The 72,089-nt window shown below is 32.8% G+C and overlaps 3 protein-coding genes and 1 long non-coding RNA gene across 5 annotated transcripts in view; 1 reads left to right on the forward strand and 3 right to left on the reverse strand.

The window, feature by feature from the left end:
- LOC126718455 (protein trichome birefringence-like 2) overlaps window positions 1-1,241 on the reverse strand; it is a 4,621-nt gene extending 3,380 nt beyond the window's left edge. The window contains exon 1 of the mRNA XM_050420653.1: window positions 38-1,241. Within this exon, the coding sequence (XP_050276610.1) occupies window positions 38-999 (962 nt within the window). The 5' untranslated portion in view covers window positions 1,000-1,241. The remainder of the gene's footprint in view (window positions 1-37) is intronic.
- Window positions 1,242-12,234: 10,993 nt separating this feature from the next.
- Window positions 12,235-18,348, reverse strand: LOC126718456 (protein NSP-INTERACTING KINASE 3). Of its 2 annotated transcripts, none has more exons than XM_050420655.1 (11): window positions 17,505-18,348; window positions 16,861-16,993; window positions 16,678-16,749; window positions 16,316-16,459; window positions 16,111-16,182; window positions 15,929-15,988; window positions 15,745-15,830; window positions 15,486-15,632; window positions 14,381-14,722; window positions 13,164-13,555; window positions 12,235-12,743 (listed from the first exon to the last, which is right to left on the reverse strand). In XM_050420655.1, the coding sequence occupies exons 1-11, from the start codon at window positions 17,605-17,607 to the stop codon at window positions 12,426-12,428; spliced, it is 1,869 nt and encodes a 622-aa protein (XP_050276612.1). In that variant the 5' UTR covers window positions 17,608-18,348; the 3' UTR covers window positions 12,235-12,425. The 2 variants fall into 2 exon arrangements, with proteins under 2 accessions (XP_050276612.1, XP_050276611.1); XM_050420654.1 differs by having other exon boundaries at window positions 15,733-15,830; window positions 17,505-18,345.
- Window positions 18,349-45,214: 26,866 nt separating this feature from the next.
- Window positions 45,215-52,375, reverse strand: LOC126718457 (uncharacterized). Its single transcript, XR_007652929.1, has 3 exons — window positions 52,073-52,375; window positions 51,563-51,750; window positions 45,215-45,845 (listed from the first exon to the last, which is right to left on the reverse strand). It is a non-coding gene; the product is annotated as an uncharacterized LOC126718457 (long non-coding RNA).
- A 4,551-nt stretch (window positions 52,376-56,926) lies between these two features.
- LOC126718458 (uncharacterized) lies at window positions 56,927-65,728 on the forward strand. The gene is made up of 3 exons (XM_050420658.1): window positions 56,927-57,129; window positions 57,211-57,741; window positions 65,135-65,728. Exons 2-3 carry the CDS (start codon window positions 57,341-57,343, stop codon window positions 65,358-65,360), a joined length of 627 nt encoding a protein of 208 aa, XP_050276615.1. The 5' UTR covers window positions 56,927-57,129; window positions 57,211-57,340; the 3' UTR covers window positions 65,361-65,728.
- The last annotated feature ends 6,361 nt before the right edge of the window (window positions 65,729-72,089 follow it).

Here is a 72,089-nt window from a genome sequence, read left to right on the forward strand (position 1 = left end):
CTTACAAAATCAGCAAAAGCATCAAGAGAGACAATACCTTGGGATGTCACACCCATTTGGCTGCCATTTCCATTTTAAAAATCCATCATCTGGCCTCTGATGAAGGTGGCAATCAAAATCCCTATCAATGTGAGGGCAAGAACCAGCAGGATAGTAAGGCTTTGAATCATCTCTCACCCATCTACCATCAAATATGTCACATTTTTCATTAGAACCACCATCCATTTTCCTTAGTAGAGAACCATAATTAGAAATTGTGCTTTTGTTCTTCTCATCCGAATTTCCTTCTTGACTTGCCTTGTAAGCAATTTCTTCTCTAGTAGCAGCTTTATCTAGTCCTGCATTGTACGAAAAATTGCCCACATTCTTATTTTCTGTGCCATTATTCCGATTACTCGAATTCCTTGCTACTGAATTCATATCTTTTACGCTAGAAAGGCTCAAATTCTCAATAACAATTCCTTCTTTACCACGCAAGCTTTCATCTTTCACAGTCTTAGAGAAGTTACCAGAATTATTCTTCCTTAAAATCAATCCTCCATCTGAAGCGAAAGAATCGCCCACTTTCTCTTTATCAGGAAAGCTTCCATTTTTAAGGCTCTCAGTTAAATTCCCAAAATGGGTTTTCCCTGAACCCATCCTTGCCTCCTTAAGATCTCCCATTTTAGTGTCCCCTGAAACATTTGCTTCATGGGTTTTGTAGGGCACATGTCCTTCTTTACTCCCTTGAAACGAACCCACATCGCTCTCCACCTTTGAAGTAGCATTGGTATTACTAGCAACAGGTGATAGAGACCCAGAAGTACTTGAAAATGGCAGTGTAGAATTAACACCAACACTAACAAACCCTTGCAACCAAGGTTTGCCAACCAATGACTTATTCAGCAAAAGTACGACAACAACAAGAAGAGAAACTCCAATCCCCAAACCAAACCCAGAAAAAACATTTCTTCTTGGCAGTACAAACTGCTCTGAAAGTGGTAGTTTTCTCATTTCCATGTACAATGGAGGTGATGGAAATGTGAAGGGTGAGAGAGGGAATCTATGTTGCGTAAAAAACGTTTGGACTTTTGGCAAAGGAACAATATACAGTAGGAAGAGAACTTGAGGTTCGGAGACCACAAGGGTGAAGCATCGGATAATGCTTGATCTTTGGTTCTGTTTTGAAAAAGATAAAAGAGAACAGAGTAATAGCGTTGACGCAGAAGTGACCGTGTTTGAAAAGGTTACTACTTTCTAGTTTCTACCGCTGTTTGCGGAGAGAGAAAACTGAAAGTTGTAGTAGAATGACCATAGTGCCTATTCTTTTCTGTTGTTCCAATGGTAGGAACTGGGAATAATAATATTGTCTTTTTCAAATTTTCGGCCAAAACTCACATTCAAATTGTCGATTTATCTCCTATCAAAAAAAAAAAAAAAAAATTGTCAATTTATCCTATCAAAAAAAAAAATTGTTGATTTATTCTAAATAAAAAATAAAAAATTTTCGATTTATCTCCTATAAAAAAAATGTGGATTTATCACAAGCTTCAAATGTTTAAACTCTTATATTATTATTATTTTTTAATATATGGAGTACATTTTAAGTGAGGGAAGGGACTTTGAACGTGGAATCCAACTTTTTCACCAAATTTAAGCTTAAATTAACTTTCCCGTTACCAATTCTCCAAAACCCTAATCCCATTCGATTTAATTCCACTTTTCTCTCCTTATTTCCAATCCCCTCGCAAACTCATTTTCTCAAAATTTTCGCCAAAATTACCACTTTATTTCAATCCTTAGAATCCCTAATTCGATTCGTACTCAAATTCCTATGCTCCTCTTATGCTTAGTACTAGCACTGGCACTCTCAAAAACCCTTCGCTTGGAGAAAATCTTAGTGAGGTCAAAAGATCTAGGGCTTCTACCTCTCAAGACAGATGTCATGGACCACTAGACACATGTATCAGCATTGTTTAAGAGATTAGGGAATGGGTGTGTGCCAAGGAAGCATCGTGTTTTAATGTGTACCTAAGGGAAGCAGTGTGTCCCATATTGTCTTCTTTGTGTTGTTGGGTTCATATTTGTGAAGATCTTCATGTTATTGGGTTCTTTCTTTTTTTTTTCTTTTCTTTTTAATAAAAATGAATAAAGTTTTAATGCTAAAATTTTTTACAAACAAAAGAGTTTGAAGTTATGATGAACTTACAATACTAAAATGACAAAAATGAAATTTATAACATGAAAATGACAATTGTTCAAATTAAAAAGGCATAATATGTATTTTTGCTATTGTTTTTTAAATACAAGCTTATAAATGGTTTCAAAAAAAAAAAGAAAAAGAGAGAGAGAGAGAATAATTCCCATTAACAAAAAAGAAAAAAGAGAGAGAGAATAGTATTAGATATTCATATTGCACATATATAGAATGAACTATAAAAGAGTTGATTAATTGGAGGGAGCAACCCATAAATTTTTATGTTAATGTATATAGGTCCATTGGGCTTTAGTCCCACACTCCCACCTTAAATTTCTTATATTGCATGCATACTTGTAAGTCTTGTATTATATATACGGACGTGATTTAAATACAATATTTAGGTGCTGTTTTTTAGGTTTTTTACTTAAAATTCTAACATGTGGCTTTTTTTTTTATTGATGAAGGTATATTTTTTTAGTTAAGTGACCACATGGAAGAATCTTAAGAGGGGAATATCTAAGATATTGTATATAAGTTTTTTTCCTACACGTATCTCTATATCTTTATATATTAATAGGATTCAGAATGTTTTATTGTCTTTTTTACTTCCAAAAATACCCATAATTTAATTAATTTATCCTTATTCCTAAAATATAAAAATGAGATTAAAACTGTAATTTGACAAAAATTAAAAACAAAAACGTACCAATGTTTATAAAACTAAACCATTTTCTATAAAATTTCCCACTACCTCATCTACACAAACAAAACTATCCCATGTTCCTATAAAAAAAATAAAAAAACACTACCCCAAGTTCCTATTAAAAAAAAAAGTCTAAAAAAAGAGCCTCATTACACACACGAATCGTGTGTGATGAGGCTAGTGCATATTTTATATAAATGCATCTCACGCACAGCTTATTCTAAGTTGATCGATTTTGCAAGAGGGAATTGCAACCCCTTAAAAGATTGGCATGAGATTGTTGTATGTGTAGGTTTATCCAATTTGCAGTTTGCATCACACATTTCTGATAATCAAATTTAAACCTTATACCACAACCATGTGGTAACTGATAAGCTTCCAAGAACAACTTTATTGCTATCCTTTGTTTTCTATTTGAAAGAGAAAAAGAGATTAAGAAAAAAAAAGTAATAATGATATTTTTTACTATCATTTTACTGAAAAGTCTGTGCTATATTAATCTCATATAAAATTAGGTCTCAATCTTATCATAACAAGAATGCAATGAAATCTGTCTAGTATAGAGTCTTTTGGTTGAATATTAGAGAAAATCGAGTTTATTTGTGATATGGGTACTGTTCAAAGTTATTTGGGAAAGAGAGGTTGCTGAAATTCTAACAAAAAGTTGAATTTCGGTAATCTCATTACCAAAATTCTTGCTGTACAAAATTACTGCCCAACTACCAGGTGAAGTGCCCGAAGGAGGACTGGTTGAAAGGAAACCAATTGTGGCAACCAAGTTGTCGAAATTGTAGAGGAGTGAGGAGAGAGAAAATAGGAATTGTGGCAACCAAGTTGCCGAAAATGGGAGGAAAAAAAAAAAAAAAAGAGAATCGTGGCAACCAAGTTGCCGAAAACTTGGGGAGAAATTTAATATGCAAAAATAAAAATATATCAAAAAGAGTTGGAGGCATGAAATAATATTAGGGAAAAATGGCAATGAAAATAATCATAATAATATTCAAATTTCAAAAATATAATATAACAATTCTTGATTACATAAAAATATTAATCATTCTTTTTAAAATGCACATATAGCTTACAAAATTTTACTACCAATATTTATTTACAGTTGTTTATTTGTTTTTATGAAAAGAAAATTTTTTAAAACTAAAATTGATTATGTCACAAGAAAATTAAATGAATTAGTTATATTATAATTTGGAAAGTGAATATGAGAAGAACTTAAATATAAAAACTTAATTAGTAATTTTCAATCTCAAAAAGTAAGAAGAATGTATTTTAATATTTTTTAAAATAATGAATTTTACATATAAGAAATACTCCATTTCAATCTTATTTCAAAATCAATTATATCATAAGAAAATTAAATGAATTACTCATATTATCAATTAAAAAGTTGTTATTAGGAAAACCTATATATACTAACTAAATTAATAAGAAGAGTAGCTTTTATGTAAAAAAAAATTAATTTTTAAAAAAAAAAAAACTATAATGGATTTTAGATATGAAATGGTCCTGCTTAAGATTATGCTCTCTCTTAGGTCTCAACTTGATTTAAGCCGGTACTGATTATATCTATAACTCATTAGTGGCGTGGTCTTGTCATATTGTGTTTCTTTTGTTAATAATATTTTCTCATTCAATGTTGAAATTTTATTTTGCATAAGACAGATCCCTGGAGCGGTAAGAAAATTTCATCTATGTTTGCTTTGATATGGTTTCAATGAAGCTATGAATGTTTAATGGAATGATTTGTTTATTAGCAAAAAAAAAAAAAAAAAATCCTCCTATTTTCGGCAACTTGATTGCCACAATTCCTATTTTCTCTCTCCTCACTCCCCTATAATTTCGACAACTTGGTTGCCACAATTGGTTTACTTTCAGCACTTCACCTGACAACTGGGCAGTAATTTCGGGTAGTAAGAATTTCAGTAATGAGATTACTGAAATTCAAACTTTTCTCTCTCATACTTTTTGTTAGAATTTTGGTAACACCATTGCTAAAATTCGCTCTCTTTCCTCAATTTTCTAAATAATTTTAAATAATACCCATACTACAAATAAACTTGATTTTCTATAATATTCAGTCAAAAGACTTGTCTAGAATAGGTTTTTTCTTAACATAATTTATTTAGTTTATAAATAACTTTTTAAAGCTTTATTTGTTTTTTGTTTTTTTTTTATTGATAAAAAAAAAGTACAAAGGTGCTGAGGGGCTTTTATGTCAGAACAACGCAAATTGAAAACTCAGTTCCCGCCGACACTTGGTGGAAAACGTGGCATATCCTTGTACTAAATACTAATAAAGTTTTATACTTATGGTGATGCGCACGTGTCGCTGTCTCTCGAGAAAAGCATATATGGGTCTATGGACCATGATGATGCACCGCAAATTGCAATAATTGGAGGTTTAAAACGTGGCACAATCTGGGAAGATCAGAACTGTCCATCGCTTAAATCAATGGTCTGCGATACTCTGGATTCTTGGCTGGAATCTGGACTATGCAGTAGTAGTACTTTTTTTTTTTGATAAGTATGCAGTAGTACTGTAGTAGTACTTGCTTGCACTGGAATAGACCGACGTTCTACGTTTTTGAGATATTGAACACAAAAGAAAACAAAATAAGTTTGGGCTGAACCCTGTGTTCTTTTGGTTTTGCAATAGGGATTGGGTGGGGTTGAGTTTTGTGGGCTTTTGATAATTGGGCTTTTATCATTTTTAAATAACCCATAGTTAGGCAAGAATTTGGGTTGTGTATAGTTTAAATAAGTGATTCAACAGCATCTGAGGTAGATTGATATCTCCCCAGGTACTAAATAAGGGTCCTTTGGTTGGAGGTGGAATAGGGAGGATAGAAATGAAATGAGAAAAAAGTGGAGAGGAAATATTTTTAGTGGGTGTTTGGTTGGAAGAACAAGAGGAATAAAAGTTGATGGGGCCTAGATGTTTTCTCTACTAGTCCACCAAAATATTTTATTTCCAAACTGGAGAAAAAACAAGAGAGAAAAGGTTTGGACTAAAACACCCTCTACTACAATGTGCTTGGTTTTCTAATTTGTTACTTTTTTTTATTATTATTATCTAGTATGGATTGAAAGTAAATTTATTCAAATTACATTTTCTATCCCTTTACTTTTCCACTCCCAAACCAAACACCATGAGAGAAAAACTAAAAATTTTTCTATCCTCTTTCCATCTTCTATCCCAGTGGTGGCTCTACGTTCAGTTTAGGGTGGTCCTGTGACCACCCTAACCTGAAATTTTTTTTTAGTATATATAAATTTTAAAAATTTATGATTTTTTAATCCTTAAAAAATATTTGTGGCCATCCTAAATTTTTTTAGGCCTAACATAATTAAATTTTGGACAAAATTTGGTAACAAACTTGGTTGTAAACTAAGGTTATAACTCTACTCAAATTTTTTTTTTTTTTTTTTATTGTACATGAATTTTGACAAATCCATAAATAGATAATACATTTTCTTCTTATATCCTCCATATTTGCAAAATTTCAAGAAGATTAAAGATTAATAACTATGTCATCAATCAAATCTTTAAATTTTGAGTTTTTGTAGTCTAGAATTATACATAAAAAAAATAAAAATAAAAAATTTATGGATCAAAAGTAAATAACATACGATTGATATGAAATTTGACATGCATTTTAAGAACATAAAAAGAACATGCAATTCAACAATTAGATTTTCAAAATTGACCATGTTAATTTATTTAATGAGAGTTGTAGCCTTAGGGTATAATTAAGTTCGTAGCCAAACTTTTTTTTTTGGTAAATTGAATATTATATTCAGACAAAGGAATAAAAGGTTCAATACAACGCCTACTTAAGTACATTCCAACAAAAGACTGTATTTCCATAGGTGGATAGTCATAAATAGTAAAATCAATAGATTGTTGTCCTCCCATCCTAGCGAGCCCATCGGCACATCTGTTAGCTTCTCTATAGCAATGCTTAAATCTGACTTAGGGAATCCTCTCGGCCAGCTGCATGTAATCATCAACAATAGGCGAAATAATCATGTTAGTTTGTGTGGGGTTACTTAGAACATCACAAACAATTTTAGCATCCAATTTAATCTCTACAGCCTGAAAATTTCTCCTTGCATAGCGCTAGCCCATCCCAAATAGCCCATAACTTAGCCATGAAACTAGAGGTGATGCCAATGTGTTTGGAGAAACCAAGAATCCACCCTCCATCATCATTACGGAAAACACCACCTCCTCCTGCCAACCCCGAATTACCCAAGGATGAACCATTCGTGTTCAACTTTATCCAACCCCTTAGAGGTTTTTCCCATCTAATTGGCTTGGGAGCATAGTGGATTGGTGCTTTACCGATGTTATTGATGCCTAAATTTTGCCACACCAGTTTAACCACCTCACAGTCACGAAGAATATGGATTATTGTCTCTGTTTCTTGTTTACATATCGAGCAAAGAAGATCCGAATTAATACCCTTAGAGGCCAAGCATGATTTTACTCCAATGCTATTGTGGATACATTTCTAGATAAAGAATTGAACTGTGGGAAGAGTCTCCATTTTTCATATCCACTCTTCCTCAAATGGGGTATGGTCACTGTCAATATCAAGATCATAAGCACTCTTTAAATCGAAAACACCTTGAGGGTTGTTGGCCCAGGCAAGCTTATCGGGCCTCGGTAGTAGAATACGAGATTGCTTAGGTTTCCAATTTTATAGGCAGGGGGATTTCCATAGAGATTTTAGACCAATCCCACCCCTTGTCCAAGGCCACATCCTTTACTCTCTCAGCCCATTCTCCCCCAGCATAAGCGGGCCATGTATGATACTTCTCAAAGTTCCAGCATTCGACCATCTATCATGCCAAAAGCTTAAATTACTATCCTTCCTAAGAGTCCATTTTGCGTCTTTTTTAAAGGTGCTCATGCCCTTTTTCATACCTTTCCACACTCAGGAACAGGGAAGATTATTCTGGTTCCTTGCATTCAGTCTTTGATGATTGCAATACTCCCTTCTCAACAAAGTAGACCAGTGGGAGTCTTGTTTTGTGTGAAAGCGTTAGTTCAGATTTGTGAGAAGAGTAATGTTTCTCCCACTAGCTGTCTGAATTCCCAATCCACCTTCCTTCTTGGATTTTGTGACTTTTTGCCAATCCACCCAATGCATCTTCCAAGCTAAATCAAACGATCCCTATAAAAAATTCCTATTGATTTTATCAATATTTTCCAACACTATGCCCAGAATAGGAGCACATTGCATGACATAAACAGGAATAATAGAGAGAGGGCTGAATAAGGACGGCTCTACTAGCCATGGAGAGAAGGTTGGCTTTCCATCCTGCTAATTTCAACTTCATTCTATCAAGGATAAAATTGAACTCATGTGAGGAGGTTCTCGGATGCTTAATGGGAATGCCCAAGTACTTCCTAAGAGATGGAGTAGACCAGAATCTAAGGACATCACACAGAGATTCCCTCATGTCTATATCCACATGAAGGAAGAAATACACCCTAGATTTGGCTTCACTTACCGTTTGCCCAGATTTTTCACAAATTTCTTCCAACACTTCACGGATGGCAGTGCAACTAGTATAGTTTGCTTTGGCAAACAAAACCAAATCATCGATGAAGAACAAATGGGAGAAGGATGGACCATTTCTCGATGTTTTTACAGGCTTCCAAAGATTCTTAGCACACATCCCTTCGATGAGTTGCCCCAACCAATCTATACAGAGGATGAATAGGTAAGGTGAGAGTGGGTCGCCTTGTCTAAATCCTTTAAAGGGGTAGATCGGTTCTAAGGTACCTCCATTAAATAGAATTGAGGTAGAAACAAATGAGACACAGCTCATTATAATCTCAGTGAGCTCCTTTGGCATATTGATATGGCTAAGTCTTCCTTTGATGAAACACAACTCCAATTTATCATAAGCTTTTTCTAGATCAATTTTGATGGCCATATATCCTTCTCTACCTCTCGCTCTACTGATGGTATGAATCAACTCTTAAACAATGATACATTATCCGTTCCATTCCGACTCGGCACAAAGGCTATTTGCATCGGGGAGATGAGATTGCCCAGGAGAGGTCTTAGGGTCTTAGCCAATTAACAATAATCTTGGACACTAACTTGTAAACAGTGTTGAAGAGGCTAAATGGATAGTAATTTTTGAGAGTTTCCGGGCCTTGGATCTTGGGAATAAGGGCAATAAGAGTTTGGTTGAGATATTCAAGTACTTTCCTCGATGAGAAAATCTTTTTTACTTCTTGCACCACTTTGGTGCCGATCGTGGACAAGAATTGCTAGAAGAACCCAGCATGGAGGCCATCTGGGCTAGGAGCTTTGAAAGCTTTCATGGACCATAGAGCCACCTTGATTTCGTCTTCTGAGACAAGAGTAGCTAAACACTCATGGTCTGGATCTGAGAGAGAGACTTGCCATCTAGAAGGAGGGGTGGTTGTGCCCTTAACAATATATTAGGTCCTTACAAACAAAAAGAAAAATCCCAAGAAAAGTTTGATCTAACTAAAATTTTGATAGAGATGTAACTTGCAACATTGGTAATGAAACTATCATGTAAAAATTTTAAAATAAAAAAAATTTATAGAAAGAAATTGTAAAACTTTATGTATTTGTGTTAGTGTGCGTGTGTGTGTGTGTGTGTGTGTTTTTGTCAATATTTGAAGTTCTCTTTTAATTAAATTTTTTGTAATTTAAGTTCTTAATGACCACCTTGGAAAATATTCCTGAAGCCGCCACTATTCTCTCCTCTCACTTTTCCACCCCTCCAACCAAATGGACCTTAAAGGTGTGTTTGTTTGGAGGTGAAACATGATGGATGGAAAACTTTGGAGAGAAAATGAGAACGAAAACTTTTTTGGAGTGTGTTTAGTTGGATATAAAGGAAGAAAAATAAATAGCGGGGCCCAAATGTTTTTTCCTCGAGCCCACCAAAATGTTTTCTCCTCAAAATGAAGAGAAAATTGAGTGAGGATAATTTTTTTTCTTGATTGACAAAAATGCCCATGTGCATATGCACATGAGTTGCCTTTATTTTTTTTTTCTTCTCCCCTGGACAATATTGTTGCCTTGTTACCTTTTTTTTAAAAAAAAATTTCTAGGCCTGGCACCTTTTTTCCCCCTCTTCTGGGCAGTAACGTTGCCCTTCTTCTTCTTCTTTTTTTTTTTTTTTTAATATATATATATATATATATTCTTTTTAGTTCTTTTGATTTTCTAGGGTTTGGGTGTGATAGTTGTTTTTTTTTTGGACATTTTTATTTATTTATTTTTAATAAATTTGGGTGATTGTTTTTTTTTTTTTTTTTAATTAGACATTATTCTTTAACAAGGGTATATGAATAAATTTATTCAAACTCATTTTTTCCATCCCTTCGCTTTTCCACTCCCAACCAAACAAAAATGAGAGAAAATAATTTTTTTTTCATCCTCCTACCATTTTCTATCCTCCCACTTTCCACTCCTCCAACCAAACGAACCCAAGTGTTTGAGGGGGGAAAGCAAGTTCAAGTTGTGGGGGAAGTGTGGTAATGAATATAAACGGTGACACTTCAAGAAGATACTTAATGATACAAGAGATACTATAAATTTTACAACATTAAGCTTACAACCTATGTTAAGTACAACTAACCACTAACTCAATTTGATTTGACTTTTTATGACTTGATTCGTGGGAAGGCAAATGGGTAGTTTGAGACGAGTTTGGATTTTTCAAATATTAATGGAATTAATTTGAGATTGTAGAAGTAATTACTTATGTTTAAATTTTATTAATTAGTTTCTAAATATTCGAAGTTTAGGTTAACTTAATATGCTTTGACTTGTTATGTCCTGATCTGTGGGAAAATAAATGGGTAGTTTGGGATGAGTTAAAAATTTTCAAAAATTTAATATGGTTTTGTAAGACCCCTGAAGGTTTGGTATGTAAAATATTTAGAGAGTATGGATTTGAAAAACATTTTCCCCAACCCACTATTACCATTCCTATTTTGGATGTTGATGCACAAAAGATAATATCCAGATGTATAAAACTTGGATAGTTGGACAGCAAGCCTAATTGGAAGTTAGGAACATATGCTCGATGGTTAAGAGTATGCATGGGTCAAAATGAATTGAGTTTGTGATATTTTTCAATCCAACCTATCCCACTCAGGTTGAGAAATCCTCAATCTAGCCTAACCCATGGTGCCTCTAAAAACCAACTCAACATAAGTATTACAAAACTTTCAATACATCTCTTACCAAAAAAACCACATACACAGTATCATATTGATAGCCCAAAATAAGTCTCTTCAGTATGGTTGACCTATTTCTAACTAAGAGCTTTGGAACTCAACTAGCACCTCTTGGTGTTTAAATGCACACATCCACTGAAATACAAAAACACACACACACAAAAACCTCCCTGGGGTCCGAACCAAAAAACAATACCCACCCAGCATATAAAAGCATGTCTTTGGATATTTGGAAAATGTCACACCAACCTCCAACAATCCATAATTGGTTGCGTGGATCTTGTTAAAGATACATGTTTATGTGATGGCCCAAAAGTTTCAAATATATCATAGGCCCAACTAGGGTTAATATTATATTATATTAATTCAATATTGAATAAATATATATAGCATACCATCTTTAGATGCAATCCATCCAACAAACTCCCTCTCAAGTCTCAACTAAGTTCATCTGCAACACTTTAGCTTGAATGTCATAATTAGAGTACCAACCTAGCTGATATCCAACACTAAACAACCACCAGTAATAATAATATACTAGAAACTCGAGCATCAATGCTGTTTAGGGTCCATCCAAAGAAATACATCTCTTCCAGCCCAATTCAGTGCTTCAAGAACCGCCAATCAATTCCTCTTAAGTCAGCAGCCCTCTACAAACCAATGTAGTATCTTGAGGAATTTCAAGGATTGCTATTCTGTAGTCCATACCATACCTTAGCAAAATGTTATCATTATGTGTGGCCCTGAAGCTTGTTCTCATTTTTGCTTTTCTTCCCTCTTGGGTTGTTTTCTATTTGGTTTCATGAAATTTTTTTGGGTCTTAGCCGAAAAGAAAAAGCAAAGAGATCACAATATGTCCACTAAAAAAAATCAAATAAAAATCAAATCTTGGAAATTTAACTACATTCCAATTCGGCTCAGTCTATTGAAGCTACAATTTAAGAAGTGTCACGCGCTCATGAGCTAAGCTCAGCCAACCATAAGGCACCTTACACCTTATGGGCCATGTACATACAATCAGTATTTGTCAGCCTCAAGAACAAACTACAACCACAATAAAAACTACAAGAAAATCTGTAACAAACTCCCAAGATATCTGGCAGAGGCTCAATAAACTTGATTAATTTTACGAGGAAGAACGACGATACTTATACAACACTTTCCTTTTACTTTATACAGATGAATACAGCAGCTATCAACACCAATCACATATTCCGATTCAAACCACTAGAACTTAAATGATGCCTTGTAAAGGCAAGAGGAAAAGAATAAAAGAAAATTAAAAATCACCTAGGGCCGGAAAGCTCCATTGCTTCTATGACAAGCGAAGATTCTTCTATAAAATCTGAGTATCTTTGAGGAGGGTTTTCACTAGATCGAAATCTGGGTGTCTCAACCTTCTGTGAGGCCTCCCATTTCTCAGCTAAACCATCTCCTTCCAACATTTTTAATACCTCTGACATTTTTGGTCGGTGGGAAGGATTAAACTGAGTACACAAGAGGGCAACCTGAACCATTTCTTCCAATTCAACCCTGTCAAAGTTGCCCTTTAGATCCTTATCCACCATTTGACTTAGCTTTCCTTCCTGATGGAGCTTTTTAACCTGCAAAAAAGTAAGGCTCAGATATGAAGTATCCACAGAAGAAAGAGTATATTATCTGAGCATTAAAAAGGATTCCCCAACTCTTCTACAGTCATGAGGTGAATTCTTGGCATATATACAGTTTAGCATACGGCAAATTACTTTTAAGAGCATTATACAATGCAAATCTCCTAAACAGGATCAATGTCACAAGGAGCACAAACTTTGACACTAGGAGGAGAAATACAGAGAGAATGCAAGACAAGTTGTACATACAATTAGATTGAATTAAAAAACAAGTATGACTTTCATTTGCATAAACAAGACACTTCAGACATTTCAAATTGTCAGTTATGTTTAACTTTGTGGCATAATTTGCATTACCAAAACACCCTGAGAGAGAGAGAGAGAGAGAGAGAGAGAGAGAGAGAGAGAGTGTACCCAATCAAGCATTACACCTTTCTGATTTGCTACTCGTCCAAAATCTAAAGCTTTATGACCTGTGATTAGCTCCAGGAGCAAAATTCCAAAGCCAAACACATCAGTCTTTTCTGATGATTGACCGGTTGACAAGTATTCTGGAGCAATGTGGCCAACAGTGCCACGCACAGCTGTGGTGACGTGGGATTCTCTGTGATCCAAAAGCTTTGCCAACCCAAAATCTCCAACAACTGCCTCATAGTCTTCATCCAACAATATATTGGCTGCTTTGACATCACGGTGGATAATTTTGGGGTCACATTGCTCATGCAAATATAATAGTCCCCTTGCTGTACCTAAAGCTATTCCCTTCCGTCTTGTCCAGTCTAATGCTGGCCTGCCATTAATATGATCTGAAAGGAAACCCAAAATAATGTCATTGATTTTGGGTTGATGCAAATTCTAGCGACTTTCTTAGCAACATAAGGCTGAAAATCTCAAAGTTCAATTGCCAAATTAGCTACAAGCCTACAACCAATCAACTTAACTATAAAAATAACAAGGAAAAAAAATGAGATTGATTAGCACTAATGTCTTCGGGAAAGCGACACAAAAAAAATGACACTTCTGATCGAAACTTAAATAATATCTTTAAAAAAATTAAAGCTTTTACATTGGACATTTTTCGAAGGTTATATATGACACATGGATAATCTGAGCACTAAATACGAATGTTAAATTCAATGATAGAAGTGCACAATTTGAAATTTACTATTTGGATGATTACATTATTTGCATCTGAGTGTGCCAGTGTAGTGAAGGTTTGGACCAGTTGTACCAGTAAAGTGCCTGGTGTTGGAAGCTAGATAGATTGAAAAGATAATGGCAGGAAAAGCAGCACCATCATGGTGAGAAGGTAGGGGCGGTAGGGAGTTGAATAATGTGTGGCACAGAACCATTGGCTGAGGTAATGTCTCCCCACCAGGCTAGTGCAACAGGAAGTGGCATTGCTGGAGTTGCCAGTTGAACCATGATCGACAAGGTAAGAAGCAGTATTGGATAGGTAAGAGTGCAGTTGGTGCTACTGTAAATAGCAGTGATGTACAGAAGGCAATGGTGGTGGCAGCAGGTTTGGTTTCTTACATCAGATGTAGTCAATGATTTAATAAGTCTTTAGTAAATAAGCAATACAAGCAGTGACTACACACATATAACCAACTAGTACTTTATTAGCTGACCTCTTAGCCGAGAGGCTACACTTCCATTGGGCATATAGGGGTAAACAAGGAGACGTTCATTCTCAGTAGAGCAGAACCCACATAGTCTAAGAAGATTCCGATGGACAGCCAAACTTATCATCTCAACTTCAGTCTGAAATTGAATTTCACCAGCAGCCGCATTAAAGTCCTTCAGCCTTTTAACTGCCACTACAGTTCCATCATTCAAGTCCCCCCTGTATACAATCCCAAAACCACCTCTCCCCAGAATATTCTTAGAGTTGAAGTGGTCAGTTGCAGCGCGAAGCTCCTTTAATGTATACCTTCTCAAATGGCCCAGGCATACTTCCGGGTCATATTGATCTGCCACATGACACATTATAACCGAGAAAACAGGGATAATCATAGAAAGGGAAAAAGAAAAGAAATAATTACATGCAGTAAATCAGATTCATAAAAACGAGTTCCTAAAAACAACAAAAATCTACAATAAATAACACTGCTAGGTGTGTTGAGTCACACACCAAATACAGGAACAGTAACTATGTCACAGCTTCAACTATTACTTTTTCTAAAAGGGTGCAAATGGTCTTGAAATTTGTGTTTTGACAATTAAATTCAGTTTCTCTATCTTTTCCTTACAGTGCACTTGAATTATGTCATTCCTTGATTTAGCAAGGGCATATTTTTTCCTTACCACCCAAGCAACGATTCCAATTTCCATTTTTCTGTCTTCAGAATAGAAATTTAATGACTCAGTCCAAAATCCCAAAGTTTTAGAACACCAAAGTTTTAGAACAAGAGCTGTTCCAATAGCTTGAAATACTTCCAGCAGTACAAAAACTAATTATAAAGAAAAGTAACATTCAACCCCAGAAATGTTTCAGGAAACTGAAAATAGAAAACTATCAGAAAGCCATGAGAACAAAAAAGCACCTATGAATGACTTTCCACATAAAAAGACTTCTGAGATTTAAATATACTCCATACCATCTGACACTTGCAGTTGATGTACATCATTTCCATCATGATATGCATCATAACTTCTAACATAGATATAACCATGAGCGAGCTATAAGATTATGTGTTACTGACACTGAAATACTATGTATAGAAAGATACTAACCATTGACATCAAAGAAAATCTGCTGGTTGTGTCTGTATCGCCACCAAACAACAAACCCAACAATAAGAATGATGACAAAAACAGCACTAAAACTTGCACCAAAAGCAATAATCACATGATGACTTTTTCCTCCAAAGTCAGATTGACCTAAGAAACCATAAAACCCATTTTGAAACATGTCATGAAAGAGTAATGGAGAAGCAAGTAGAGAAAGAAAAAGATAAGTATATAACATAGTCATAAACACCTTTTAGAGAACCTGGAGGGAAAGACAGTGGCTCTGGATTGCCAGCTGAACAATTGTTGTCAGCCTTAGCCCCACAAATCAAAGGGTTACCAATAATTCTGAAGAGGAAAATTGGCAAGGAGTGTTAACAATTACCAAATACCAACTTATTGAGGGATATTTAAGTGTTACAAGAAAGATTGAATGAATGGCTCACTTGAATGTTCTTGCAGATATTTTTGGCAAGGAACCACTGAGATTGTTAAAAGAAAGGTCCCTACATGTTCAACTTATAAAGGTCAATACATAAGTTTATAAAAGAAACGATAATTTTGTTCTGAGGGTTTGATAAATATGCAGATAAGAGTAAATGATTGACTGCAAAGGACAAGCACATACATGAGAGTGAGACCTTCGATTTTGGACAGAGACTCGGGACAAGGTCCAGTTAGGCTGTTGTTGTTCAACCTCCTGACTTGCTCAAAAAACAATATTAAAAGCTGTAAGAATTCTGAAAGCAATGACTTAAGCATGTGGTGAATTGCACAACATTTCAAAAGTATTGTAAAGGAATCAAAACCAGTATAAAGTTTTTGAAACTTACAAATAATTCAGGTTCGTTAGGTCCCCCAAGGAACTAGGTATCTCACCACTGAATGTATTGTTGGAGAGATCGAGTGTCTGAAGCTTCACCAACCTCCCAATGGCAGAAGGAATTGGACCTGAAATGGCATTATTCTGCAGCAACCTGCATATATATAAAATCATGGTATAAGAATCAACTTAAATGCTATAGCACTACACAACCAAAACTCTCAAGCTGAAGGAGTCTTGGTATGAATACTTGAAACAAGATGGAAGTAAAATTAACACCAAAAACAATTAACACTATGAAAGTAATACCCAACTGCCAAGAAGAAGCAAAGCTAAAATCAAAGATCATAGAAAAAGGATGCAATAACTTACACAGATTGCAAATTACTAAGGTTTCCAATAGCTGGAGATATGATACCAGACAAACTCTGACTAGGCAGTCCCCTGATTACCAAAAATTTAAAATAAAATAAAAAATTGAAAGTGAATGAACTAAAAATACTTCTCAACTTATTTTCTTGGATCAAAATCCCTTGGAAAATAAAGGCAACTTACAAAGCAGAAACAGATCCCTCTGGGGTACATGTAACCATCCTCCAGCTACAAGGATCTACAGAATTGCTATCCCAATTCTCCAGAACATTACGTGGGTCAATGAGATCATTTTTTATCGCCATCAAAGCTACAACTGTTCAAAGTTCAAGGGAAAATAAAAATGAAAAATATTATCTTTGTGTAAAAAAACAAATAAATGAAATAAAAGGCAATACAGGTACTTTGAAGCCCGAGCTGTATCTGGCTAAGACACAGATGAATGTTGTAAATGAGATACAAAAAATGGAAAATGCTGGTAGTTAAGCTACTTTAGCGAACCAAGAATGCATTAACTGAAGAGAAACAATAATTTCCTCCAACCCCATATTCAAAAATAATTAGCAAGCAAGCATAACATGAAAGGTGAACTTTATATTACTCTTACTCTCTCTCTTTTCGCCAGACAAGTCTCACCAAAAATTACAAAAATGAAAAAATAAATTCCTGCCCAATCTCTGAGTTGCAATTGTAATGAACAGTGTTTATAAATAAATAAATAAAACTTTAAAAGAAGAAGAAGATAAAGGAGGAGAGGAAGAAGAAAAAGAAAGACCAAAGTGAAAGTTCAATTGAAGAAAATCAAAAGGAATCATTTGAGAACTGACCTTCATAGTTTATACCAGTAGGAGAAAGAGTAGCAGAAGAAGCCTCCATCAATGCCAAAACCAAAAGACCCACTTTCCAGAACATGAAACTACTTCTTTCCATACTCTATTCACAATTCAGTAAAAACTTTTACTTTCTTTGCCCAACCACAACAAGTACCCACTCATCAAAACCAATATAACCAACAACCAAACAAGCCATTCTCACATGAACTTACTTCTCAAACACTTTTTTCATTATACAAACAACAATCCAATCTCAGAATCAGAATCCCATAAAAGCAGACCCACCCATTTACCATAACAAGAAGTCAGGACTCTCAGAAGCTGTTACTTTCACTAGCATTTTTTTTTTTCCTTTATAACTCAAAAACAATAGAGACCCAGATGCTAAAAATCACTTGGCCACAAAATGCCCAGCTGGGAAACAGAGAATTATGAATTAAAGTGAGTGGGAATGGGCACCAAACGAGCTCAGACAAACAAAACAGCAAAAAAGAAAGAGAATTTTCTCGAGAAAACAAGTGACCAAAACATCTAAGCCCGAAATTCTGAGATCCTAGAGATCTGGGAATGCTTGGTGTGATTTCTATATGTTTTGGACAATCCCCACAAATTCCATTTGGTTATGCTTTTGGTTTCTACTACCCCTGTTGTACTCGTCCCCTTTGATTCCTTTACCATTATCTTCTTTCCTTTCCTTTTCACAAGCACAGCAACAAGCGAGTACAGATTAGTGAAAATAAAAATCACTCACTCACTCACGCACATAGAACCAAACACGCAAAGGCCAAAACAAAAGGCCAAAGTTGGACACAGATACATATGCAGAACTATTAGCCTTTTTTTTTTACTTCTTTTGAAAAAAAAATAGTAAAAAACATTATAGGCAGTGAAAAACTGATATGTGTTGTCTTTTAATAAAAAAAAAAAACTTAAAAATGAATTTAGTTTGATTAAAAAATAGTGAGTGATTGGATTGGACTGAAGGGATGTGTGGGAGTAATCAGAGAGAAGAATGGGATGTCTAAAGGCAAAGAAAATTTCAGTAAGTTTTTTGGCAGGTCACGTGGTTTGATTGTCTTGACCTCTGTTGGCTTTTTGGCTTGAGATTGCTTTTTTGAAATTTTAATAATCACATTCTGTTAAAGTCTTTGCAGGCCATGGCCCACTATGCCAGATATATATAATATATATGATTATGATGTTTAAACCGAAGTTTGAGATGCAATTACCAAAAAGAAAGTATATATCGTATGAACCCAAACAAACATGAAATTCTTTATGTTTTCAAGATAATGCGTGTCTTTAGTATAATTATTAATTAATTATTTTAAGAAAGTTTTGATTATTTTTTTTTGACAAATAAGGTCTAGACCTTTTTAGGTATTTAATAATTTTCTTAAGTATATGTATTTTTTTTATTTCACACGCATTAAATTATTATAGGGTTGAATCTCATGGGGTGGCTTCAAAATATTGACAAGGAATTTTTAATTCAAAATATAATGAAGTTTTAGGAACTATTAAACCAATTCCTTAGAGTTTTTTATATTACTTTCATTAATATTATAAAAAAATTTCTAAAAATTACTTTTTTTTTCTTTAATTATGATGTTACTTGTTTTAGGATTTTGAATTGGCTAAGTTTCTGGAGACAAATGAAATATAAATCATGTTGTGTACCCTGGCCTGGCCATTTTTGTGAAGAATTTGAAGTTGCTTGAAGACATGCCTTTTTGTTGAAGCTTGCTGGAACAATCCTTCATTCAAAGTTCAAACACAAGTAAATCATTAAAGTTAGCTCAAGCATGATTTATTATCGGTTGAGAGAGAGCCCTAAGGAGACATGTACAGTTCCTTACTAATTGAGAGGACCTCTTGCTTAGCTAACATTTAGCATACCACAACACAAAAAGGCTTTAGGCCATTCTACCAAAAATGTATACATTCGGAGGGTTATGTTTTTATGTATGTAGGTGGAGTGTTATTGAACATATCAGTGAGAGCTAATGCCTTGAATCTACTCTTTTTCTCGTTCTTGCTTAGCCTCATTTTTGCTTAGCCTCGAAAACCTAGACCTGGCAAACGAGTCAGGTCAATTGGGGTCGAGTCAATAAACTTGTCATTCTAAACTTGGTATTTTGAGGATCAAATGAACCCTGTATGACCCTCACATGCCAAAAAAAAAAAAAAAAGAAACTTTATAATATTGTTTTTGTCTTCCTTTTAATACAATTCAGATAACAAATAAACAAAGACACTAAAAAATAAAAGTAATATAATACACAAATTTTTATGTTTACATAATCCAATGTTCATCAAACTTAAATATCCAAGCCTTGACCTTGTGAATAAAGAGTAAGTGAGTGATTGTGAGAATTAAAGAATTTAGAAAATAAAGGGGACAGAGAAAAGGGGAAGAAGTAAAAGTGTGAAACAAATTTACACATAAAGCCCTAAAAAGTGCACAGAAAAAATAAATATAAATATTTTTAATTAAAAAAAAAAAAAACCATAGAAAAAATCCCTTTGAAAAAAATGGGTTGACCCATATGTCTAATAAATTGAGATCCAATTTTGCCAAGTCTTAACCCACCCATGATTTGACCATACTCTTTATATGTTATTGGTTTCATACCCTCTTGATATACATTTTTTTTTTTTTGAAGGACCCTCTTGATATACATGTATCATACAACATCTGAAAAACCACCAATTATATTGAAACCATAGAGTTCTTAACATGGATTGATATCTTGGAGGTATTGGCATGAAGCAAATGTCTCGTTTGTAAGAAAACCCTAGGAAGAAATGTAGAGGTTATGGAGTTGGTGTGGTGAAACCAATGAGTTGTCTACTAAATCAATAAGGTATAGTTTCAAAGGTTTTGTCATTTAGTTTGTCAACTTCTTCTTTATAAGGATTTGCGTTTTGGGGTTCCTTCCCTTGTTTAGGGTTTTTTTTTTCCTACCTTTCTTCTTGAGAAGTTCTCATTTGGTTTTCTATCCACCGCCAAATATTTATGTTTTTTGTTTTTGTAATATAATTGTCACTGGCATCATCTATCTTTTTTGGTGAAATCTAATTTTAACAATATTTATAACCGAAAATGCTCATCATGTAGTTTTTGTAGAAAAAATAAGAGTAAGCATAAGTACAATCATTCTATAAATAAGTTGGTAGGTTGTTGATATTTTAATCTTTACCATCCATTTGGCATATTATGTAATGAAATGATGATGAATAAAACATTAAAACATATGTGCGCTTCGGAGCGATATAGTACCATTCTCTAAAAATTTTGAAAAGAAAAAAAAAAATATGAAATATATAGATGAAAAAAAAAAAAAAGGAAATGCATGCAAGCACAGGTTTATGAGCGCACACACATGCGAGTAAGAAACAAACTTAAAATATAAATAAAAGGATAATTTTGTGTGAAAATCCCTAGTCTCTTATTTCTCAATTTGCCCTTAATTTTCTAGCAACTACAAAATACCTTCTATCTTTTTGTTCATTAAAGGAGTTTAGCAGCACAAACACCAATCAATCTAAAGTATAACCCATCAAAGTTCTGTGGCCTCAACCTTTTTTTTATTTTTTTTTATCTTCTCATAGTTCAGTCGACTGTAAACAAGTTGAGTTTTGTTAAGTAGTGAATATTCAAGCTCAACTTGACAACAAAACTAAAATGTTCAAACTTTGCTTGAGCTTGAATCAAGCTTACAAATAATATTCAAGTTTTAACTTGTTATTAAATATAAAAGTTTGAGTTCGGTTTGGCTTTAATTCATTTACTTTGGCGCAACTCATTTACTAAACAAGTCTAAAACTAAAACTAAAAATCTGATTTATTTATAAATAAATAAATATGATCAAATTTTTTATCGAGTTAAACTCAAACTATTTATAAACGGTTTGATTTATTTACTGTCGTGCATTTTGGAGAGATGAGTGTTATAACCTCAATATTACACAGATTAAAAAATATATATATAATAGTTATATGTGTCTCTAAAGTACATGATAATTGAGAGACAGGCATGAAATATGGTACAGGGAAAAGATCCTTGCATGATGAGCATCTGTTTGGGAGGTGTGATATTCCTGTCAAGGGATAGGATTAATCCCAATAGGCAATAGGGCTAGGTAGCGTGTGGTAGCTTTCAGAGCTAAAACTACAGATCAGAGTTGAAGAGGAGAGTACAGAGCATGGGCATGTGGGTGGCAATCTTTGTCTACACAGTTGTTATATATATCTCTTCCCCAAAATAAAAAAGAAAAGAAAATTTTAATACTTCACTTTTTGTTTAAGGAACCGTGAGAAAAATAATAATAAAGTGAGGTGGAGGTGCGTGCATGGTTTTTGTACCCTTGTTATTCTTTGTTGGTTACTGTGTGTGAGAGAATCTCTAAAATGCGCACACCGCAACACATGCCGCATGCTTTGGGCCACATCCACAATACTGGAATTTTTATGCCGCTTGTACTGTATGTATTGTATTCTATGTTTTTGGTATGGAAAATATATATACAGTATCTTACTATTGATTTAAAAAAAAAAATTTAAATTCAAATATATTATAATTGTATTGATATTTAAGTTTTTTTTTTTTTTTTTTTTTTGAGAATAAGGATTTTATGTAACTTGGGTTGCATGAATTTTTTGCAATCTTTTGCGTGGCGGGTAAAAAAATTATCTACATGTAGTTTTTTTTTTTTTGAGCAAAATTATCTACATGTAGTTATAGTCAAATAATATTTTTAACAAATCATGTAGATGACGTTTTTAACCGCTATGTGATAGGTTGCATTAAAATTTCTATAACTCAAATTGCATAAAAATCTTGCTCATTATTTAATACTTGGGCCAAAATGTTAATTGATTTTTTATAGAGACAAGATTCAAATCTCATATCTCTTATTAGACCAAAAAAAAAAAAAACTCTTCACACAATCAACTAACTAAAGTCAATTGAGTTGATTCAAAACCTTCAAATCATTAGTACAAACTAGAATTATCACACACGATTTGCGCAGTGTAATAATGTTTTTTTTTTATGTATTTTTTTTTAGTGTTATAATATTTAAAAGTGATATATAAATAACTGTTTGTATTTAAAAAAAAAAAAAAAAAAAGGAAAGGTAACGTGGAATATTGTTAAAAAATGAGATACAGATAGTGTTTTAAGTTTTAGGCTGAATGAAGAAGATGAAGAAAATAGCTTAAAAATTAGGAACAGTAAATTACTCTTTTAACCAAACATTAAAGTACTCTTTTAACCAGTTTGCATTTTTTAATTTAAAATTATTTAACTAAAATGTAATGATATTTTAGAGAGTTTAAGAATTTGTGTGGGGATATTTTACTATGCAAAATGTTGAAAATCAAACATCAAATCTTGTTATTAATAGTATAGATAGAAGATAAATAAATAAATAAAACCCTCAAAACCATTCCCCCACTTTCGGTAGATCGTAGAAAGCTAAAAAGTGGAATTGTTTTTGATAAGGACAAAGTTTCTATATTAATTTTTAACATAAATCAAATGTTATATTTTTGTAAAGTATATGTTTATTTGTGAGAATACTTAATTAATTGTAAAAGAAACCAGATAGAATCAACGAAATGACCTGAATATAGGATTTTATTGGGTCTTGAAAAATTCTTGCCTTTTTTATATTCATACATATAATCTGTAATAAAATCATGGGAACAAATACAATATCAATGACTTTACAACAATCATCTCCTGAACAAATGCCAGAGGTTATCAAGAACATATCATTCTTGAATTGAGGGATAAAAAAGACCATGATTTCAATTGAGGAGAGCCACAGTATGAGCACACAAAAAAAAAAAAAAAAATCATAAAAATTCAAATTGTCATCAATTTAGTATTAACAAAATATCAAAAAGTGAAAAGATATAAAAATAATTGTTTCTTTAATATATTGAAATAAAATTATCTATCAAAATGAAACTTGACAATCTTTTAAATCTTGAAAACCATCTATGATTGATTTTGTACAAGATATAGCAACAATTTCCTTTTTAATGTATAAAATCAAAGATTCTATTAAATCAACTACAACTTAATTATGTTATTATCTTATTATATGTGCAATAATATTCTAACGAAAGGACTAATTACTATTGGCAAAAAAACAAGAAATAAAATAATCAAAAATAAAATAATTATTAAAAAAACATATGAGGAAGTCTATTTAGTAAGCCTAACAGTGTCATAATCCTTATTGCACAAAGACATATCACAAACTTGATCAAAATTAGTGGACCACTCAATGAAATAGATAAGACGAATAGATTAATAAAAACTAGAGTTTTAAGCTATTCAGTTAAAAATTAATGACTCTAACCCACTTATCAACAATCATTAATTATAAATTTCTAAATTCTTATTATGATATTAACGAATTGCATCTATGTGCATTAGTCATTGAATAATGTGCAGTGTGTCGTATGGGTGTGACATTTTAAATTTTATTATCTAATTGCTAAGTATGTCACTAACTATGCCACTAACGAAATCTAAGCAGGATAGTGCATATGTATTGTCAACATATTGAGCTAAAAAACAAATGCATCTCGTTTTATTATTTATACTCAATTTTGCTCAACTTTTATAAAACAAAATTAATCAACACATTTTATTAATTGTTTGGCAACATTTTGTAGAGCAACCCCTTTTATACAACCACACTACTATCTTTACTCAGAGAGAGAGAGAGAGAGAGAGAGAGAGAGAGAGAGAGAGAGAGAGAGAGAGAGAGAGAGAGAGAGAGAGAGAGAGAGAGAGAGAGAGAGAGACGCGAGATGGTGTGGTGCAAAGCCCCAAATGAGTAACAATCTCTCCGAAATGGAGTGGGGTTATAGGCGGGATAATTTTCGTGAAGATGCTGAGGCAACATACCATGTACACAAATGGGTCATGTGCCCATGCAGTAACAATGAGCATGTGAGATGCTCGATGGCATGGTGCAAAGCCCTAAATGAGTAGCAACCTCTCCAAAATGGGGTGGGGTTATGGGCGGGACAGTTTGTGTGAAGATGTTGAGGCAACATATTGTGTACACGAATGGATCATGTGCCCATGCAGTGGAAAGCGTAGGAGGTCGGACAATATTCTCTCTCTATTCAATTAATGTTGTATAAATATGGTGATTTAAAAAGAAATTGATAGATCTAAGATCTGTCAATCAAACCTGATAAATATGTTTTTTTTTTTTTTCTAAGGTTTATTGTTTGTTATTTAGGCTAATTTTTGTTAGTTATTTGGACTAATTTTTGTTGTTGTTGTTTGGTCAAATTTTGTAGTTATTGGTTTTTTGTTTTTGTTTGTTTGTTTGTTTTTTTTTTTTTTTTTGAAGGGGGTTAAGGATTATGTTAGAAGAAGGGGCAAAAAAAAATTTCTTGGACTAGAATTTTAAAATTTCATAATATGCATATACTATTTTGGTAAGGTAGTTCAAATAACAATTTTCAGTCTTTAAACACTGAAAACTGTGGGCCCTAAAAAAAAAAAAAACACTTTTGATAAGAGATTTCGTTTAGATATGTTTGAGTTATATTTCTCATTTTAGAGTGTTTAAACATTGAATTTAGAAAACTCCTTATACCAGTTTTCAGTTTTCAAATAATATTACTTAATGACACTTTTGTAAATATTTAGAAAAGTGTGGGACTTACTTGTTAAGACCTAACATAAATATAACTCTCTCTCTCTCTCATCTTTTTCTTTTTTTCTTTCTTTTCCTCCATTCTCTTTCACATTCCTTCTCTCTAATAAATATTAATAAAATAATTGTACATGAAAGTTACCACTTTAAAATAAAATAAAAATATATACACATACCAAAAACACAATTATATTTTTTTTTCACATTTTAAAATATGTTGTTTGAAACATGGTATCAAACACATTTTGCATTTGAGTTTCTTAAACATGTATTTTCACAACACTTTTTAAACCACATTTTTCACATTATTTTAAATAACAGTACTTAAAAGCTACTACCAAATAGGCCCTACTAATTTTGACTCGAAAGAGCCTCTTTTTTTTTTTTTTTTTTTTTTTTAAGAGAAACTTTTCAAATTTTATTTTATCTCCCACTCCAAACTTTACATTGTGTCACGACTTTCTTTTTCCCCTAACCCAATACCAAAAAGAAATGAACACAAACTGTCCTCTCTCCGTGTGGATAATTATTTCTTTAAGATGAATGTTATATATATCTATAACTTTTTCATATTACTTTCACAACAAATTTTACGTGGTAGGTTATTATTAGTTATTAACTTATTACAGATGAAAAAAAGTAATTTGAGTTATAGATTTAAATTAGAATTAATAATAACTTACTACTTATTATTTGTTATGAAAATATTATGAAATTGTTGTAGACTTTGTACTTATCTTTCTTTTAAGATGGACCATGTCTGCATGTTATATTATTATTATTATTATAACTTTAAGTGTGTGGTAAATTGGTAATATTACTGAACTAAAGAAAAAATCATGTTCCACAATATATACACGACATATATTAAAATATTCTAATGTTTTTTTAATCCATAACAAACAATAATGGGTGTGGCTCCCCCCCGTTATATAATTTCTCCGGTTCTCTTATGTTTTTACACAAATGAAAGATAGTTGCAAGCAACAAATCCTATGGTTAGAAAAACCCCAGAAAAAATTTATTGAAACATTCAAGGGGGCATGTGGACAGTGGTTTTCCTAAGGAAGCTGTTGAAAGAGATAGAGAAATTTATGTTTGATGTGGCTTATTTTAAAGCTTTAGAATTGTTGCTTGCGACATGTCTTTTATTTGTGTAAAAACATGAGAGAACCGAAGAAATTATAACAGGAGGGGAGCCATCCCCAACGATAATCATATATTGCTATAGGATATGGAAAATTTTTCATTTTTTTCACAATTGTTAATGTGTTATGTTGTGATTAGTGTATAATAAAAATAGTATAAATTATAGTTCCATATAAAAATGATATTTTAATCGCAAATGATCACTTTAACAAATTGTAAAAAAAAAAAAAAAAAAAAAAAAAAAAATCATTGTCACTAAATCAAAAAAAAAAAAAAAATGTTGTTTGAAAATACCTACAGAGAATAACTTAAAAAATGGCAAATGTTGTTAGATTTTATTTTATTTTTTGTTGGTCAGGTTTCTGTTCCCCTGAATTTGCCAAATTTGCATTTAACAATCCACTTTAATAACCAAATCAGCTTTTAATTGAAAAATAAAAAAATAAAAAATAGTAATTTAATAATAATAATTGTACGATGCCTTGATATGCTCCAAGCTTGGAACCCAAGCCCAAGGGGATGTTTGTCGCTTTGGGAAAACTGAATATTCTCCGATCTTTTTATTAAGACTTCGGATTTACTTTATTTGAACATTCATGGGAGTAGTACTCAATACTCAAAATACTCAAACCATTCTTTTCTTTATCAATAAAAATGGCAGAGATTTCAGTAAACAAGGTGACCAAATTCAAGGGTATTTTGGTCGCTTTGGGAATAGGGTAATTCCCCTATTAATCCGCCCCTCAGCTCCAGAATATGATGCATTCTATAACTATAGTAGTAACTGGAGTAGTAAGTCTTTTTTTATTTTTATTCACCCTAAACATGTTTTGTTTACCACATAGAGAGAAGAGTGGTTTTTTGTTTAGAGCTTTACATTTTTAATTTTTATTTACCACATTGCATAATGGCCCATTAAAATATCATTGTTTTAGTAGCATAATTGTCATTTTCAAGGCATTATTATTCAATAGTCATGTTTGAAATGTTTGTGAGGGTTTTTTTTTGTTTAATAATTTTCACAAATTTTTAGTACGGCTTCATGGCCTTGCCCACATCCTCTCTCACAGTGGTTGAACACGTTAAATTGTTAATGTCTTGATTAATGTTTTATATAATCTCACTTGGAAACCTTAAAAGCTTGTTTGCAACTTTTCTCCTGTACATAATTACGTGTAAATCAACATCCTAGCACTTATAATCCGTTTAGATTGAGAGAGAGAAAATGGGAGTAGAGGAGAGTTGGCTGAAAATTAATTTAATTTTTGGTCTATTAGTTTTTGGCCAACTCCCCTCTATTCTCCTTTGCTCTCCCTCCCCCTCCTCCTCCCCTCAATTCAAACAAGCTTTTAGACTTGAATCTCCTTTCTTTCTTTTTTGTTCTTAAAAAATAATAGTATCCGAGCTAGAAGGCAACTTGTGATTCCTGTATAAAAAAGAAAAGTAAACGATTGTCCAACATAATTTATTTTTGAATGGTGCCATGTTTTTTTTTTTCCCTTTGTTGAATGGTGCGATGTTTATTTGGTAGGTAGATTTTGGAGGATGGATAAGCTGTAAGCGTGACTGTTATGAGAGGAGAATGAGAGAAAAGAATCTTGTGTCTCTTGTCTGGTTGACAAAATAAGAGGAAGGACATATTCTTTTTTCACTTGTGGGTGAGTTTTGGAAAAGAAAGTAAATTTAGCTCCCTTTTTGGAAGTGGAACAATTGAAAAAGATTGTGTTTTTAATGGTTCACTTGAATGAGTTGTCAATTTGCTGCGAAATTGGTCAAGTGAATTGACAATTATATGATCAAGTGAAGTGACAATTATATGATCATTTGCATGAGATGTAATGCAAGGATACACAAAATTTCTATTTGAGATTTTAGAATTTTACAATTATATGATCAATAGTTCGCTTGAGCAAAAGGTAACTCAGACGAAACAATTCGAGATTTTAGAATTTGGCAAAATTATGTAATAAATTGTACCTTAAGTATGGGGTGGCTATCAAGAGCCTTGTAGTCCAATTGATACCTCATGGTATTTTTAATACAGAAATTCAAAGTTCAAACCTATCACTCTTAACCATCAAATTATCAAAAAAAGAAGAAGAAGTAAGGTTAACTATTTTGTAACATATCTAGTAACAGTTTTAATGGTGTTGTTTTGGAAGGTTTGCTACAAAGAAAAAAATTTATACATACAAAGTAATTATGGAATTATCAAGAATTGCTATCTATTAAATTTATACTTCGTTGTATGTTAGAGACAATTTGATAGCAGGAACCCAATAGCAAAATCTCTTTGAGTTTAAATATTCTCTTAAAGAACCACTGCTTATGTAGGCAGAATGGTACCTCCTCACATATTGGGCGCTTAGAGGTTTAAAGAGTGAGATTTGAAATTCGAACCGCTCGATTAGTAACAAATTAAGAAAAAAAAAACCATGAGTAGCAATTACCTGACCATCAGCTGATAAAACAAATAAAAAAAGGGAGGCAGCAGACAGAGATAGGATCATAATTCATATATAGGATAGTACCAATAATACAAGATTTTAGGATAAGGAGGCACCTCTGTCACCACCACTTCTTCTCTCAAAATAATTTTTCTTCTTGGTTGCTAGAAGATTTTTGGGTGTATGCTTTCATCTATAAAACATAAAGTAATATGTAATCAAATTTAGAAGTCTATTAGGGCCCCAAACCAACGTCCACTAAACTCTAGCAGATTAGACAAATTGACCTTGATGAAAATACATATAGTATTTTTGTTTTTTTTTTTTTTTTTGAGAATCAATAAATGTATTCTTGGTGATGTTGTCCATTGTTGATTGGAACTCAAAGTCCAACATTGATGTTGCCCTGCATGATTCGGTATCACCTTTTGAAAACTTTTCTTGCAAAAAGGAGAAGAAAAAAGCAAACTTTGAATGATGAAAAACAACTTAAAAAAAAAGAATACTAGAAAGTGGAAAACTTAAATAGACTCAACAGTAGCTCATAACCCTTTTGTCCTCAGATTTGTTCCCTTCAATCACATTACTGATAAATTTTTCTATAAAACCATTTGACTTTAATGTTAACGAAGGTTAAAAGGCAAGAGCTTTTGTCCTCAGATTTGTCCCCTTCAATCACATTACTGATAAATTTTTCTATAAAACCATTTGACTTTAATGTTAACGATGGTTAAAAGGCAATAGCTTTCTAATTCAATTACTATATTTTAGTGTTTTTAATGGAAACATTTAGGATTTAAATCACTCATCCCTTAATTAGCGAATTATGAAAAAAAACGTGTTGGTCATCAAAAAATTGAACATTAAAATTCTATATAGTCTATTTTTAGATGCTGGAAATTTTATTTTCAGTGTCTATGAATATCTTTTTTTTTTTTTTTTTTGATACAAGATAGGATTTCTACTCTAAAAGTGTATGTGTGTGAAGCTCCCTCCTGGAGACTTGAACCCCGACCCTTACCCCTCACACCCCATAAGCACTTATACTTGTAGAGTGACTTGATGCGTGGTGGTTCTATGAATATCTTTGAATTATCGCAAAATCACTTTTCTAATAATACTTTATAGTGATTTGCACAAATTATGGTAGCATATGAAATCTGAGGAGGGGGGGAAGAATGAAAATTTAGATGATTTCGTAGGGGCCCATGATTGAGCCACTTGAGTCATTTCTTTTTCTTGGGCTAGTGGGCCCGTTTTGCACATCTTGGCAGTGGCAAATCAACTGCCTATACCAACTGGGATTATCTTCTTCTTAGTTTTTCTTTAGGTTGGTAAGAAACACGGGTTATTCTCTAAAATGGTTGGTAAGGAAGTAATATGTATACAATTATCTTTCAATTATGGACGTCAAACTGATTTATTAAACATTTTGTGTTCGGTTGGAAAGAATATAAGGTGAATTTAAAAAATAAAAAAATGTTGAGAGCCAGTTTGACTAATATTGTAGGACATTGTGGGTTTCTGTTAGCTTACTAGTAAAGTTTTTTGTCTTTCGAACAAGCAATCTGAGGTTCTATCTCCGCCTACACTAAAAACTAATTGGTGTCTTGATCTGATGATAAAAAGCAATTATCAAAAGTGAACATCATAGATTGATGAGGAAAAAAGAAAAAAGAAAAAAGAAAAAGCCATGGTAAGACTTTGAAACTTTCAAAAGATAAATTCCCATAATTTATAAGATTTGGGAATATTACTAATCTTATTCTCCCGCATCTTACACTTAAAACTTGTGAACTTTTCTTATAGGATTTCACCTATCTTTATTAAACTTTTCATGATTTCTAAAAGTAGTTTCGTAGTGCCTACTAAACACTAAAGATCCAATTTCTTAGGAATTTAAAATTTTAAACTGTTAGGAATTTACATTTATAGAAATTTAAAATTGTCAATAGTAAAAAATCTCAGCAAATGAGCAAGCCCTAAGAGCATCAGCAACGGAAAAGGCAAATGCCAAATTTAAGCCTATTTTACCATTCAACCCAAAATGCCCACTCCATTAGATATTGTAAAATGTAACTATTGAAAAAAAAAAAAAACAATTGTGCTACAGTGCGATTCTAAATGTAGAATCACACTGTAGCTCAATGGTAAACAATATATTAATATTTTATGTGTAAATATTAGTCCTTTCTCTCTCCACGGTCTCTCATCTCTCTCTCTCTCTCCATTGTTGAAGCTCTTTCATCACACACCAAGCCTCTCGCTTCTCTGTCATCCCTTCTTCTCTCTTGCCATTGCTACCGATTCACCCTCACCCATCTTCGAAGCTCTTTCACACCAAGCCTCTCTCTTCTCTCTCATCCCCTCTGGGTATTTTTCTGGGTATTTTTTGTGGTTTCTGGGGGTGGAGATCGACAAGTGATTTGGGTTTCTAGCGGTGGAGATTGGCGAGTTGTGTGCGTTTCTGGCGGTGGTGGGTTTGTGACTGATGTGGGCATGGGTCAAGTGGTGCAGTGGCGGCGTGGGTTGGTGTTGGGTTTTTGGTTTTGATTTTTATTTGGATTGGAGATCGACGAGTGATTTGCTATGGATTTTGGATTTTGATTTTGGCTGGATTTTGCTCAGCAGAGGTGGGTGGTGTGACTGAGAAGTTGGACGGTGGTGGTGGTGGGTGGTTGACAGAGTAAGAGAAGTAGAGATCAGGGAGAGAAGTGAGAAACATTTTTATATTAATTTAATATGAAATATATTAAAATAAAAGTTGGGATGCTGGGTGTAGTGTAAAATGGTATTGTATAATTGATAAAATGGCTTTTTAGGATAGTAAAATAGGATAGGATGGCATGAATCATTGTGGATGCTTTAGGGCCCCTTTGGTTTAGGGGTATCTCAATTTTCATATTCAGTACTTAGTTTTCATAACTCTAACTCAAAACCTATAACTCATCACCCAAACTCTATTTTCACTCAAAAATTCCAACACTTTTGTTTGGTCAAAAAACTCAGTCATGTATCTCAGTTAATTTTTGCCAAAATGATGGACCCACCCACTGACAATACACAGAAGAATATGGTTGCTACCCGCGTCTTCAAACCCAGCTACACCGAAACCCAGCTCCACCACCACCAATGGCAAACCCTTCATCCACCACTATCAACCAAGCTCCACCTCCACCACCACCAACGGCAAATCCAGAAATCCACAACCACAACCACCACCACCAACAGCCTTCAACACAACCACAACCTCCACCAAAAAATCCAAATGAATCAAAAATCCAAACCCACCAACAGCCCTCAACCAAATGTGTTTGATTGAAGAAGAAAAAAAGAAAAAGAAAAAAGAAGAAGCATCAGGTCTCATTGCGTTATAGCCATCACCGTGTGAAGAAAAAAAAAAGAAGCAGCTAAGAGAAGAAACCGGAGTGAAGAAGAAAGAAAGAAAGAAAAGAAAAAAGAAAATAGAGAAGAAAGCATCAGGTCTCATCACCAGCGAAGCTTCCCTTCCCCTATAGCCTATCAAATCCCCGGTGAAGCATCAGGTCTCATCAGCCCATCTCTATCTCCATCTCTCCATCTCTATCTCTCTATCTTCTCCCTCCCTTCAACCCACAGCCACTCACCGGCGCCATCAACCACTACCAATCCACCACCACTAACTCATAATTGATGTCCACGGCGATGTACAAGCTGATGTCCATGGCGAAGGGTTTGGTCTAAGCTTGGATCGGAGACCTAAATCACGACTTGTGGTTGATCAGAGACCCAAATCACGAGCTTGGATCAGAATCCTTAGATTGAAGATGAACCGATCTGGGCTGAGCTTGATGGTGACGACTTGTGGTTGCTCGTGGTGGTGATGACTGGCGTGGTGGTGGCGGCGGCTTGTGGAAGAGCAATGAAGGTCAGTGAGAAGAGAGAGCTCTGGGTAAAAGAAAACAAAAATGAAGAAGGAGAAGAGACAGAGAAGAACCGGTTGGAGAGAGAGACGTTACTTGATGGGACGAGTCATACGGGTGGGCTCCACGAGGTCAAAAATTCAACTCAAATTGAGTTTGAGTGATGAAAATAGGGAGAGGAAATCAAGCCAAACACAATATTTTCAATGGGTCCCACGCAATTCTCAGTTTGAGTGATGAGAACTGAGTCATATGACTCAAAACAGGGGTAATCCAAACAGGCCCTTAATAGTCACGAGTCAAGATTGTATTTTTTTCAAAGTACAATTTTATTATTATTTTTTTAACAGGTGTAGGTTCAAAAAGCTAAAAAAAAAACTATATTGAATGTTAAGAGATTTGCATTGGCTCGTGCAAATATTTTTGTCTATTTTAGCATAAGAACCTATTTTTTCTATTTTACATATTTACTTTTCAAAACACCTCATACCAGATTATCTATTTTAAACTACATTTTATTGAAATATCAATTTTTATAATTGTTTCTCTTTCTTCACACATAATAATCACCATCCACTCTTTTCCTTCATCCTTAAGATATGTAAAAAATAATAATAAACACCTAAATGCAAAATGAATAGTATTAGTGTAAATTAATATGGTTACTGTAGCAAACTTGTAAATTTACACAATCATACACGGACTGATGTGGATCATTTTTAGGCAAAATTGTGTAAATTCTACATATTTTTTTATTATACATGGATTGATATGAATGCTTTAACACTTAACAGATACAAATGCCCTATCGTTGTAAGAAAAAAAAATGTATGTAAGCATATAGTTATTTTTATTTTTTTTACCAAAAAGAGGTTATTTTTATTTTCTTAATCAAGGACAAAGGCCTTATTCTCCGAGTGATTGACACTTAACAAATACAAATGCTCTATCGTTGTAAGAAAAAAAAAATGTATATAAGCATAGTTATTTTTATTTTTTTTACCAGAAAAAAGGTTATTTTTATTTTCTTAATCAAGGACAAGGACCCTATTTCTTGAGTGATTGAAAAAACTTTATAGTATTTGTTAGTTGATTGGTGTAACTAATCCAAGGATATGAATAAGACAATGCACCATTGATCGTGATGTTTACTCAAATTTTTAAAGCAAAATTGAGAGGGATTTAGCTTTTTAAAAAGCAATGGCTTTTGTATGAAGCAACAATTGAGCTGCTTGCCAAAAACTACAGTAAAAAGCTGAATCATCCTCATGCTAAACATTCCGTAGGTAACTTCTGCATTTTATAAGCTTAAAACATTTTTCGAGAAACCCACAAAGGGACCCTTATTTTACTCTTTGATTTACAATTCTTAAATCTAAATCAATGGCTTCGTAGGATCAAAGCCACCACTGCAATGTTATAAAAAGTCTAATAACTTTTTTCCTGTTTTGCTTGGAAGGACCACAAATTACATTTTATCATTTGGAAGAAAATGGGACCATTTTTCTTCAGGATGACATACGTTTAGTTTAGGCCTATATTCTTTTTGTGGTTGGCAACCAAAAACTATGGAAAAGGTTTTGGACCTAAATCTCAAAGACCTTTTTGTGTTCGGTTGGGAAGAATATAAATTGTTTTAAAAAAAATTTGAGAGTTATCCGTCATTCAGTTTGACTAACATTACAGGATTCTGTGGATTTTAGTTAGATTTTAACTAGTAAAGTCTCTTTCTCTAAAATAAGAGATCTGAAATTCTATTTGTACTTACACCAAAAATCAATTGGTGTCTTAGCTTGATGATAAATGACAATTATCAAGAATGAATATCATAAATTGAAACTTTACCTCTCAAAAAAAAAAGAAAAAAGAAAAAAAAAACCATGGTAAGACTTTGAAATTTTCAAAAGATCTATATTCCCATAATTTATAAGATTTTAGAATATTACTAATCTTATTCTCCCGCATCTTACACTTAAAATTTGTGAACTTTTCTTATAGGATTTCACCTAGCTTTATTAAACTTTCATGATTTCTAAAAGTAGTTTCGTAGTGCCTACCAAGCACTAAAGATCCAATTTCTTAGGAATTTAAAGATTTAAACTGTTAGGAATTTACGTTTATAGAAATCTCAAATGGTCAATAGTAAAAAATCTTAGCAAATGAGCAAGCCCTAATAGCCACATGAGTCGAGATTGGATTTTTTTCAAAGTACAATTTTTTTAAATTTCATTTTTTTTAAAAATGTTTTTTTTTAAACAAGTGTAGTGTCAAAAAGTTAAAAAAAATAAACTACTCTAATATATTGAATGTTAAGATATTTGAGTTAACTCGTATAAATATTTTTGTCTATTTTAGTATAAGAACTTACTTTTTCTATTTTACATACTCAATTTGTAGAATACCCTGCACTAGATTATCTATTTTAAACTACATTTTATTGAAATATCAATTTTTCTTAATTGTTTTTTTTTCACACACAACAACTACCATTCACTTTCTTCTTCTATCCTCAAAATACGTAAAAAGATAATAAACAACTAAATGCAAAATTAATAGTGTTAGTGTAAATTTACGTGGTTACTATAGCAAATTTGTAAATTTACACAATTATATATGAACTAATGTGAGTTATTTTTAGGTAAAATTATGTAAATTTTACACATTTTTTTATTACACACGGATGGATGTGAATGCTTTAACACTTAACAAATACAAATGCCCTATCATTGTAAGAAAAAAAAAAGTATGCAAGCATAGTTATTTTTATTTTTTTTTACCAAAAAAAAAGTTATTTTTATTTTCTTAATCAAGGACCCTATTCTCTGGCCGATTGAAAAACTTTGTAGTATTTGTTACTTGTTAGTTGATTGGTGTAACTAATCCAAGGATGAGTAAGACAATGCACCATTGATCGTGATGTTTACTCAAATTTTTAAAGCAAAATTGAGAGGGATTTAGCTTTTTAAAAAGCAATGGCTTTTGAATGAAGCAACAATTGAGCTGCTTGCCAAAAACTACAGTAAAAAGCTGAATTATCCTCATGTTAAACATTCTGCAGGTAACTTTTGCATTTTAAAAGCTTAAAACGTTTTTCGAGAAATCCACAAAGGGACCCTTATTAGTATTTGATTTACAATTCTTAAATCTAAATCAATGGCTTCGTAGGATCAAAGCCACACTGCAATATTATAAAAAGTATAATAACTTTTTTCCTGTTTTGCTTGGAAGGACCACATTTTACATTTTGTAATTTGGAAGAAGAGGGGACCATTTTTTTTTTAAAAGGCAAGAGGGGAGTCGGGACCATCTTACTTCAATATTACGTTTGTTTAATCTATATGTGGGTTTCAATTAGCTCAATTGGTAAAATCTTTATTGGTTGTATAAGAAATTAAGGGTTCAATCTCTACCTATACAAAAAATTAATTGATATTTTAGTCTAATAATAAAGAACTATCATTAAAAGTAGACACCATATATTGAAACTCTCTTAAAACAAAATTTAGTCCTATCTTTTTGTGGTCTGCAACCAAAAACTATAGAAAAGGTTTTGGGCCTAATTTTCAAAGACCTTTTTATTAAAGACTGAGCAAATTGCTATGTCAGTCAGTCATGGGCCTTGAATGGAGTTGGCATTGGCATAGCTCGTCCAATGATGGAGACTTTTTAGTTTTTGTTTTTGATTTTTTTTTTAATAAGATTGAGAAGACCAAAAAAAAATGATCTCCCATTTTGCTTTGACAAATGGGCCATGTTGGGTTCGGTTCATATGACTTGTTCGGGTTAAATTAAATTCGTTATGCATTTGACTGAAATAGATTGTTATTTAAAAACTCGTACCTATCCCTTATGAATTTACGACCAATATTTTTTGATGAAAAGAAAAACTTTATTAAAGTCAAAAAGCCAAAATAACACACAGAAAATAGAATAGGGACTGCCTTTGCCTTACACAGATTGATTAGCCTCCTCAAAAATTACATTTACAAAGGCATGGCTATGCCCTAAATCAAAGGATCCAAAAATTGAATTAAGTAATGCCCGTCTGGCGAAATTATGAGTTTTTTTTTTTTTTTCATTAAAAAAAATTATGACCCGTATTAAAAAAAAAAAAAAAAACTTGAATATTTTATTTTTCTTTCATTCAAAATATAAATAACAGACAAATAAATCACTTAAAAATAATATTTATGGCTAGCCTTTTTATATAAAATATGAAATAAAGTAGTTCAATAATTCCCCCCCCCCCCCCCGCCCCTAAAAAAAAAGCTCAATACCATAGTCCTATAATATTAATTAACCCATAGTCCAATAATGAGCATTGGGTGCATCTATTTTATATAAAATATGAAATAAATTTAAACCATTTATAAAAAAAATAACTAAGGCAAGAAAAATTTATATAATATTACTATTTTCGTATATGTTTTAATAAGTATTACTGTTGTATTGGGCTCATTGGGCTAATATCCTCACACACACTACGATACACCATTCCTTAGGCCAAAGGCTTATAAGGCAAGGGTGAGAGGCGTCTCTACCCAATGTGGGATTGAACAAATTCGTGCGGGTGGGACGTAGGTCGATCCTTGTCTATTCTAAAGTGAACAATACCTGATTGAGGGTCGAGACGAAAGTCCTCCCACAACTGTTTACTCAAAAAAAGAAAAAATGTATAATAAATAATAATAAATTCTATCATAAATTATTTTTAAAAAAAAACTAATCAATTTTAGTAGTAGATTTAACATTGGCAATGATCATTTTGCTAAAACTGAAACTTTGCTGAAACTGAAAATTTAACATGTTAGGTCAAGGAAAAATGTAGAAAAAATAATAATGCAATCTATCATAAACTATTAAAAAAAAACCCAATCATATTAGTAGTATATTTAATATTGGAATCAATTTATTTTGTTGAAATTGAATTTTTTTTGCTAAAAGTACCGTATATAAAGATAAAAGTTAGATGAAATAGTATAGTGGGACCCATGAATAATACCAAAAGTACAATGGGACCCATGTATAGTAGCAAAAATAAGCTGAATAGTAAAATAAGTTGGCAAAATTAATCATGCCAAACAGACACTCTTGTCTATGAATGAATTAAATATTAATATTACTTTTGAATTTAAATAATAAGTTTGGAGAACAAATCGAAACTTCCATATTCTTTATTAAAAAGTAGATCGATATTAACTAAGAATTCTATTTCGATTACTATATAACAGATCACTTGGAAGCAACCATTGTTATAGTCCAAGAAATAGTGTGTCAATAAAAAGCTCATAGAATTGATTGCAATTCTTTTTCTTATGTCTTTCACTGGTAGAACCCATCACTATAGCAACAGATGTATGGGTTAACCTATTTTTCCATGGGTCTAAAAAAGCATATCTCTAGACTAGTTTTTATCCTTCATATTTGAAAGAATTAACGCCAATGGCATTGTGTGTGGCTCAAGTGATACCTCATTATATTTTTAATAAAAATGTTTGGATTCAAATTCCCCTTACCGGCTGTAACTATTGAATCATTAACAAAATCTTTTTTTTTTTTTTTAATAAAATTGAATGGATTAACAAGCGTGACTCAATTTTTGCTAGGTCCACTTCCTACTTGCCATGCACTTGTAAAAAATCCACATCTATAGGTGTCATTTTGTTAATTTTTATTTTCTTCTTTGTGGTTTGTGGTAATATCTATATAATAACTAATAGAAGAAATGTTTGACTTTTTGTTGACCATTTCTTATTACGCCATATGACTACATAAATTAATGCCATATGTACATTTAAAAAAAGTTAAACAGTTGTGTCTTCTCATTTGATGGAAATTTTAGTGATATTTTCATTTTTTAGAATGTATTCAGCTGTAAATCAGAGACAGAATGTTCTGACTCTTTGAACAGTAGTTACAAAATATTTTGACTCTTTTTGCCTTATATACACGCATACATGCCCCTTAAAAGCCCAATTGCCCATACTAAACTATAGACACAACGTTTGATAGTAGATATAAATTAAACATCACTTCTTTCTTTTATCTTTATCTTTGCACTCTTCTTTTCCTCTCTCTCCCTCTCTCCGAAATTTATTTCCTGTGGACAACTTTGAAACAAATTTCTCTTTGAAATTTTTCTCCTATTAGAGTACTCACAGCAGTGGTGCTATAATGCTATATTGCTATATTTTAGCTCCTCAAACCCCAAAATCAGCACCCAGCAGTGGAGCTAAATCTATTTTTTTTAGCTTCATTGCTACAGTGCACATCTATAGATAGATGTGCACTGTTCATGAGAGATAAAAAAAAAAATATTATTTTATTAAATTTCTCTCTCCTCTTCCATTAAAAAAATACTTTCTCTTTCTTTCTTTTTCTCTCTCTCTCTCTCCGGCTTCTCTTCTTTCTTCCACTTTCCTTCTCATTTTTTTTTCTCTCCCTCATCTACTCTCTACTTCGCCAAAAACCGTTAAGGCTCACAACTTTGAAGTTGATCAGATCAGGAAACGTACTCCTCGCGCTTCTCTCTGGTTCGCCAAAGAAATATTAGTCGTACGATCAAAGTTCAAAAAACAAAGTGCGATAATGATGATCGTGATGAAAGTGCAGTTTGATCGATCTTACCGGAGAGGAGGGAACCGAAGCCATAGATGGAGACGAGGCCGTTGGAAGAGATGATTTTTTCAAAATTGGACTCGTCGGCGAGTTCTTCACTTGGTTTCGATAAAGGAGCTTGGGGGCGGTGATCGGAGGACATGGCGGTCGGAGATTGAGATCATCGTTGGAGATCGATTCGGAGAGGAGAGTAAGGTAGAGGAGTGAGGCTGAGTTTCATGGTGGCTGAGTTTCGTGGGTCAGTGGTGGTGTGGCTATGTTGGTGGTGATTTGTGTGGTGGTTTTTGGCTAATTTGGATTTTTGGCAGTGGTTGTGGGTGTTTGTGTGGTGGTTTTGTGTGGTTGTTCTTGGCTTGCTAGTTGTTGTTGGGTGGTTGTTCTTGGTTGGCCGTGGTGGTGGATCGGTTTGTGGTGTTATTATTGTAGTGAGATGGATTATTTTATTGTAGTGAGATGAATTATTTTATTGTGATATTTATATTATTTTATTGTGTTGAAAGCTAAAATAGATCCACTGCTGCAGCACGTGTGTAGGTAAAATAGATAAAGTAACTTTTGGTAGAGCTAAATTGCTAAATTTTTAACTCCATTGTTGTGGATGCTCTTAGCAAGGACTTCTCTTTTCAGTAACACCGGACAGCAAAGTGTCAAAGCAAATTTAAAGGTCAGATACCTTTTCTAAAATGTATGGTAAAGAAAAAAATTTTATGGTAAAAAAATTGGGTTTTAAATACAGATGAAGTATTAGGGTGACAATAGGATATATCAAGTAACGTATTACGATATTTGTAACAGAAAGTAAAAGAATTGAAATGCCCCTGAAATGCCTACTATTTTTTTGTAGAGAAATGCCTACTATTGTAAAACTTAGATCATTGCAAAAAAGTACAGTACTATACGATAAGGATGACAAAAGATCTGATGTTGAGAAAAGAAAACGTGAAAATAAAAAATAAAAAAGGAAGATTTTTGTTTTTTTTTTTTTTTTTTTTCTCAGTAGTATTTTACAAGCTCTCAACACCTTATCACTGTTGTTGAGGCCTCAACCACCGTGAGATTTGTCAAAACGTTGAGATGAATGCTTTAGCAAAATCTTTTGAAAAAAAAAAGAAAAGAAAAAAAGAAAGGAGAACGATGACGACGTAATATGTAAAAACAATCTTGCATTCTTATTGTTTCTATGATTGAAACTAATTTGTTTGTGAGGAAGAGAATGAAGAGACTGAAACACAGGGAGAGGAAGAGATTTGTGAGGATGAGAATGAAGAATAGAACATCTGAACGTGTGGCCATTGGGAAAGTAAAAATAATTTAAATGTGTGGATGAGAACAATTCAAGATAAGAGTAAAAAAAAAATAACAAAGAAATAAAGATGAGAGAATTAAAAAAACGGTGGAGCAAGAAAAAAAGAAAGAAAGGAAAATACGGATCAGACTTATGCAATTTTAGGAATTTAAAACTTCTTTTTACTCAAGTAATTTCCCACCCTCATCCCAGTGTCACTTTCTCTTCTGCGGTACTCACTAATTGATTTGATTTTATTTTTTTTATGGACTCATTGATTGATTTTTTAAAATTATAAAATAGGTTGAGTGATATTAGATTATTTACATTATTCCCATTACATTTTAATAACTTATATTACTGCTACTCCAATTTTGTTAAAAATTTCTTTAATCTTTTTATATTAGATTATTTACATTATTCCCTTTACATTTTTAATAACATATAATACTGCTACTCCAGGTTTGTTAACAATTTCTTTAATCTTTTTTAAAAAATATTGTTCCTATTGATGATTTTTTGGGTATTGAGAATAATTATATATTAATGTCATCTTTAGCATAAATTTTAGGTGTGACAAATTATTATTGAGAATAATTATTATTGTTCCTCTACTTTCTAATTTGTGATGGCTTTAGTGTTGAATGTGAGTTGCTTCATTGTTATTTTACTGCTAGACGTATATGACTTCATTGATACCATACCACTAAAGAGGTGAAAATTTGACCACAGAGCCTACCACAAGATGCTCCAAACTAATAAATGGATTTGGCTAAGCCTGGTTCATTAGAGGAGTTTGACCCACCAATCTAATCAAAGCTCCCCTAGATTGATGTTGAAGTAGCCAAAGATCTACCACCTAAAAAAGCCAAGACCCCATACTCATATCCACTCAATGAATGAATAAATGAATTCATTTAGGACTTGGAACTTGCTCACCCAGTGAAACTTCCACTTACTAAGAATGTGCTGCTGAAGAATTGATGTTGAATTCCAATAGCTAATATCACATCATTTGGAGGTTCATCTTATTTTTTTATTTATTTTTAATTAAAAAAATTCGTAATTTTCCCATTCATCGCACGGATTAACGACTAGTTATATTCTAAAGCCGAGATATTGGGCCTAGTTTAGGGTTTGCAGTGACAGACAACCGTATTGATCCAACGGATTGAAATCTAGGCTTGGGACTGACTTCGTGTTGGCGAATGCAAAATGACAGATTTGGTGTTTGATAATGCAGGATGACTTTTTAAGTTCGAATCCTAAAATTTCTGGGATGACACTATTGAAGTACTGATACGCTTTCTTATCAATTTTTTTTTTTTTAAAGAAAAAAAAAAAAAAAACATGAAATAAAACCAAAAAAGTATGATCCAAGAGTGTCAAGTTTTGCCTATAATCTATTCTATGATTCTATCTTATCCAATCCGATGACCCTACGTCTCTACCTAACATAGAGATTGTACGTTGGATCACATGGAAAATTTGGATGTATATATATATATTTTGCTGAATAAATTATTATAAATATCATGAACAAAAGAACGTCAAGGCAAAGTGGGTCCTTGCCATCTCTATCATCCACCTTAAAAGTGATCTATATCAATGTGGAGGGCAATATAAATAATAATGTCATTCCTCAATGTATGCACTTTGATGATTTAAACTTACTTGGATCTATATTGTTCTTTGTAGGACTTTTCTTTGGTATCAATGAAATTCTTAGATTATAAAAAAATGCTCAAACAAGTTGGTCGCATTTTTGTGGTAAAGAAAGTGTACATTATTTTGTTTGGCGTATAAAAAGGTAACCGTAACTTAACGATAATGAACTCTGCCCTGGATAATAATTAATAAGGGAGAAGAGTGGGGAGATATTCAAGGTAGGTAGAACCAGTGGCTGGCGGACCATCATGAGGACCAATGGAGGCCTTGGGCCCCCAAAAATTTTTGAAAAAAATTAAGGAAATTTTTTTTCTTTTTGGAATTATCCTAAATAATTTGAAATTTTTTAAAAGAATAAGCTTATTGTGCGTGCCGGAAATGAGACTAATGGGCTTAACCTTACTTGGGCTCATAACTTATTTATAAGGTGGGCTTAGGATTTTCTACTTTGGGTCGTTCTCGGTATAGAGACTCAAAGTAATATTCTCTCTTTCTCCCTGAATAGCTGTTTTTCTCTCCTTTTTTTTGAACCCCCTTTCTTTCCCAACTTCTCCTATTTATAGCTCTAAGTTAGTGGGGAGATCATGATTATTGTCATTGTTAGTGCAATTGAAGGTCCAATATTATTTGTTGTAAGTGGATGTTTAGGTGAGAGTGGAATGCAGCGATTATGGCTTTGGAACTTGGTTCTAACTCAAGCGAATATGCTTGGTAATGATGTTTCCAGGAAATTGCCAAGCATCTTATGGTATGTTCGGATTTTAGTCTTTCCTTATTGTCCGAGTGTTTTATGTCGAGCACTGGTTAGATGACGGGTTTCGGACTTGTAGTTTATGAGGGTAGAGTAAAGAGGTTCGAAGAATTGGTCCATGCTATTGGGCCTGAATCCAAGGCCCAATTGGATTTGGACATCTCAGTGTTGTACACTTATCATTTTGGCCCCCCATACCCGATAATACACACACACACACACACACACACACACATATAAAAGAAAGTTTAAAAATAAACATAACTTTCATTTAAATAGAATAATAATGCTAGAGATACAAACTATTTTACAAAAAAATAGTTTAAACTACTAATGTTGTGAGTGATTATTGGTAAATGAAAAAGTGATATTAATGGTGAGTCTCAATAAAAACCAATAAGTGGTTGGCTACATCAACATTTTGTAAAAATATTGTAAAATAGAATACAATTCATAAATATTGTGGGGTCAAAGAATTTATGACCCCGGCCCATTTTATATTAAGGCCCAAGGCCTGGGCCTAGGAAAGATAATGCCGAGGACGCACAATGGGAGTCCAGAACGGCCTAAGGATATGGCCGAGGACAATCTTGTGCTCGGCATCTCATAGTGCCCCTAAAAGAAAGGGCAAGCATAGTGCAGGAGCGGCCCAAGTAAAAGGCAACCACTACTACAATAAAGCACTCTGCACCTGACAGGACCATACTTTTCAGCTTTTACAACTACCCCCAACCACTTTGGGTATGGGCTGATGGGACAAGTATCAGTCTTGGAAAGTCGAACCCATACGTGGACGTTGGATGAGGGGTACAGGCTAATATAAAAGGAAAAGTAAGCAATCCAAAGAAAGGGGCTGGGAAAAAAGGCCAAGAACCAGAGCCTCCCAGACCGTATTGAGAAGAAAGACTCCTCGAACGAACATAGTTTATTTCCGTATGAACATTACGACCAACCATCGTCCGGTGACAAAGGCCTAGCCTTTCAAACCCACGCTCTACAAATTATATTGTTTGGGCCCTTAACGTGCGAACTCAATATCATTTTGGAGTTGTTACGAATTGAGTTCTTACAATTTGCCAATCATATACAGTGCTCCCGTGTTACTTTACTTTTCATTTGCTTTTTTTTTTTTTTTTCCTTATAATATATTATTTGTTATTATAATAATCAATTTATTATATACCGTATGACATTATAATTTATAAATGTACTTGATTAGTTTAATTAAAATATACAGTATATACTACTATTAACATGTATTAGTTGTTGTTTATAGTATATATTGAGTTATGAAGTATTGTACATTACTATTTTATATTTCATACACACACAAAATTTTTATATGGCCCCTAAAGATAAATTCTTGGCTCCGCCATTGGGTATAGAACTAAGATTCCATGGCCATAGCTGCCATTTCCATGAGAGATCATTATACATTCAATTCCAAGAGCCAGAGAATTGAAAAGATAAATATAAAGATGAAGTCATTGAACAAATAACGATAAAAAATTGACCCACTTGGGTGGGTGAGCTTTGAAAGGCAATCTTAATTTGGTGATTGGTCGATCGGGTCCTTCCTGGGAAGACTTAGGAGGATTAATTAACTGCTAACCTACCAGCCCGAAGTTCACGAACTAGTGGATTCTTTTCAGAGCTATAAATTATTCGTTGTAGTTGAAGACAAGTAGGAAAGTAAAAAAAAAAAAAATTATAAACCAAAGTCACCAACCAATGAACAATCATAAAAAGGATATAAATTCTCAAAGTGACACCTAAACTAATTAACAAACTCACATCTTAGACTTTCATCTTATTAATACACATACAAAAAAAGGGGAAACTCCTCCCCTTACCACAAGTCTCTAAAGTCTAAATTCTGATGCATACCTACTAAATAAGTAAATAGAGCTTAATTTTTGGGGGTCCTTTTTGAAAGCTCGAAAATATGTCAAAACACAAGAGCTGTTTAGACCCCCAAAAAAGTTATGTTTGGTTGATTTTACTCTAACTTAAACTAAGTGCGGAATAAAGTAAATGCGAGCGGATAAATAAATAAGCTACTCTAACCCATATTCATTATAACATAGTAGTAAAATAAAAGGTAAAAGAGTAGAGAAGAAGAATGCAAATACAAGATAGCATGCCGATGTGTTATCGAAGAGGAAACCGAAGAACTCGACGAAAAACCTCTCCGCCGCCCTCCAAACGGTAATCGATCCACTAGACAATTAGTTGAGATACACGAATAGCAAAAGACCCTCCAAGCCTAGTCTACCCAATGCAACTAAGCCCTCCAAGTTCCTACTCTAACAAGGCTTCTCAAAATCGTGTCTTGTCTAACTTTTCGGATCTCACAATACGCCCGATTGCGTCTGCCAAAGCCTGGCTTCTTCCAATACATCCCAGTAGCACTAATACCTCACTTGACACTCTGAAATTGTGTGGTAAATGTTTGGGCTATCAACCTCTCAATGGTATGGAAATGGAGAGGTAGGAGTTGAGAAAAATCCACCAGTAATTGTGTAGAGAATTGTGGGAATAACAATCTCTAACTCTCAATATTTGTGGCTAAGGTTTTCTCTCAGAAGCACTCCTCAACATATGTGGGTAATGGGGGTATATATAGTGTGGGTACAGAAAGTGTGTATTAGATATGACAGTTTAGTAAAACAGAATGTTTCACGGGTATCTCGCGGAAAGGCCTTACCCACGAGACACTCATGAAAACCAGCTGTCTCCATCCTGTCCTGACTCTTCGCATTCCAATTATGTGCAGGGCACATGCTTCACTTCGCGGGAAGCTTACTTGTGAGCTACCTGCAAAAAAATCTTTAGTCTTCAATTGCCTTGAGTCTTCACACACTCTCTCTCTTACACACAACCCTTACAAATAAATTCCATATAAAATACAGGGTACATAAGATTGAACATAATTACAATCAAATTTGGCATGGAATTAAAGCTAACATAAACTAGTTGTAAATTACAACTTTACATTTTCCCATTTCCAACCTTCCTACACATGTTTAGGATGCACAAATGGCAGATGGGCTGGATCAACTTCCTTCTTTGCGATAAATCATCACTTATTCAACCACAAAAAAGAAAAGAAAAGGAAAATACTAAAACCACAAACTTATTACAAACATCTGATATGATAAATGGTTATTGGTAAGAAAAAAATGATGTTAGTAATGGATCTAGATGAGAACTGATAAGAATTTGTCATATCAATAGCATCTAGAATATCACCTTGGATTGGAGCTTCTTCCTCATCATCTACTACAGTTTGGTGTTTCACCATTGTTTTGTTTTATCTTGAGGTTTTGTATTTGGTGTGAGAGAGAATGGATGGTTCAGAAGCTCCTTTATATAGAGAGAGAGAGGCAAAATGAGTGATGTGGAACACGTTTAGTGAAGAATTTTTTTTACAAGATAGAAATTCTACACTAACATAATCTAAGTGTATATGTGTGTGAAATTCCCTCTTGGATACTTGAATCTTGGCCATTGCCCCTCACATCCTACAAGCATATTTATACCTGTGAAATGATCACCGCGCCAAGTAGACAACTCAAAGAAATATATTTTAACTATGAGCTACACTCCTTTTTTTTTTTTTTTTTTTTTTTGTGGGGTAACAAAAGAATTGGGTGCTATCTTATCTTATATATTTGAGTATATTTTGACCTATCTAGGAGTTAATAAAACTTTTTGGATATATATCATTGTTAGTTTCTTTAATACACTCTTCCCTTTCTTCGTGTACGTGTTAAAAATACTTAATATTCTAAAAAAAAAGGAGTTAATAAAATATTAAATACAACTTAATTAAAAAAAAAAATTTTAACCTAAAACTTAATTTTAAGTTAAAAGCTACTCAAAGGTCAAGTATGAGTTGTCATGAAATTTCTCTAGGAAAAGCAATACACTTGTTTATAATTCACTTGCACAAATTTAAGGGACTTGTGTGTCTTTTTCTTAATATGGGTTCCTTAGGGCACCTTATTTAACATGAAAAAAAAAAAAAATCAAGTATCATTCAATATATTAAATTAACTTTAATTTATGACAATAGAGCAATAATTAATAAATTCATTTCAAAATTTCATATTATTTTTATTGAAGTAGGAATTTCACAGTAATTATTGCAAATTACTAAAGTTACTAAAATTTTTTTGTGTTTATAAACTAAAGTGCTAATAAATGTGTATGATTAGTGAAATTTCAATAAATAATAAATAATTAGTTATAAATTATCTTTATGTGTTAGTTACATATTATTTTATAAGATTCATATAGTAAATTTTTTAATATTCTTACATTACTCTTGCATTTTTTTTCCATTATAATAACTTCTCTAATTTCTATCACAAAAACAAAACCTTTCTAATTTCTATGGTTAGTAAATACATGTATTACATCATATATTACACATATGCACATTTAAAAAAAAAAAAAAAAAAAAAAAATCATACATTTTAAAACACGCATGCATCAAACTCTTTCGTATTATATTTGTATAAAAAAACTTCAATTTGACTTAAGTTCAATACTTTTATTGACAATATAATTATTTATTTTGTCATTATATACAAAAATCAATATTTTTAGTTCCATAGTTTACTATTTATATCAAACATCAATATTCATCTATTAAGGATTTTCTATAATTTGAATGATTATATCCTCTTATATATGTATATATCATGTACGTTTGTATATTAGATTTTAAATAAAATAAATAATTATTTTCTATTATAATGATATGAGGCAACAAATATTTTTGTTTTTAAAAAAGGTGAATGTAGGAATATAAGAAACACCATATTATTCATTACGTTGTCGTTGTTATATATTTTGCTCGAAAATAAAATTAAAATTGCGGGAAGATACTAATTATTTTAAATACTTAATTACTTGAATTTTTTTGTAATATCTTATCTGAATGGATTAATGTCAAGGGCTCATTGTGTTTTTAACGGAAATTTTTAAGATTCAAATTCTTCTTGTTTGTTGTAACTATTGAATCATTAAAAAAAAAATTTAAAAAAAATTGAATGGATAAACAAGAGCGACTCAAATTTTGCTAGGTCCACTTCTTAATCTAAGTGTGTGTGTGAAGCTCACTTCTAAAGACTTGAATCTAACCCTTATCCGTGGTAATATTATATTCTAAAGCTGAGATATTGGACCTAGTTTAGGGTTAGCAATAACAAAGAACTGTAATGATCAAGTGGATTGAAATCTAGGCTTGGGCCTGACTTCATGTAGGCGAATGCAGGATGGCAGATTTGGTGTTTGATATTGGATATCTTTGCTTCATTCTAGTCATCAGCAAACTTAGTCTGATGAATGATGATACTTTAAATTCTTTTATTCTCATTCTTTATTTGTTAAAAATCCCGCCCCCTTACCATTTGGCCATTTCTACCTTCACAAAACAGCAGCCCTTCAACCCCTCCAAAACCCCAAAAATAGGGGAATGACTCACTTTCAGTTTATGAGTCTTATGTTTCTACCCATTTTTAAATAGATGACATATGGAAGAAAAATTAATGCAACTGTTAAAAAAAAAAAAAAAAAAGTCAAGTGGAATAAATTATTCAACATAAACTCAAAACTCAAAACCCACCATATTAAGGTGGAGTAATTCATAGGTACCCGAGAACGAAGAATGGTGTACTTCCTCCTCTCATATTTATGGTGGTCCACTTATTAAATTTATGGTGGAATCCATCATGAATGTGAGAGAATAAAATGTAATTTTATATTCCGATAGTATCTAAGAATTTTCAATTAAGGTAACCCAATAAAATTTAACAGAACAAAACAAATTTAAGACTTCTCTCTTGGCCAACAACTTCACCTCTTGAACGAATACATGTGCTTTATTGCCTTTCAATCCCTTCCTTCTGTGCTCCACCTTAGCTAATCTGAAATCTCCATGAAATGCACTGTCCACCTCCGTAGCTCAAAAGCATCGGTCTTGGGTTGAGTAGCATGGTGGTGTTACGGGTCTGGGTTGGGTTGTAGGTAGGCAATATGTAGGGGCGGAGACAAGAATTTTTGTTTGAGGGCCAAGTTGCGACACTAATATATTTATCAAGACCACCTCCTACACACATATATACATATACACGCTTTTTAAAAAAAAAATTATTTATTATATACATACTTTTTTATTTGATAAGTTATATACACACATCCAACCAAAAAAAAGAAAAAAAAGGTTAGTATTTTCAATCAAAATTATGTTTGACGGTGATCTTTTGTAAAATAAAATTCATTTTTACTGTGAAATTCTTAAAAAGTTTTATTTTCAATACAAATTATTAGATTTTATACTAAAGTAAGTAAAAAATCTTTCAATTGAACTAATGGAACTTTCAAAAATATGAATAATCCAAAACTTGGAGGAATAAGTTATGCTATAAACATATTTGAAACTATTTTGCTCTAACCCATTATGTGACGACTAAAGAAACATTTCATGTGTAGTTTTTGTGATAATATTTTTTTAATGATTTAATGACTTGTTAATCGCTTTATAACGGGTTGAAAAAGATAAATTCAAACATGTTTGGTGCCAAACTTTATTAATTATTTAACAGACATAAGAGCACATTTTTACAATAAAAAATAAAATTGCGAAAAATAAAATTGTCTCTATAACTATTAAACCATTTTTTTTTTTTTAAGAGTGTCATTAGATTAATTCAAATATTTGGGAGGCCAACTTTTATTTTTGTAAACTAAATTTTGAAAACATTAAAATTGTTATATATATATATATATATATATATATATATATATAGAGGAAAAATTCCAAATTTGGGAGGAGCCATGGCCCCCCACCCATGTACATGGCTCCGCCCCTAGCGGTGTGGGTCACAGTGTTGTAGATTTGGGTTGAGGCGGCAGGTCACTTGTCATCGGTGGCAGGCATTTGTTCTGTTTGGCTGCGGCCGTAGGTGGTTTGGGATTTCAGTATGGCTAAGTTTGGCTAACATGGTGGGTTTTGGGTTTTCAGTCTATGCTGTATTTTTTTAGTCTGGCGTGGTGATGTTGCAGGGTGAAGAGGAGTAACAGACAGAAGAGAAAATGACAGAAATTAAAATATCTTTTTATTATATTTTATTTTATAATATTATTATTTTAAAATGGGAGGAAATATGAGACTTATAAACCGGAGGTGAGCCGCCCTAAATTAAAGCCTAAAATACACAGAAAAATCCAGACTTTTTCATCTACCCGAAACCTTCAAACGCCATTCTCATCAACAACTCCTCCACAAGGACCACAACAGACCATTCTCAAAGAAAACACAAATACCCCAGCAGGTAATCAAGAGAGAACCCCTTTTTTTCACCATCAAACAAAAAGAGGCCCCAACTTTTTTCCATTTACTCAGCAACAATAACAAAAGCAAGCAGCAAGGCATGAAGGCAAAGTAAAGAATGAGGCAGACAGGCAAAACTTGAGGGTAACACAACCTTTTTCCATGGTAATTTACTTTATATTTATGCCATACTTGTTAGACTTTACATGTTCAGATGCTTAGATTTGTGCAAACAGTTGTACTATTGCACAAAAAAAAACATGTATGCAACATTGTTATTCATACAAGCATGCCTCTGAACACACAACGCACAGCATCTATATGCACGTGCCACTTTCATGTCACACAAATGCAAATTGAACATAGATTCTATACAAATATAGGCCAAAATGGCCAAATACCACATTTTTTGGAAATTTTTAGCAAAAAGACACTATTTCGGAAATAAATGGCAAACTATCACTTTTTCCAGAACTCGAGTTTCAGAAACTCGAGTTCCTCATCAGTTCTGCCACCGTGGCACTGCTGAGTTGGATTAAAAAAAAATATGTGGTACTCGAGCTTGGTAAACTCGAGTACCATGCAACACAATATTCAAGTATACCAAGCTCAAGTACCTTTTATAAATAAAATGCAGAAATTTTTTTTTCTACAGTACTCGAGTTTACCAAACTCAAGTATCATGTAAATTTTTTTTTATTTTATTTTATTTTATTTTTTTTGTTTTTTTTGTTTGGGGATAATCAACAAATAAACATAAAGATAAAAATAAATAGCTTTTTTTTTATGTTTTTATTTATTTAAATAGAAGCATTATAAAATATAGAGATTTTAATTTCGAAATATGAATTTAATTTCTACATTAATTAAAATTATTCATTATTTTCTCATAAAAATTGTTCATTGTTTTCTGTATAAACAATTTCTACGATTTTGCATAAAATTATTTTCTATTCAGCATTATTTAAAAAATTATTCGCTCTATTTTTTGCATAAATTATTTTCTGTTTACTATTTAAAAAATTGTTCACTGTTTTTTCATAAAATTGTTCGCTCTCTTTTTTACATATATATATATATATATATATTTTTTTTTTTTATAGTGACTATTTTCAGTATTTCGATACAATAGCAAAAGTAGGAACTAAAGTAACACATAATGTAAATATTAAGGACCAGATATAAAATTTACCTGTTTCAACCATAGTAACACACTCTCTTTAGTGTCCTTCAAAGTTCAAACATCAACATTGCATAAGCAGTCAGCCTAGTTCTTGCGTTGTGCAGAATGCAGAGTGCTCCCCCATTTCATCTCTTCTTTCTCAACAATTTGCAGAAAATTAGAACAATTTCAATACTGATCCGGTACCTATTTACCAGCTGAAACGCAAAATGTTTCTCAGTATCGCAAAACAATCTTGGTACGGGCTGATATTTAATGCAGTACAAATCAAGCAGGGGCGGCACTACATTGAAGACACCTAAAAAAAATTATATATAACATTTAAAAAAAAAAAATTGTTTTGACCCCATACAATAAAAATTTGCACACCCTGAGTCCCAGACCTTGACCCTAATTTTTTTAAGCCCATTTGAATTTAGCTTCTAAACTCCGGGAAAAAGAAAATCAGCAACTCCAAGTCCATAAATCCCATAAATCAATTTCAAAAAATCATAAGTAAATAAAAAAGCCAAACCAAACCTAAAGAGAGAAAAACGTAATCCTCTTCCGCAATGCCTCTTCACTCTCCAAACCGCAAACCCAAAGGTCTCAAAGACTTAAAAATCCAACCTCGTTGCTGCTTCACTGTGTCACCCACGATCTGCTGACGCCTGGTCTGTCCCTTATCTACCACCGCTGCTTGATCTAGTATCTTCAACTCTCTTTCTCTTTATCTCTCTTTCATCGTTTCAGTGTGTGTCATAGTGTTTTGATATACTCTCTTTCACCATGTATGTGGTTAGAATGTTTGATAATTAGTAGTTTGGGTGGCACATGCGACGCACGTGCGGCCTCCTTAAGCAAGAAAATTAAAATAAAACTTTTATTTGAAGAAGAATGAAACCATGTACTTAAACTTAGAGTAATTATTTAATATATGAGTATTTATTTGTCATGATAGTTTCTTAGAACCTCTTTGCTAAAAGTGGTATCCACTCATTAAAAACTTTTAAGAATGATAACGAATATCATCTTCTTCCAACAATAAACAATTAAATTTTCGCAATGAATGATGTCATATACTACAATTGAAGGTCTTCCTCAAATACTTGCAACTATCCACAATAATGATTTTGTTATTCATACTTCATTTTTATTATCTTACATTTTATAAGTCTAGCCATGATATTTAGCTTACTTAGTTTTTAATGAACACTCTTTTAAGTATGAAAAGAAAAGAAGAAAAAAAGAAAAAGATAACAAAACGCACGTATCATTGAAGTTTCAATTGTATAAAATTTCAAGTCTAGAATATTTAAACCTAGGAAAATCAACGTCCTCTAGGTAACAAATAGAACGCCTTATATCACCATTCTAACTTTTCAGGTATGAGTATCACATAAAACTCAAAGGACAAAATTTAGGTATAGTACCTTAGGTATTATTCCTTAAATTCTCCTTTTAAAATCTAACCATATGGCTTTTTCTTATGGAATAGAAGTGTATGTTTAGTTAAATAGCCAGATGGCTAAATTTATAAGGGAAACTTAAAGAACAACACCTAAGTATTGTACCTAAATTTTGCCCAAACTCAAAATACATAGAAATTTTTTGGGATATTTAAATTTAGTGGAGGTATTTTAGACATTGTACAATAGAACATTTTAGGAATCATAAGATTTCAAAATGGTTTAATTGAGAGAGTAATGTTGTATATATAGGTATATACAAGGATAAGTTGTAATAATGATATTTGAGTTTGGAGAATATGGTTTCATAATGTGAAAATTCAAGTTCTGGAAAATTCAAAAATTTGAATTTTTTGGAATTTTCTAGAATTTTCTGGTTAGTGTTTAGAAAGTTTGAAGAGGTTTCAATCTTTGTTATCCATTTTATGAAAAAATAACTAACTCTTCATACGTGTCTTTTTATGAAACGTAACACTATGGGTATGAATAGAGGTTTATATTCACTTGAAAAAACAATTAACTCTACATACGTGTCTTTTCATGAAACACAAGAAATCCCGTAGTCATTTTCCAAAATTGCTATTTGTAGAACCCAATATCTTGATTGAATCTTAAAGGTAAATTTGCGATAACCCTTTAGCAACAAAAGTGTTGGGGGGGGGGGGGGGCAAATATTGTCTAAAGAAAACAATATAGTGCCTCCAAGTTATTTATTTTCTGCTTGTCTTTTATGTTAATCTTGTTCTTCTACTATTACTTTGTGTAATATCCCCAACAAGTAACAGTTAAGGGTATTTGCTCATTTTTAAAGTTTAGGAAGGAATGAAACTACCCCAAACTTAAAGGGCCCAGTTTTTATTTTTTACTTTTGGTGTAAAATTGTCTTCTTCTTCTTCTTCTTCCTTTTCTTTTTTTTTTTTTTTTTTTTTTTTTTTTTTTTTAACAGCGTGGAAAAAAATAAAAACAAAAAAAACCAGTCAAAGAAAACTATGCGTGAAAAAATGAATTTTGGTTTACCAAATTTGACTAAACCAAAAAATAAAAATAAAAAAAATACTAGAAACACAATAAAATATCGCAACATTTTTACAATACCTCTATTTTAAATTGTGGTGGATCTCAATATTTATTATCTTCCTTGGACCTATAAGAAACTTACATATCAGTAGTTGTGAAAATATTGTACTAACAACAAAATGTCATGACATTATTACAATACAATACCTTTATTTTTTGTTGTGCTAGATTTCAATATGATATTTTATTATATTTTATTTTGACCCATAAGGAATTGACACATATATCACAACATTTTCACAATATCTCTATGTATACATTGAACTTACAATGTAAATTTATATTGTAGACACATAAAAATTAGCAATTATTATACATATTTGTAAAATTTGTACAATATTTATCATTTCTTTTACAAATGTGTATAATATTTGTCGTATCTACAATGTGAGCTTAAATTGCAAGCACAAAGTAAACTCGTCTAGTTGAAAAAGTAAAAGGCAGCTCACCACTTGGCTCTTTTTATATAGTTAATAGATTTTTTTTTTTTCTTTTTTGTGAGTTTTGAGTCTTTGACCATCTCTTTTTATGTGTTTATCGTTTGTAGTGTTTTTGAGTTTTAAGATTTTGTCTTTTTGCACTTTTGAGCAGGTCAGTAGACTAGAGCATTAGAACTGGCGTAGGCCCTTTGGCTAAAATGCTAAATTTACCATTAAAATATAGTAAAATTAGGTTGCATTAGAGCATCCATAATAGTTGAGTTAAAAATTTAGCTATTTAACTTCACCAAAAGTTACTTTATTTATTTTACCTACACACATGCTGCAGCAGTTGATCTATTTTAGCTTTCAACACAATAAAATAATATAAATATCACAATAAAATAATATATCTATTACAATAAAATAATATATTCACTACAATAAACAACAATCACATGATAGCAAATAATCGTCTAGTATTAACAAGTAATTTTTTAAACCCCAAATTATACTTATACATTTTTTTTTTTTACTAAAACAATTTCTCAATCATCATGATAGCAAGTAAATATTCATCTAGTATAACAATAATATTTTGTTTTAACCCCAAATTATATATGGTTTCAAAAAAAAAAAAAAACCAAATTATATATATACAATTTGATCCCACCCACACGTGCCAAGTCCCTCTACTCTTTCTCATTCACACATGCTGCCTTTCTTCCTTTTCTTTTCTGGTTCACCTTTTCTTTTCTGGTTCAGACTCAACACGCCGCCCAACTCCCTTGCCTTCTTCTCCCATGTTACTCTCCTTCCATCAACCAAGCCGTCACCGCTCCAAGATCCTTTTCCCTTTGATTGAACCCAAAAACCCATGCCGCCAAATCCATGCTTTGCACTTCTTCCCCTGACTGAACCCAAAAAGCTTGAAGAAGTCAAAGCCGCTACCGCCGATATCTAGCAAAGCCGCCGACGATGTCAAAGTCAAAAACCGCCAAATATTTCATCTTTCTCTTCCGATCTGCCGCCGTGGGTTTTGCCGATGTTTACTCCTTTTTTCTTTTTTTTTCTTTTTTTTTTTCTTTCCTGGTAGTGGTGGGTTTGATGAGTGTGGGTGTGGTTGGGTTTTTGACTAATGTGGTGGTGGTGGGGGTTGCCGTGGTGGAGGTGGTGATTGATATTGGTGGTAGTGGGTTTGATAAGTGTGGGTATGGTTGGATTTGTGACTGATGTGGTGGTGGAGGTAGTGGTAGTAGGGGTTGCCGTGGTCGGAGCTGCTGGGTCTGTGGCGGCATGGGTCAGCGGTGTGGGTCAAGGGGGCGGTAGCGTGAGAGGTCTGAAAGTTGAGAGAGAGAGACGGAGTGAGAGAGAGAGCAAGTGGCATTATTTTAATCAGGAAGTAGAATAAAATAATTTTTTTTTTTTTTTAGCTCTCATGAACAGTGCACATCTATCTATAGATGTGCACTGTAGCAATGGAGCTAAATTTTTTAGATTTAGCTCCACCGCTGGAGCACGATTTTAGTGTTGGAGGAGCTAAATTTTAGTAATATAACAATATGCCTCCATTGTTGTGAATGCTCTTAGTGGAGTTAAACCCTTTTTTTTTTTTGCTGCTGTGCTACAGTGCATAGCCAAAGATGGCTGAGCCTGTGCACTGTATTTAAGATGGTAAAAAAACAATTTATTAAAAGATATATTATTTTATTGTGTTGGTGGTGATGGTTGTTATTTATTGTAATAGTTATATTATTTTATTGTGTTGTTTGTGTTATTTTATTATGTTGAATGCTAAAATAAAATCACTAATGTTGGATGTTTTGTAAAATGAGGTGATAAAATAGATAAAGTACCTTTTTATGGTATCAAATTGCTAAATTTTTAGCATTACTAATGCTGATTCTCTAAGCATTAACGCTTAAAAAAAAACAATTAAACAATTGTAAACTAGTAAATTAATATTTGCAAAAAAAGTAAACTAATAAATTAAAGAACGGTAATCAAGTAAAAAGACCTCAACTAATAAATTAAAGTATTTTAAGCCATAATAAAGTTTTCTGTATTAGAAGAAAAATATGTTAAATGAACTTATAGCATATTTTTTATTCTTTTGTTAGAAAATCATGTAGGTTGCAAGATTCATCTTCTACCTAAAATTTATCTTTTAAATATGCTTGACGTGAATAATCTTCCATTAAACCTTGTGCACCAAGTTTCAACAATACTTTTTTACCTACATGTATTTTCATAACACTTAAATAATATTATTAAAATAACATTACCAAACAGAGCTTATATAATTTATATCTCTTGTTGACCCGGACAAATATCCTGAAGCCGATATATATATATATACTGTCATTAATTAATGCAATATTTTGCATTTTCTTTTCCTTCCGTTGTCTTCGTCGCCACATAGACTGCCCCAGGCTCTCAGGCCCCATGGCTGGGAAACTTTTGCTAGCTCTCATTGCTGACATCATTTGGCGACTCCCCATTGCTAACATCCCTCGGCCAGGTCCCATTGATGGCATCCTTAGGCGAGTCCCCATGGCTGACATCGTTGGATTGATTTTAAGAAGTCTGAACGAGGTGCTGGAAAGTATGGAAAATGACCACGGAGTTCGACGTAGGAAAATTCTTTTCCTTCTTGCTATCTTGTTTGCTTGTTCGTGATATATTTATTCAATTAACTTACTATCATGTACAGGTGGGGGTGGTTTCTTTAGGAGGATAAATACCTTAAAAGTGTAATTTTCGCTGCTCATTTTAGGCAAAGTTATGTAGCTGAGGCTTATCAGGGACGTGGAGAAAGAATCAGGAATGAGCACCATCGGTCGATGGCGCGTTTGCTTCACGAGTTAAGAGAAAGCGATTATAGGTGTCGTGAGGCATTACACGATCCACGACTTCGTTTGGAGTTGGTGGGAAACAGGCGCATCCGCCGCCGCGCTCAACGTCGCTGGATTCAAGCAAAAGGCCACTTGGAGTTATGCATCCGGAAGTTGATACGTGAAGCTTTGCTATATCATCTGATCTGTGAAATTGAAAAGGAGCACGGTCGCTCATTTGAATTTTCCGTTGTGTCTAGAGAAATCGATGTAATAGTGATCGAAGTGATGATTACTCTTTTTCCTTATTTCTTATTCATGGTGACCTCATGCATAGATCTCGTCGGGAGGTTTCAGCATTACGACGTATTTCCCGAAATCCAGGACGGCGACAGACCAAGGAAGTACAGGTATTATTTCTTTATTTTAATACCTACGATCTCTTCTTTCTTTCTTTTTTCTCCTAATTTTTTTAAGTAATTGTGAGGCTGATTCTAACCAATGAAGATTCTTGGAGTCTGGTCTTCTGGTATATTCTCACTGGCTAGGTTCTTATTTTGTATTTTAATTCCTATAAATCAAATAAAAAAATCAATGTTTTTTAGATAATAAATAAAAAATCTTATATTATCATTCCAACTTTTTAAGAATTACTACTATCTAAAACTCAAAATACAAGAAGAAATTTTTAGGATGTTAAAATGTAGTGGAAGTAATCTAGACATCAAGAAAATATTTTAAAAATCATAAGCCTTCATTAAGGTTTAATTGAAAGAATAACCATATCACATATTTGTTATTTCCCAAAATATTAAAAGAAAAATTGTTTGATTTTAAAGTTTAAGAAGGAATTGTAAACTACTTCAAACATAAGGGATGAAAAGTGTTTTTTTCTTAAGTTTTTGTTTTGTGTGTAAAACTATGTTTTTACTTAAAATGGTGTGCAAAGAAAAAAATACAATAAGTCAACCTAAGAAAATTGTATGTGAAACAATGAATTTTGGCTCAAAAAAGCTAACTAAACCAACAAAAAATTTATAAAATCACAACAGAATGACACAATATTTTCATAATAATTTTATAATTTTATAGTTTTGTTATTTTTTATTTTGACTTATAAAGATTTGACAGTTCAACAATTTTGAAAATATTGTGACGACAATAAGATGTCTTAAAATTTTCAAAAAAAAAAAAAAATGCTATGTCTACAACGTTTTCACAACAAATCATAAATAATAGGTTGTTACAGGTTGTTATTGGTGGGTAAAAAAATAGTTTCATTAGTAAGTTTAAATTAGAACCATAATAATTTACTATTTATGATTTGTTATGAAAGTGTTGTGAAAAATATTGTGAGTGTAGCACTTCTTTTTTCACAATACCTTTATTTTTAATTGTGGTTGGTTCCAGTATGATATTTTAATATTTTATTTTGACTTATAAGAAATTAACACCTCAACAATTGTGAATTGTGCCAATTTGTTGTGTTAATATTTTATTATAATATGAAATAATGCGAATTGGACAAACCAAAAATAATGTAGCACATCTATTGCAGCTTTACTCATTAAAAAAAAAAAAAAATAGTGGCCAGCGAAACAGTGAAGATTGAACAAACCAAAACTATTATAGTAAGCTATTATAGCTTTTCCCATTGACTCTTTTTATATATAAAAATATACATTGTACTTATAATGTAAATTTATATTGTAAACGTATAAAAATTGGTGAATGTTGCACATATTTGCAAAATTTGTACAATATTTATCATTTTTGTTCTGCAAATGTATATAATATTTGCCACTTTTTATGTTTAGACAATATAAACTTATATTACAAGTACAAAGTAAATATATAAAGATCGTTAAATAAATAAATAAATAAAAAACAAAAACAAGCTCAAACCAAATTGGCGAACTTGAAGAAAAAAAAAGGAAAAGGAAAAAGGGTAGCTCACTAAACCAAAATTACTGGTCATGAGCCTATTGGCTCTTTTTATATATAGATTGTAAACACATAAAAATTGGCAAATGTTGTACACATTTGCAAAATTTGTACAATATTTATTAATTTTTTTATTTTTTATTTATTTTGTGTGTGTGTGTGTGTGCAAATATTTGCCATTTAGTTTAGGTGACATTTCGAGAATTTATTTTAGATGGGAGTAAATCCCATTAAAGCTATAATAGGTTTGTCATCTATCCTAGAATAATAAACGAAAAGCCCATCATCACCAGAGAAAATTGAAAAAAAGAAAAAAAAAAGAAAAAAAAAAAAGACATGAAAGATGCCTCTGTTTTCTTTTGGTTCGGATGGTTGTTCTTAGGGTTGATTAGCATGGATTGTCCATAACCTAAATTATGAGTGAGATAGTCCTTACATGTTTTGAGACATGTTTAGTCACTTAGAACTTAGAAATTTGAGGTCCTCTCTTTTTTAATGGACTTGGAAGATTGTTTAATATACTGGGGGTTGAGTTTTGATGTTACAAATGCAATTCTTTGGTTTTAGATGATATGAGTTAATGGATTGACTGAATTAGACATGACAATCTTATAAATTTTGTAGAACACAATGTTTGTGGTATTATTGAATTAATTGGACCAGTGACCTATACTTTGATTGGATGTTTCGATAGGTTTGGGGTAGCAAGAGAGATTATTTTGAAATAGTATTGCATATAGAAATTATAGTCAATTTTAGTACTCTTTTTTTATATTGACAGATGGTTAATGATTATAAAGTTTTTTTTTTTTTTTTTTTTTTTTTTGGTGAGAATCAGATTATAAAGTTGCTTTATACTCTATAAGTTCTAGGTTGTTGAGAGAAAATTTCTGCAAGGTAAAAAAAAGAAAAGGGTTTGAGACATTTTAATATTTTATGGACTTTTCCCATCTACCCGATGTATACTTTGATTATAATAATTAATTAATTATCAGGAACCCGCTTCTTTCAACGAGTTCAGCCCAAGTGTCATATGGAGTTTAAAGTTGAATTAAAATTTTGCTCAATTGCAAAAATAATTTATATGATTGAGATATGATTGAGGTGTTCTATGAAATGGACATTATATTAGTGTTCGGTTGGCTATTTAAAACTTTAGAATTTCCAGTTTATAACTCTGAGGAAGGGTGAGTTCCAGTTAGCTCAACTGATAAAATTTCTGATGGTTGTATAAGAGATCTGGGGTTCAATCCCTGCCTACACAAAAAACTGATTGGTGTCTTAGTGTGATGAGAAAGAGCTATCATCAGGAGCGGACGCCATAGGTTAAAAACTCTCTCAAAAAAAAAAAAAAAACTCTGAGGAAGGAAAAGTCTATACATAAAGTGGGAAATAGTTTTGAACTTATAATCGAATGTAGACATTACTTAATCTTGCGTTACAGAATTAGTTAGATGTCAGAGCATAATGATTTATGATGAACTTTGATTTTGTAGATTTTCTTTTATTATAATTTTTGGAGACTCCTTCAACATTTTGATTTATTGGAGATTATTTATTGCGGAATTATCATTTTAACAGGATTTATTTTGAACGAATAGGCCTTGAATTTTTTTTTTTCTTTCATTGTAGAAGAAACTGAAAGAATTTATTTATTTATTTATTATTTTTGGAGGAAAAAGAAACTGAAAGAACTAATTATATGTATTTGAAGGATATTCTTTTCATAGTTTAGTAATCCTTATACTATGATAGATGAGTAAGAACATTTTTTTAGAGAGCTACAAACTAGTTCTTTCAGTTTGTGCAGATTGGTAACCTTTCAGAGGACTGAATTTCTAAAGTTGGGGAGATTGTAAATTTTGTAATATCCAGTCCCAAAAAATATACAATAAAAATAAGGGGTTTTTTTTTTAGGAACAACTTTGTAATTTTGATAATGGGACTATTAATTTGAGGGTCATGTTAACGGGTGCCTTTAGGGCAATTGTTAACAAATTATTTTAGGAAAATTTTGACATAATTTTTATGGAAAATAGAAAAAGCTGTGGAAACATTAATTGTTTTTTTTTTTTTTTTTTTTTTTTTAAAGTTCCTAAAATGGTTTACTAAAAAATGCTCATAGGCATTTCCCTATATTTATACCCTTGTTGGAAACAGTAGCCCCTAAGATTAATTAGTGTTTTTGCGTCGTACACCTAAGGATTTTTGTGAGAAAGTTGTCATGTGATTGTGTGATAATAATTGAATAATGAGCAGAAGAAGCGTGAAAAAGAGAGCATATACAAAAGTTTATATGGTTCGGCCTAAGTTAGGGGTGTGCATGGATTGGGTTGAAAAAACCCAACCCAACCCAACTCACTTGGATCGGGTTGAACTCACAGGTTTGATAGTTTTTTTTTTTTTTTTTAATTGAGTAGTAAAATAATAAATTTATAAGATTAATAACAAAAAACAAATTTACTAATCAAACTTGAGTATAATACTAAATCAATATAAACTATTTGATTAGTGCATCAAACCAACACAAATATCAGTAGATTTATAATCATATAAACCTATTGGTAATTCATCAAACCAAAATAATAAATAATAAAACCATTTATATATATATATATATATATTAAAAATAGGTTGGTCGGGTTGGGATAGATGGATTTGAGAATCTGCCATTCCACACCCGACCCAACCCAACCTCTAAAAACTGTCCCAATCTATCAAATTAGGTTATATTGGGTCAATTTTGGCGGATTGGGGGGTTGGCTCTGCACACCCCCACCATGAGAAAGCCCTTGATGATTAGTACATATTATATTAAGTACTTGTGTTACAATGAAGGGTTTATATATTAAAGAATATTTGTCTAATTCAAAGCTAACCATAACTAACCTAAGGTTAATATGTTTGTTCTACAAGTATATGAGTCTACAGGTCACAGGTATAGGTCACATGTATAGGTCCTTTTGCTAGAGTGCACCAGGTGTAAAGCTGATTTGCAGCTTGTTTTTCCTATTTGTATTGGATGGTTGTTAGTTGGGCTTGATGTCTTGGTTTTTGACGGTTATTTGGTGGGTTGCAGGTGGTTTTTGTTGCTTGTTGAGTTGTTGTGGTTGTTCACTTGTTTGGAGCGTTGTTGAATATCTAGTTTCTGTCTGATGAAAGTCTATTATTCATTATTTAAAAAAAAAAAAAATTCTATCATTGATTTATTTGGTTGTGCATGCACAAATTTATGCGTGGTTTGAATTTAATTTCTTAACAAAATTCTACTTTTATAATTTTATTGTGTTAATGTTATGCCCTTATGACACACATCAACAAAACTCTATTTTAATAATTTTAGGAAAATGTTAATAAATGCTCTAAAAGTATTGGTTTATTAGAAACTATTTTTAGAAGGCGTAAATGCACTTTTAGTCCCTACATTTTGACGTTTTTCCATTTTAGTCCCTACATTTTATTTTTTCCACTTTTAGTCCCTAAAACCAATTTACGCTTTCCGTTTTAGTCCTTAAAGCCTCATTCCGTCACCTAACTAACGGAGAAACTGACGGATGAATAAAATTTTTTTTTTTTTTTTTCATGTTGGACAATAAAATAATAATTTTTTATTATTATTGACTAACTTTTCTTCAAAACGTTAAAACCCATGTCTGAATCGGCTGATCGATTCCTTGTACCACTTCTGCCGCCTTCTTTTTTTCCTTCTTTCTTCTTCTCCCCCTCTCTACAGCTTCAGCAGAAAGGGTATTAAGAGACACGTATCACAAGTTGAGTGTTGGCTCTTTTCCTCGTGTTTTTGCTAGCCTTTGCAATCGAGGTGTTGTCCATCTTGCCCGATGTCAAGCCTACAAGCCGAATCCCATGCTGGGCGCCTTGACTTAAACCATCATATATACTTGTCGCATGGTTTTTGCTTACTTAGTCATGCTCTCTGTCATGTCCTTCAACCTTGGAATCTTCATAGCCGCCCTGGCTTCCATTTCTAACAGGTACCCGAAATATACAAAAGCATAAACCAAATTATTCACCAACAAGCACATCCCAATATTTCCAATCCTCATATAATCCTATATCTGGAAAACAACACACACACAGTGAACAAAAAATAGGGAACTGTAGGGAAAACACGAAGAAAAGAGTGAACCTAGGCCGAATGGAGTGGGTGTCGATCAATTTTGGTCGGATGAAGGAGCCATGTAGGTGATGAGGTGTGCTCTGTTTTGGGTTATATGGAACAGGGGCTGAAATACTTTTGGTTTTGGGGGTAAAAACATGAAGAGGTCGTGTGCATGTAGAAAACATAATAGTTGAATACCTCAACTGTGGCCATTTGGGCTGCAAAAACTGAAAGTAAAAGAAAACTTGAAGAGAGAGAATTGAAAGAGGTGAAATATATGAGTAACAAAGGAATGAGAAAGAGTGCTTGTGAGTGAGGAGCTGACCAATGTGAGAGCTATATATAGAGATGGTGTAGAGAATACTAGAAATAATAAAAGGAAATGGGAGTGAGATTAGTGTGAGCGCCCCTGAAGAATCTTTGGCAAGAAGACACCTCACGTCACTGACACAAATTAAAAGACATTTGGTAAGTCTAGCTGTGAATGTTTTTCTTTTGTTTTTTTAAAGAATAAAAGTATTTTTAGATAAGTATTTTTTTTTCTTCATTATCAATAGCTTTGTACACCATTATTTGTATAAGCCAAATGGTGGAGGCCATAACTCACATCGGTATCGTATCTTATAAGTGGGTTTCTCTGTGTTTTGTAAGGTGGGACATCATCAGTACTGGCTATATATCATGCATCCATGCACATAAAAAAAATTGGAATGAATGAAAGTGTAAGTAGAAGAAAATAAATTTACGTTTTCTACATGCACATGACCTCTTCATGTTTTTACCCCCCAAACCGAAACTATTTCAGCCCCTGTTCCGTACAACCCAAAACAGAGCACACCTCATCACCTACATGGCTCCTTCATCCGACCAAAATTGAACGACACCCACTCCATTCGGCCTATGTTCACTCTTTTCTTCGTGTTTTCCCTACAGTTCCCTATTTTTTGTTCACTGTATGTGTGTTGTTTTCCAGGTATAGGATTATATAAGGATTGGAAATATTGGGATGTGCTTGTTGGTGAATAATTTGGTTTATGCTTTTGTATATTTCGGGTACCTGTTAGAAATGGAAGCCAGGGCGGCTATGAAGATTCCAAGGTTGAAGGACATGACAGAGAGCATGACTAAGTAAGCAAAAACCATGCGACAAGTATATATGATGGTTTGAGTCAAGGTGCCCAGCATGGGATTCGTGCTTGTAGGCTTGACATCGGGCAAGATGGACAACACCTCGATTGCAAAGGCTAGCAAAAACACGAAGAAAAGAGCCAACACTCAACTTGTGATACGTGTCTCTTAATACCCTTTCTGCTGAAGCTGTAGAGAGGGGGAGAAGAAGAAAGAAGGAAAAAAAGAAGGCGGCAGTAGTGGTACAAGGAATCGATCAGCCGATTCAGACATGGGTTTTAACGTTTTGAAGAAAAGTTAGTCAATAATAATAAAAAATTATTATTTTATTGTCCAACATGAAAAAAAAAAAAATATTTTATTCATCCGTCAGTTTCTCCATTAGTTAGGTGACGGAATGAGGCTTTAAGGACTAAAACGGAAAGCGTAAATTGATTTTAGGGACTAAAAGTGGAAAAAATAAAATGTAGGGACTAAAATGGAAAAACGTCAAAATGTAGGGACTAAAAGTGCATTTACGCCTTTTTAGAAATATTTTACAGGAAAAATAATTTTATTGGTCTCACTAATTCCAATGCCACTAACCGTGTTCACTTTTGAATGATTGGCAGGTTGTATCGTGGTCTTCGTTTATTATATCTGACAACGGTGAATTTTGTGTTGGTACTGCTTTGTGAGTTGACACGCTATGTCAACCAACCGATATCCCTCTATGATGAATTCCTGATGATGTTCGCCGTTTACTTCTTCATTTACTCCTTCATCATCTTGTTCTCTTTCTCCTGTTACTCAATGTCCTACTCGTCATATTCTTCTTCTTCTTTTTCTCCTGATTAGCTTTCTTAAACAAATTCTGCATCTAAGCATGGAACATGAGATCCTAGAGATATCGTGTAATGATATAAGTAAAAAAGCTAGTCACATCTGCACTATACCTTCAAAGGACTAGTCATAGTTGAGGTTTCTTATAGTTGTTAATAAAGTCTAGATCTACCCAGTATATACCCGATGTGGGACTCATCACACACCCACACATATCACACAATTAATCAAATTGGAGTATCACATATTGGAATGCTGGATGTGATTTCTATATGTTTTCCCTCCATTTAGTTATGCTGTTGGTTTCTACCTCTGAGCTTCTTATTTGCATCCATAATTGTATATGAGCCTCTAGCATTATTTTGTCATAATATATACATCAATACCATCGGATTGTGTTATTTTGGTTCATTTACCTTAAATTGATACTATAGATCACATCAGTCTACTGTAGTCTTGAGTTCAATGTCTGAAAACACGATAAATTATTAGAACAATGGAGCTGCTAACCTTCATTGTTGCGAAGAGACTGATATGATATGTTCTTGGCAGAGTAACATAGCAAATGAATCTCAAATTAACAATAAGATGATAATACATATTTTGAACATTCTCTATCTAGAATAGTAGATATGACATTTGCTCTTGATAATTGCCTTTAAACACCAAAGCTAAGATACCAAAATGTTTCTTTTTGGTAGAATTGTGATTTGAACTTTTAAACTCAAGCATCTTATTTGATAATAATAAACTTCCCATTAAACTAATTAGAATACATAAGTTACTTTATTGTTTAATTAATCCTTCAAACTTTCAAATAATAATTGCTAATTTTTAAGTTTTCTAATATAAATCACGTTTTGCTTTATTTCTTCTTGAAAACCAATTCTTGAATATTGGATGAATATTCCAAAACTTTTTTAACGAATTTGATTGTCATTTTTGGCCCCCTTTTTTTTAAAAAAAAATTATTGTTCTAAACTTTAAAAATGCACAAGTATTATGTTAGGGATAATTCTTGTCAAATAGCCACTTGTTTTAAATTAAGAGAATGTTGCAAAAAATTTATAACTCATAGGCATAAAAAATTCAAATCATTTCTTCTCAAGTTCCCATTATTGTAACTACAGAATTATCACTCCCGAAAAAAAAAAAAAAAAAAAAAAAAAAAAAAAAAAAAAAAGAATGGACAAACTGTAAACCCAAATCCACCCATGAATAAAATAGGTTACCAATCTCTTCACTTGTAGAAATAAATCAGATCAGAGCCGATTCTAAGATGCATAGACACTACAGTCTAATACTTTTATTGTCATTCAATTCCCCATTTAGCGGACTACAAATCTTATCTCCTACAAGGGGAGACATTGGGAATTACTGCATTTGATGATGGACCGTGAAGTTATCAAGACAATGCTTTTCATAGCTCATGGAGGCACCCAGTGCTCCAACCTTCATGCCACAAAAACATTGCTTTAGCCTCACCTCTAGAACTAATAACAAAAAATGGCAATGCTAACTTTTACTTTGTAAGCCTTTGGCAAAGAAGGAAATGATAAAACAAAACCAAGATCAGTCATGGAACACCATAATGTTCCTAGAGATTGATCCTAAAACCAAAAATAAAAAGAAGGCTAGGAAGAACAAGATGATCCCACCATCCAAAAACATGGAAGCGTGACACCAGATTAAAAATCCTCCAAACACCAAAGAATATACGTCTGTAAGGTACGACCAAGAAAACAAACATTATCATAATTAACAGAATTGAACTGCAACTGCAATTTTATCCATGGTTTAAGCATGAAATATCAAACAGACTGCTACTTATGCATAATTTGCAATGTAGATTCTAAACTAAGCCCATAATGTAGTAAATGAATGAAAAGCATAATAGCTAATGTGGCCAAGCACACCAAGTATGCCTGATCAGAAAACACAATTTTAAAATTTATGGTACCATTCTTATGGTTTTGTGATACTATTAATTTGCTTGATATTTTAGCTTTGTCTATGTACTACCCGAATCCAAGGTTTGAACCTTGCAATTAAGAAAGAACTCTATAGAAAAGTTTGAAAGTTCCAAAAGCACAAGGGGTTACTACAAGAGCTTGTAGCCTAAGGATTTGTAATTTTGTATGATATTCCCACCTTTAAGGACCATATGATGAAACAAGTAGACCTCGTTCCATTGCGTTCTGATGCAACAAAAATGAACTATATAATTATTCTTTTCGAGGTATGAAATTGAACTAAAATGAATCGGATTTTGTTCCCTTAAACAGTAAATATTTTTATTTGTTGGTTTGATGAATAAAATGGTTCAAATTATGAGTAGTTCTAGTGCCACATAAATTGCCACAACTATTTTACATGTCAAATTGTGATTGACTGCTATTTGTCACTTTCACATAAATTCATCACTTTTTCTCCATCATTTACTATCTATTACGTACACAGTTGTGGCACAAATTGTATCATTTTATATGGTCTTAGAATTTATTCATTTATAAGTGACTCACTTTCATGTAGTAAAAAAAAAAAAAAAATCACTTCCTGGGCCCTTGTGTTGAATGTAAGGGGCCTAGCATGAGCAACATAAACTCTTCCAAAAAGCAAACTGATTGCTTAGAAAACTGACTGCTTAGAAAGCTAACACAAGGCCCAGAGACAAGCACATGGCAATTAAGCCCAAGAAAAACCACTAGTGGGTTTCATTTAGTCATATGGCTAAAACCAAATCATTTCACAAACCAAGACAAGACTCCGTATATTTGTTCCCGGAGGGTCATGACTCATGACAAAACCCAAACCCAAACCCAATCACCTGCTGGAATTTGCTGTTGTCTCCTGTGAAATCAACTCTTTACCGTTCATTCCCTGCCGAATTTTGTTGCCAAAATGTACTGAGACTCTCAAAGAGTGTAAGTTTGTCATTTGATTCAATTTAATATTCTTGTAATTTGACAAAGGCTTTCTTATTGTTGCTTTAATTAAAATTATGCATAAAATATGAGCATCATATAGTAAGTAATATCCAATTAACGCAAAATTTGACATTATGTTAAAAGTGTAAAGAACTTGTAATTCAATGGTTAGATTTTTAAAATATGTAATAATGTTTATTTTATTTACTAAGATTATAGCCTTAAACTATAATCAATTTTGTTTTTAAATTTTGTCTTTATTAAAATTAGTTCCTGGTAAAAATGTAAAAAACAGATAACTCTCTCTTTCTCTCTAAATAGAACTCGGTTTTCTTATTGATTATGGGAGAATACAAGCAACTGAGAATAGATAAAATATCTAGCTCCTTATATACAAAATCTAAGAGAAGAAAAATAAAGAAAATTGACTAACAAACCTCCCACAATAAGCGGGAAAAACAGTTATTCTAACCTACCAATAACAAGCTGACATGTGGGACTAACTAACAACAGAAATGAAAACTACACTCTCCAGATGATACGACAGCTTTTGATCAAAACTATTAATGAAGTAAACACTAAATGGTGCCATTTCAATCAATGCCATTAGTTCCTTATTAACAAAAAATGTCCACACTGAAAATTCTCGTTAAGGCTCTTGAAATATCTGAGTGCATGTTCGATGAAAGGCTAGTTGATAACATATATGATATTGAAGAAAGGCGTGTGCGTAGTAGTTCGAAGTATTGCTAGTGAAGATCGCTGACTGCCAAATGTAAATGAGTTGAGCTGAGTGTTGAATGTTCAAGCTTTTTGATTTAATTTTTTTTAAAGAAATATGAATTAAGCTTGAGCTTATTATCAAACAAGATTTTATGATCAAGTTTGACTCATTTTCTTGTCGAGTAAGCTTGAGCTTGTTTACGAGCAACTTGATTAAATTTTTATTTTTTATTTTTTTTATATAGTGTGATATTATGACTAAAATGTTTTATCTCTTTACAATTTTATGAATTTTAACTATGAATATACTGTTTTTATCATTAATAAGTTACAAAAAATAATTTAAAATCTTAAAAACCTATTGACAATTTTATACAATCTAATTTCAAGTTTATATAAATATATATAGTTCAAAATATAATATTATATATAGTTAAATTGAGTCCTCGTGTTTACGAGTTTGTTCATGAACACAATATTTTGTTTGAGCTAGGCTTATTTAATAAGCAAACCTAAACTTAAGGTTTGGGCTTGGCTTGTTTTCTAAACAAACAAATATAAACAAGTTTTTTTTGAGACAAACTCGAACTGTTCATAAACAGCTTAGTTCATTTACTACCCTTTTGTCAAATCATATGCTTGGAATTAATTTAATTTCTGTTTAACCTGTGAGCTTCTTATATGTATCCATAATTGGTATCTGAGCCTCTAGCATTATTTCGTCATATTATATACATCAATACCTTCGGATTGTGGTTATATTGGTTCATTTACCTTAAAATGATGCTATAGATCACATCAGTCTACTGTAGTCTTGAGTTCAATGTCTGAAAACACGATAAATTATTGGAACAATGGAGCTGCTAACTTTCCGCCAATCTGTTTTGCATTTAGGTTTTGAGTAGATTTCTTCAAATTTCTCACCTTCATTGTTGCAAAGAGACTAATGTTATATGTTCTTGGCAGGGTAACATAGCAAATGTATCTCAAATTAATAATAAGATGATATTACATATTTTGAACATCCTATATCTAGAATAATAAATATGACATTCGCTCTTAATAATTGCCTTTTACCACCAATGCTAAGATACAAAAATGTTTCTTTTTGGTATAAATGTGATTTGAACTTTTGAACTCAAGCATCTTATTCAATAATAATAAATTCCAATTAGGGGTGGCAATTTTTATCCATATCCATTAACCCGCCCATTACCCACCTTATTTGGATAAGTCTTAACTCAACTCATTTGAGTATTTGGGTTAAATGGATAAAGACCCATTTGTAGGGGTGTCCAAATCGACCGGACCCGAATCGAAAACTGCCCGACCCGACTACCTGGCGGTTGGTGGCGGGTCCTTGCCATCTTAAACCGATTTCGGCGGGTCTTCCCTTCCAAAATCCGATCCACCCGACCCGACCGTGTATATAAACCCAGTTCTTATTCATTCTATACTCTCCATTCCAGTTCAGACCATCACTGGCTTCTCACCCTCAGTTTCTCTGTCCACTCGCTCGCTCAGTCTTGCCTCAGAGTTTCACACTCTCGATCTCTCTCACGCTTAACAGCCAACACCATCGCCGATCTGAATCTTTAGATCTTCGACTCCACCATCACCGATCTGAATCTTTAGATATTCGAACCTCCACCATCCCTTCATCACACCATCACCGATCTGAATCTTTAGATCTTCGAACATCCACCATTGCTGAGCTACGAAACTCCTTCATTGCACCATCGCTGAGCTACGGATCTCCTTCATCGCACCATCGCCGCCGATCTGCCAGTAACACTCTTTATTTCTTCGTTTTAGTCTTATGCAGGTTCAGATCTGCTATTATTTCTCTCCATTTCTGTCTGGGTTCTTCGGATTTATGGTTACTAATATTTGGGTCTGTAGATTTGTTCTTAAGATTTGTGAAATTTGTACTAAGTTTCGTCTTTGTTTTCTGTCTTTCGGTTGACTCGGGTCCAACCATCGTCCACCCAAGCCCTATCCGACTCGACCCGTTGTTTTTCGTGATTGGCGGACCTGCCGCCGTCCTTCAACCCGACAGAGTCGGGTCGATTCCGGGTTGAGCCCAAACCCGACCCGACCCGACCCGTGGACACCCCTACCCATTTGGTTATTTAATTAGATGGGTCTAAATGGATAAATCCACTAATACCCACTAAACCCATCTAAAATTTAAAATTAAATAAACCTACTGAACCTAAATAAACAGTGTACCCTCTAGATTTCTAAGCCTAGCCCTCAGTCTCACTTTCCCAAACACTTTCCCTCAGATTTTCTCAGTAACCAAACACTTTCCCTCAGATTTTCTCACTAACCAAACAAAAGAAAATTCTAGAGAAAGAACGGGGATGGAATCGGAGTTCACCGAAGGTAGTTTATCGGCTTCTACAGATGTTGATTTTGTGTTCGCTTTCAACGATAGTAACTTCTCGAACCGGTAGCTCCGGATCGAGATTATGGGTGACCTGCTTGAGAACCGGCCTGATAACGAAGGCTGTACAAATATTTGTAACAATATCGCCGATTGGGCTCGTCATCGAAAGCGGAGGCGTGAACACTAGAGAAATCCATGATTTATTAAACAGTGTTTGTGCCGTCAAAACCATTTTTTGTTCTTGTTTGGTGTGAAACTCACTAGAAAGCGTTTGGGTGTTTTGGTTTTCGAGAGTTTGTAGCAGATTCTGATTGCCGTCATCGTCAGGTATCATGGCTTCTTCTTCTTCGTTGCACTTGTTGGCGTTGAGTTCGGTGTGAAGCTCACAAGAAAGTGTTAAGTCAGTGAAAAATATTTGAGTGTTCTAGTAATAGTTTGTTTGTTTTTTTGTTTGTTTGTTTGTTTTTTTTTTTTTTTTTCGAGTTTTTTTGTTTGGTTGCCGAGAAAGTTTTGAGAAAATTAGGGAAAAACTATAGTTCAAAGTTTAGACTAAAGTTCAAGTTAGTTCTATGAGTATTTGTTTGTTTGCTTAAAAGATTGTTTGATTAGCTAGGTATTGGTTTGGGTGAGGAGAAGTTCTGTTTGGTTTGTGAGAAAGTTTGGGAAAATAAATGAAAATGAAGTGGTTGATGTTGTTATAAA

The sequence above is a fragment of the Quercus robur genome, chromosome 3 (genome assembly GCF_932294415.1).
Source record: "Quercus robur chromosome 3, dhQueRobu3.1, whole genome shotgun sequence".
In the NCBI taxonomy this organism is placed as follows: Eukaryota; Viridiplantae; Streptophyta; class Magnoliopsida; order Fagales; family Fagaceae; genus Quercus; species Quercus robur.

Coding starts and splice junctions, on each gene's coding strand:
- LOC126718456 (XM_050420654.1), bottom strand. CDS start 17,607: ATGGAAAGAAGTAGTTTCATGTTCTGGAAAGTGGGTCTTTTGGTTTTG. Junction 16,460..16,677: donor CTTAGTAATTTGCAATCTGT/GTAAGTTATTGC, acceptor ATATATATGCAG/GTTGCTGCAGAATAATGCCA. Junction 14,723..15,485: donor GATTTTCTTTGATGTCAATG/GTTAGTATCTTT, acceptor GTCATGTGGCAG/ATCAATATGACCCGGAAGTA.
- LOC126718458 (XM_050420658.1), top strand. CDS start 57,341: ATGGCGCGTTTGCTTCACGAGTTAAGAGAAAGCGATTATAGGTGTCGT. Junction 57,742..65,134: donor GACAGACCAAGGAAGTACAG/GTATTATTTCTT, acceptor AATGATTGGCAG/GTTGTATCGTGGTCTTCGTT.